Below are 64,654 nucleotides of genomic sequence, written 5' to 3'. Positions count from 1 at the left end.
TATTTTTTAAAGAAATCTATAAATCAACAGGATTATATACAATTTGAGAACAAATGCACAGCAGCTTAAACTGCTAAAAAGGCTGCACAATTAAAGCTAGAATCGTTTGTTTTTGTAGAATCCTTTAAGTGGCAGGTAGCCTAGCGGTTAAGAGTGTTGGGCCAGTAACTGAAAGGTTGCAGTTTGGACACACCTACTTATTAAAGGGTTTATCTTTATTTTTGTACTATTTTATACATTGTAGAATAATAGTGAAGACGCCATAACTATGAAATAACACATATGGAATAATGTAGTAACCAAAAAAGTGTTAAACAAATCAAAATATATTTTATATTTGAGATTCTTCATAGTAGCAACCTTTTGCCTTGATGACAGCTTTGCACACTCTTGGCATTCTTTCAATCAGTTTCATGAGGTAGTCACCTGGAATGCATTTCAATTGAGAGGCGTGCCTTGTTAAAAGTTCAGTTGTGGAATTTCTTTCCTTCTTAATGCGTTGTGACAAGGTAGGGGTGGTACACAGAAGATAGCTGTCACGCCCTGGTCTAAGTATTTTGTGTTTTTCTTCATGTATTGGGTCAGGCCAGGGTGTGGCATAGAGTTTTTGTATTGTGGTGTGTTTTGTCTTGGGGTTTTGGTGTATATGTTTTTGGGATTGTAGCTAGTGGGGTTATCTAGCAAGGTCTATGGCTGTCTGGAGTGGTTCTCAATTAGAGGCAGGTGCTTATCGTTGTCTCTGATTGGGAACCATATTTAGGCAGCCATATTCTTTGAGTTTGTCGTGGGTGATTGTCCTATCTGTCCTATGTGTACTCTCCGTTAGTTTGCACAAGTACAGGCTGTTTTCGGTTTTCGTTTATTGTTTTGTAGTGTTCGTGTTTAGTCGTGTTTACGTTTGTTTAAATAAACATGGATCGCAATCCACATGCTGCAGTTTGGTCCGACTCTCCTTCATCACAACTAGAAAGCCGTAACAGAATCACCCACCACCAACGGACCAAGCGGCGTGTCAACAGGCAGGAGCAGCCGAAAGAGGAGAGGCAACAAAGGCAGCAACAGCGGTGTTATGAGGAGGTTATGGACAGCAGAAGCATGGAGTATACGACGTGGGATGAAATAGACAGGTGGGCGGCCGACCCAGAGAGAGTGCCTGAGCCCGCCTGGGATTCGCTAGAACAGTGCGAAGAGGGCTATAGGCGAATGGAGTTGGAGAAACAGACACGGCGGCGCAGAGCGAAACCCGAAAGTCACCCCAATAAATGTATTGGGGGGGGGGCTCAGAGGGGGAGTGGCTGAGTCAGGAGATAGACCTGAGCCAACTCTCCCTGTTTATCGTGAGGAGCCTAGGAGGAGACCAGAACCAGAGCCGGTGTTGGAGGTGAGCGAAACAGAGACTGTGAAGTAACTCCTTCACAGTCTCTGTTTCGCTCACCTCCAACACCGGCTCTGGTTCTGGTCTCCTCCTAGTCTCCTCTCTCTGGGTCGGCCGCCCACCGCCCACCTGTCTATTTCATCCATGCTTCTGCTGGCTCCTCCAATGGGGAAATTGGAGGAGAGAGAAATGAGGGAGTTGCTGTGTTGGTGCTTTTTGCATGGAATTCGCCCGAAGGAACGTGTCGGGGATTTGATGGCACCTGGGTTAGCGCTCCATACTCGTCCTGAGGTGCGTGTTAGTCGGCTGGTGAAGTTGGTGCCAGCCTCACGCACCAGGCCTCCTGTGCACATCCCTAGCCTTGCACGTCCTGTGCCAACACTGCTCTCAAGATCTCCAGTACGCCTTCACGGTCTAGCCCATCCTGTGCCACCTCCACACTCCAGTCCTCCGGTAGCAGCTCCCCGCACCAGGCTTCCTGTGCGTGTCCTCGATCCAGTACCACCAGTTCCAGCACTACGCACCAGGCCTTCAGTGCGCCTCGCCTGTTCAGCGCAGCCAGCGCTTTTCTCCTCTCCTGCGCTGCCGGAGTCTCCCGCCTGTTCAGCGCAGCCAGTGCTTTTCTCCTCTCCTGCGCTGCTGGAGTCTCCCGCCTGTTCAGCGCTGCCAGAGCCTTTCTCCTCTACAGCACTGCTGGAGTCTCCCGCCTGTTCAGCGCAGCCAGAGCCTCTCTCCTCTCCTGCGCTGCCGGAGTCTCCCGCCTGTTCAGCACAGACAGAGCTGCCAGCCTGCATGGAGCAGCTGGAGCTGCCAGCCTGCATGGAGAAGCCAGAGCTGCCAGCCTGCATGGAGCAGCCAGAGCTGTCAGCCTGCATGGAGCAGCTGGAGCTGCCAGCCTGCATGGAGAGGCCAGAGCTGCCAGCCTGCATGGAGCAGCCAGAGCTGTCAGTCTGCATGGAGCAGCTGGAGCTGCCAGCCTGCATGGAGAAGCCAGAGCTGCCAGCCTGCATGGAGCAGCCAGAGCTGACAGTCTGCATGGAGCAGCTGGAGCTGCCAGCCTGCATGGAGAGGCCAGAGCTGCCAGCCTGCATGGAGCAGCCAGAGCTGTCAGTCTACATGAAGCAGCCCGAGCTGCCAGTCTGCATGAAGCAGCTAGTCTACATGGAGCAGCCAGAGCTGTCAGTCTGCATAGAGCAGCCAGAGCTGTCAGTCTGTCTACATGAAGCAACCAGTCTGCATAGAGCAGCCAGAGCTGTCAGTCTACATGAAGCAGCCAGTCTACATGGAGCAGCCAGAGATGTCAGTCTGCATGAAGCAGCCAGAGATGTCAGTCTGCATAGAGCAGCCAGAGCTGTCAGTCTACATGAAGCAGCCAGTCTACATGGAGCAGCCAGAGCTGTCAGTCTGCATAGAGCAGCCAGAGATGCCAGTCTGCAAGGAGCCGCCAGTCTGCCCAGTGCCGCCAGTGCCGCCAGTCTACCCAGCGCCGCCAGTCTGCCCAGCGCCGCCGGTGCCGCCAGTCTGCCCAGCACCGCCAGTCTGCCCAGCGTCGCCAGTCTGCCCAGCGTCGCCAGTCTGCCCAGCGTCGCCAGTCTGCCCAGCGTCGCCAGTCTGCCCAGCGTCGCCAGTCTGTCAGGATCAGTTAGATCCACCAGTCAGCCAGGATCCACCAGTCAGCCAGACTCTTCCAGATCCGCCAGTCAGCCAGACTCTTCCAGATCAGCCAGTCAGCCAGACTCTTCCAGATCTGCCAGTCAACCAGACTCTTCCAGATCTGCCAGTCAACCAGACTCTTCCAGATCTGCCAGTCAACCAGACTCTTCCAGATCTGCCAGTCAACCAGATTCTTCCAGATCTGCCAGTCAACCAGATTCTTCCAGATCTGCCAGTCAACCAGACTCTTCCAGTTCTGCCAGTCAACCAGACTCTTCCAGTTCTGCCAGTCAACCAGACTCTTCCAGTTCTGCCAGTCAACCAGACTCTTCCAGATCTGCCAGTCAGCCAGGATCTTCCAGATCTGCCAGTCAGCCAGGATCTTCCAGATCTGCCAGTCAGCCAGGATCTTCCAGATCTGCCAGTCAGCCAGGATCTTCCAGATCTGCCAGTCAGCCAGGATCTGCCAGTCAGCCATGATCTGCTGAAACCACCAGCCAGCCAGGATCTGGTAGATCTATCTACCTGCCTGAGCTTCTTCTCACTCCTGAGCTTCTTCTCACTCCTGAGCTTTCTCTCACTCCTGAGCTTTCTCTCACTCCTGAGCTTTCTCTCACTCCTGAGCTTTCTCTCACTCCTGAGCTTTCTCTCACTCCCGAGCTTTCTCTCACTCCCGAGCTGCCTCAGTCCCGAGCTGTCCTTCAGTCCCGATCTGCTCCTCAGTCCAGTGGGGTTCTGGGTGAGGACTACTAGGCCATGGTCGGCAGCGAGGGTGGTCTATCCAGGGACGCGAGGAGAGGGGACTAAGACATTAACTGAGTGGGTTCCACGTCCCGCGCCGGAGCCGCCACCATGGACAGACGCCCACCCGGACCCTCCCTATTGTTTTGAGGTGCGTTCGGGAGTCCGCACCTTAGGGGGGTGGTTCTGTCACGGCCTGGTCTAAGTATTTTGTGTTTTTCTTCATGTATTGGGTCAGGCCAGGGTGTGGCATGGAGTTTTTGTATTGTGGTGTGTTTTGTCTTGGGGTTTTGGTGTATATGTTTTTGAGATTGTAGCTAGTGGGGTTATCTAGCAAGGTCTATGGCTGTCTGGAGTGGTTCTCAATTAGAGGCAGGTGCTTATCGTTGTCTCTGATTGGGAACCATATTTAGGCAGCCATATTCTTTGAGTTTGTCGTGGGTGATTGTCCTATCTGTCCTATGTGTACTCTCTGTTAGTTTGCACAAGTATAGGCTGTTTTCGGTTTTCGTTTATTGTTTTGTAGTGTTCGTGTTTAGTCGTGTTTACGTTTGTTTAAATAAACATGGATCGCAATCGACACGCTGCAGTTTGGTCCGACTCTCCTTCATCACAACTAGAAAGCCGTAACAATAGCCCTATTTGGTAAAAGACCGAGTTCAAATTATGGCAAGAACAGCTCAAATAAGCAAAGAGAAATTACAGTCTATCATTACTTTAAGACATGAAGGTCAGTAAATCCAGAAAACGTCAGGAACTTTGAAAGTTTCTTCAAATGCAGCCGCAAAAACCATCAAGCGCTATGATGAAACTGGCTCTCATGAGGACCCCCACAGAAAAGGAAGACCCAGAGTTACCTATACTGCAGAGGATAAATCCATTAGAGTTACCAGCCTAAGAAATTCCAGCCCAAATAAATGCTTCACCGAGTTCAAGTAACAGACACATCTCAGCGTCAACTGTTCAGAGGAGACTGCTTAAATCAGGCTTTCTTGGTCGAATTGCTACAAAGAAACCACTACTAAAGGACACCAATAATAAGAAGAGACTTGCTTGGGCCATTAGACAAGTGGAAATCTGTCCTTTGGTCTGATGAATCCAAACTTGAGATTTTTGGTTCCAAATGCCGTGTCTTTGTAAGACGCAGAGTAGGTGAACGGATTATCTCTGCATGTGTAGTTCCCACTGTGAAGCATGGAGGAGGAGGTGTGATGGTGCTTTGCTGGTGACACTATCAGTGATTTATTTTTAGTTCAAGGCACACCTAACCAGGATGGCTACCACAGCATTCTGCAGCGATACGCCATCCCATCTGGTTTGAGCTTAGTGGAACTATCATTTGTTTTTCAACAGGACAATGACCCAACACACCTCCAGGCTGTGTAAGGGCTATTTGACCAAGAAGAAGAATGATGGAGTGCTGCATCAGATGACCTGGCCTCCACAATCACCCGACCTCAACCCAATTAAGATGGGTTGGGATGAGTTGGACAGCAGAGTGAAGAAAAATCAGCCAACAAGTGCTCAGCATATGTGGGAACTCCTTCAAGACCGTTGGAAAAGCATTCCAGGTGAAGCTGGTTGAGAGAATGCCAAGAGTGTGCAAAGCTGTCATCAAGGCAAAGGGTGGCTACTTTGAAGAATCTAAAATATATTTTGATTTGTTAAAAAATGTTGGGTTATTACATGATTCCATGTGTGCCATTACATAGTTTTGATGTCTTCACTAGTCAAATAAAGAAACACCCTTGAATGAGTAGGCGTGTCCAAACTTTTGACTGGTACTCTACATACATGCGTTTCGTCGCTGATGATAGCCATCTTGGTTTGCAAAGATAAGCTATTCGTTACTGTTTTTGATCTAATATCAAGTAACACAACTTTGACTGAAGTAATACCTATATCTATGTCCAGAACATAGTTCGCCATGGTTAGCTGCTTCTGAGATTGCGTCTGAGCCTATTAATTATTGTAAATTGTATCCAGAGCCCAGCGATTGTAAACAGAGGGCGCTACTAATTTGATCTAAGTCGGACACCATACACCAAAGTTCGTTTTGGTCACAGTTCACAACAAATACAGTTTAAAGATATTACAAAATTGAATTAAAGAAAATGAATGTGTTATTAAATGTAATTGAAAAGCACATCCACTGACTTCATCAAAAACGAGCAGTTGATACAAAAATAAAAGTCCCAGAATGCATTTCGCAAAAAAGGCAGATTCAGAAAGACGGGTCGCATCGCAGTTACCTTTGCGCCATTTAGCTACAATCAGCTTTAGGTCTGTAATTACATTCCAGTAGTGAAGGGGTTAGTAAATCCATTGACATGGAATATTAAGTGTCACAAACTAGCTATGTGCCTTTGATGTGTTTGTGAAGTAAACGAAGCACTCTATATTATTTTTAATTCGGTGAGTAAACCGCTTGCTAGCTGCTAACGTTAGCTCCCAGTGTCCATATGTCAGCTGGCAAGCCGGTTCGCTAGTGACAAAAATGCTTGCTTTAAACAAGATTATGTAGAATTTGTACGATACAATAACGTATATGCAGCAATGTAAGCATTCAATATTATGTAATGATTTTCTAATGACCTCTTGTTTGCAGCAGTCATCGCTGGAAAACAAACGAGGTGCCGACATGGCCTCAGTCGTAGCGAAACGAGAAGGACCACAGTTCATCAGTGAGGTTGCTGTGAGAGGCAACGCCGCAGTGCTGGACTACTGCCGGACGTCGGTGTCAGCTCTGTCGGGGGCGACAGCGGGCATCCTTGGGCTCACAGGACTGTACGGATTTATCTTCTATTTCCTCGCCTCGTTCCTCCTCTCCCTTCTTCTCATCATCAAGGCCAGTCGCAGGTGGAACAAGTGCTTCAAGTCTCGGCGGATGCTCTTTACAGGAGGGCTTGTTGGAGGTCTTTTTACCTACGTCCTGTTCTGGACTTTCCTCTACGGAATGGTGCATGTGTACTAATAAAATTGACCAGAATGTTGAGCAAGTTTTAAACCTAATGTCATGTAAATCCAATTATGATTGTCTAACTGCCCGCAAAACTTTGTAGATATAGGCGATTGATTAAATACTTTGCTAGATTAACTGTTTATTATACAGCTACGTGAAGTATGTCTGTCAGCAACTCTATTTATACATAAACTAAAACATGTCCTGCTTTCTCTCATTTACTGAACTGTTAACTGCTGCAGTATGTTAGTTTAGCTCTGCTCTTTTGCATCTCTAGGATAAATGAATTTACCAAATGTTGTCATCTAGCAGTTGATACATGTTATAATAAATGGGTAGTAGGCATCAGAGTGATGTGCCTGATAACATATTTTTCAAGTAGTGTAAATAGGATATAACGGCTCTGGTTGGATCCTTCAAAATAAATAACTCCATACAACCTGTTTGTATAATTTATTGATCATAAGATTTGGCAGAAAACTGATATGATTGTTCTAACAATGGCCATTAGCCCTAAAAATGCAGTATCATACAATATTTTGCATTTAAATGAAATACATTCAACAACTTGCCTCATACTCCTCTAGTTCTGGCTTTGTATTTACAGACATATTGAACAGGACAAGGCAGAAGTTACAAGCAATCACAAATGCGAAGTATTTATGATAGACAACCTTACACCCAGTGTATTTTTCAATTGTGTTAAAAAGCAACCGTTCTCTAACGATGTATTCCATCATATGACTCAAGGATTTCATTCTACTACAAGCGGTCTGTCAAGGTTTGGAGGAACACCGCTGCCAGCATAATAACCTAGTTGAATACTCTGCAATGGTTTGATTGCATGGCCTAATTGACCCATCAACAGATGCATTATGATTCGATCTTGGAACAAGTAAATAAGACGTCAGAAACAGAATAGTGCTTTTTCTCTTTGATAAATATCTCTCTTCTTGGAGTGTCTGCATTATCATTGCAGCACTAAAAGTGTAAGGAGAGGAGAGCATTTCAATTTTCCACCCCATCAGTCATGTCCAATCAGGACATGCATCACTCCTGAGAGACATAGGAAAACCAGAGCCATTTACCAGCATCAGTAACCTCTGCTGGAAGAGGAGAAGGAGGGTGGGCATTGGGATCAGGACCTCACCCACCCTCGTTTTACTTTCCACCTGCTACAGGACCCAGTTTAGACATCTTGACAATAGCAGAACTTCTTTGTTTCGGGTCTCTCTTGAAAAACAGGTCTTCTGACCTCAATGGGACAACCTGTGTTAATAAAGGATAAATAAAAATGTGTCTCACAGAGCTGCCTCTTGCCTTTTGGGAGCCCTAAGCGGGAATTTTTTTAAATAACATTTCCTGCAGTTCTACACATTTTGCCTTGACAAATGCCATGTTAATATGATATCTGGGTTTATAAACAAAATCAATGGGGGCCTTCTGGAGGTAAAGGGCCCCTGGAGGTCAGGGCCCATGGGCACGTTCCCTTCGAGCCCAGCAGGTAATTCAGCCTTGAAGGTTTATTTTATTTATTTAACTAGGAAAATCAGTTAAGAACAAATTCTTGTTTAGATAGCTCACTAGACTAACTTACCTAGCAATCTTATAAAATGTTAGCTGACATGGGCTAATAGAGTTACTGTCAGTGACTGACATTATAGAAGAACTGCTGATGCACTACCAAATGTTTTAATTGCACGTAAAATCAAAGTTAATTGTTTGTGTACACAAAGTTGTGTATTCTACTATGCTATCTCAACAGTAAGTTGTCCTACATGCAGCTTCTAGTCTGGTGTCTCACTCTGAATTAATCGGTTAGTGTCGTGGAGGGTGAGTATTATACCGTTGCCCCACAGTTCGTGGAGAGAGAATGTGAACCTCATTTTTCTCTCCGGTTTTAGGGTCCTGTTTCTCCTCATTTTTTGGAGAGATTGTGGTAAGCTCGTGTTGTTCCCCAGCATGTTTCCTGTGTTTTCTTGTGTCTCGGTTCACCAATGTCTTCGCAATCTCTTTGTGCTTCTTGATCCGTTCTTTCCTGTTAAAGGGATATTTTATTTGTTTTACTGACAGACAGAAAGAAGTAGCAAGGCAAACAATCCAAGACTAAAATGATTTACTTTACTGAATAAACGACAAAGTGTAAATTCTGTAGTTGGTAGTAATACCATGTCATAGTGTCTTACTTGAGAATCTCAAATTTCCTGTCTCGGTAGAAGGAACTCGTGCTCAACATGTAGACAAATATCATATCACATGCAAATTTTCCCTGAAACAAAGGTAAGGTTCAAGTCAAGACATACAATAGAGCCACATTAATCATGATAGAAATAAAGCTAACACCCCCAATAAAGCTTCAGGCAACTTCACAGCCCATAGTGAGAAAAACACAACAAAAAAACACTAAATGTCCTGTGGATGTGTACAGCAGACTTCAATGAGCTGTCTCCTCAGATAAATAAGACTGAAATAGGGCACTAAAACATTTTGCCAGGGGGCAGAGGGCTTCTGAATGCCAAATTGACCCCTATACACCCAAGGTACTCCTGTAGATATGACAGGTTTAGACAGTGAAAAGAAAATGTAGCGATATTGCTTAGACCTACACAAATGTTTCAGATCTACAAACAAGGGGATAGGGATCGATTTGGAATGAAGAAGAGTAGTATATTGTATGAAAAACGAAAGGGTATCGCCCTCTTGTGGTGATACAGTGCATTCAGAAAGTATTCAGACCCCTTGACTTTTTACATATTTTGTTACATTACAGCCTTACTATAAAATGATTGAAATTAAATACAAATCCTCATCAATCTACACACAGTACCCCATAATGACAAAGCGAAAACAGGTTTTTAGAAATGTTTGCAAATGTATTACAAATAAAAAACAGAAATACCTTATTTACATAACTATTCAGACCCTTGGCTATGAGACTTGAAATTGACCTAAGGTGTATCTTGTTTCCATGGATAATCCTTGAGATGTTTCTACAACTTGATTGGAGTCTACCTGTGGTAAATTCAATTGATTTGACATTATTTGGAAAGCCACACACCTGTCTATATAAAAGGTTCCACAGTTGACAGTGCATGTCAGAGCAAAAACCAAGCCACGAGGTCGAAGGAAATGTCTGTAGAGCTCCGAGACAGGTTTGTGCTGAGGCACAGATCTGGGGAAGGGTACCAAAACATTTCTGCAGTGGCCTCCATCATTCTTAATTGGAAGAAGTTTGGATCCACCAAGACTTTTCCGAGAGTTGGCCACCCAGCCAAACTGAGCAATCAGGGGAGAAGGTCCTTGGTCATGGAAGTCACCAAGAACCCGATGGTCACTCTGAAAGAGCTCCAGAGTTCCTCTGTGGAGATGGGAGAACCTTCCAGAAGGACAAACATCTCTGCAGCACTCCACCAATCATGCCTTTATGGTAGAGTGGCCAGATGGAAGCCCCTCTTCAGTAAAAGGCATATGACAGCCCACTTGGAGTTTACCAAAAGGCATCTAAAGGACTCTGAGATCATGAGAAGCAAGATGCTTTGGTCTGATGAAACCAAGATTGAACCTTTTGGCCTGAATGCCAAGCGTCACATCTGGAGGAAACCTGGCACCATCCCTACGGTGAAGAATGCAGCATCATGCTGTGGGGATGTTGTTCAGCAGAAGGGACCGGGAGACTAGTCAGGATTCAAGGGAAAGATGAACGGAGCAAAGTACAGCTATATCCTTGATGAAAACCTTCTCCAGAGAGCCCAGGACCTCATACTGGGGCGAAGGTTCGCCTTCCAAAAGGATGACCATAAGCACACAGCCAAGACAACACAGGAGTGGCTTTGAGACAAGTCTCTGAATATCTTTGAGGGGCCCAGCCAGAGCCCGGACTTGAACTTGATTGAACATATGTGGAGAGACCTGAAAATAGCTGTGCAGCGATGCTCCCCATCCAACCTTACAGAGCTAGAGAGGATCTGCAGAGAAGAATGGGAGGAACAAGACTCGAGGCTTCAACAAAGTACTGAGTAAAGGGTCTGAATACTTATGTAAATGTGATATCAGTTTGACATTTTTAATACATTTGCAAAAAACTCTATATACCTGTTTTTGCTTTGTCATTATGGGGTATTGTGTGTGGATTGATGATGGATAAAAAAAAAAAATCTATTTTAGAATAAGGCTGTAACGTAACAAAATGTGGAAAAAGTCAAGAGGTCTGAATTCTTCCCGAATGCATTGCATTTCAAAGCATTTGATAGCATCCAACCTGGGCATGCTGCATGAAACAGAATTACAGAGAAATATATTTTGGGGGGGAGAAAATAGACAAGCATGTGTATTGGAAACAAATTAAAACACAAATCTATTAAATTACTTACCATGCCCATAATAGCGAGCCCAGACCCAATAGCTATTACTGTGGGAATGATATTGAATTTTCCAGCCTGAAGAACACAATAAAGAACAAAGAACATTTGATCTGACACAGACTGTAATATTACTACTACCAACCCATTCAATTAGACAAGTAAGTGTAGCTAGAATCACTGTCATACCCGTCCATTCACCATGATATCAAAGCGAATCCCATAGACTTTATACAAAGTCCGATAGTTCTCTCCAGCTTCATCTTTGTAATAACGGGCATATCTGGAAAACAAATGAATCAGCTGTTTGGAACAGAAATGTCAACAACTGCTTGGTAGAGATAGATCTGACATTAAATACAGTACTTGGAGAGAGCTCAAGCTTGATTAGCTCAAGCTAATAACCTTTCAGAATTAGTGCATGGATTATTATATCTGCATGAAGTAAAATGTGCTTAAGATGCAGTACAGGGATCTTAAGCACAACAAATTTGAAACCTGTTGTAAAATTGGATTCATAAAATATCATGCGAATTGCAACACCAACAAAAAATGGGGACCCGTTTCGGCTCATGAGCACCACTTTCAAAACTACTGGCTGAAATTATACAAAAGTTTGGGAACATTACTTTAATGCATGTCAAGATGTACCTGAAGTTGTAGCCTGATGTGACAGAGCTGTTTAGGTTCATATCCAAACGAGTAAAGCTGTACTCTGGGTTACACTGTGAGTAGTCCTTATCCAAATCACAGTTCCACTCAATCAGAATTCCAACTGACCCACCCTGAGAGACGGAGAGTGAGAGAGAGAGAGAGAGAGAGGGAGATAGAAAGATTACACTATTTATGAATAAACACCTGTGCTTGACGTTGCTCTAAATATGGAGAATAACTCTATTGCCCTGCTATTCAAGATTTACTTTCTTCACCTTGACTATGAACTGTGGTCACATTTACATCAACTCCTCGTTAAACATTAACAACTAGGAACATAAACATACTGTACTTCACAACATTAAACCTGGCAACTCTAATGATAACACAGTAGCTACTACACTGCTGATCATCTTCGCCATATATGGTAAGAATGGCTCTGGTTAACCCATTGACTTGTTCTATGCTGGGTGTTCGGCTATATTAACAACAAAAGTTAGTGTTTACTTGTAAATGTCTACCCTGAGCTTACTAGGGAGTTGAGGTGAAAGCACTTTATGCAGGGCTCTGTGACAAGTCACTTAATACAGATCTAGCAACTGCTATGTTTCATATTGTTGTTGTAAATATGCAACCATTGTTATTCATTTAAATGTCAGGCCTAATGACTGCAGGCTACATGGCAAATATCCAATTAAATGTAATCAAAATTATGGTAATTACCTAACTGCCTGAAAGCAAGCATCATTATCATATGGACTGGAGGAAAAGAGAATTACACCACTCCCACACTGCTTGGATAGAATGATGAAAGCCTGAAAAGCCTAATTTGGATTCAGTGCTCAGTGTTTAACAAGAAACCCAACCCTCTATGCCAGGTCTCTCTCTGCCAGGGAAAGCGGTCTCCTGACCTCAATGGGACAACTTGGTTAAATAAAGGATCAATTGAAAGATTTTAAAAAATACATTTATGTACCACTACAGCCATGTCCTGAAAATCATGTCCAGTCCTACTGACTAGGTCTCCCAGACGGAAGATGGGGCAGTAGGGATGTAGGTCATTGTCATAGGAACATCTCTTTAGATAGGAGTCATTACCGGTGTCCAGGACATTTGACCTGCAGGAAAAGGAGACAGAACAGGACATGTCATTTTTTTATATATGATTAGTAGTCCAGTATCATACTTTCCTTGGCTAAATCTAAAAAAGGTCATAGGCCTAAACCAGTAAGAATGAACAATTTGCCACGAATATTACCGAAGGTGACTCCCCTTCTTGTTCGGGTGGCGCTCGGCGGTCGTCGTCGCCGGTCTACTAGCTATCGCCGATCCGTTGTTCTGTGTTCCTTTGGTTTTGTCTGATTGGTATCACCTGTTTCTTGTTTGGTTGTTAGGGGAGGGTTATATATAGTTCGTTCAGCCCGCTTCTGTTTCGTGCGGGCTTGTCAGTCTGTTTTGTTGTTTGAGTGTATTTTGTCGGCGCGCTGCGGGAGCTGCGCGTCAGGGGGGCGTAGTGTCACGAATATTACCGAAGGTGACTCCCCTTCTTGTTCGGGTGGCGCTCGGCGGTCGTCGTCGCTGGTCTACTAGCTATCGCCGATCCGTTGTTCTGTGTTCCTTTGGTTTTGTCTGATTGGTATCACCTGTTTCTTGTTTGGTTGTTAGGGGAGGGTTATATATAGTTCGTTCAGCCCGCTTCTGTTTCGTGCGGGCTTGTTAGTCTGTTTTGTTGTTTGAGTGTATTTTGTTTGTATTTGGGTTTCACGCTGTCCGTTTATATTTCTGATCATTTGTTTTTCTACTTTTGGTTCATGTTATGTTTCCGGGACATTAAAGCGTGTTTTTTCCCACATCTTTTGCTCTCTGCGCCTGACTCCACACCTCCTCACTCATTTCTCGTAACAGAAGCCCACACCACGATATGGAGTCAGCAGGAGCAGCGACCACTCCTCTTCCTACTATGGAGGAGAGAGTCCTTCATCACACGTCTATCCTCCATCGCCTAGGATCAGCGATGGATCAGATGATGGAGAGGATGGATCGTTGGGAGAGGAATGGTCTCCCTAGTACCCCAACGACCCTCCCACCAGCAACTCTACCATCTCCCCCATCTGGATCCGGTTCCAGCGCTCTGCGCATTACGCCTCCGAGGGAGTACGATGGAGCAGCGACGGGGTGCCAGGGATTCCTGCTTCAACTAGACCTCTACCTGGCCACCGTTCGGCCGGCTCCCTCGGAAGAGGAGAGAGTGTGGGTTCTCATCACATGCCTTACCGGTAGAGCCCTGGAGTGGGCTAATGCGGTCTGGAACGGGCCCGACTCAGCGAAGGACAATTACCCGTAATTCAACCGCCGTTTCAGGGCCGTGTTCGATCACCCTCCAGAAGGTCGAGCGGCGGGATCTCAGACAGGGGACGAGGAGCGTGCAGGACTTCGCGCTGGAGTCCCGGACCTTGGCCGCTGGAGCAGGGTGGAACGACATGGCCCTGATAGACCATTACAGATGTAGCCTGAGAGAGGACGTCCGTAGGGAGCTGGCCTGTCGGGATACTACACTTAGCCTGGATGGACTGATAGACCTGTCGATCCGGTTGGACTATCTGCTAGCTGCTCGCGGACGTTCTGAAAGGGTCCTGTCAGTTCTACCTCCTGACCCTCCTGCTCCTATCCCGATGGAGCTAGGAGGGACCGCGTCTAGGGAGATCGGAGGAGGAAGCTCCTCCTGTACCAGTTGTGGCCGGAGAGGGCACACGTCTGGTCGGTGCTGGAGTAATTCATCTGGGAATCGAGAGGGCAGGCAGAACACTCCTCGGTCACCCCAGGTGAGTAAGCACCGCACTCTCCCAGAGTTTCCTGTTGGTCACATGTTCCTATTAATTTGTTTCCTTAATTATTCTCCTTCCCTCCAGCATAAGGCACTGGTAGATTCAGGCGCAGCTGGAAACTTTATAGATCGCGGACTCGCTCAGAGGTTGTGGATTCCGTTAGTAAAAGTAGACCCCCCTTTTGCTGTGCACTCTTTAGATAGTCGACCATTAGGGTCAGGGCTGGTGAGGAAAGCCACAGTTTCGTTGGAGATGATTACGCAGGGGAATCACAAGGAGCGAATTAGTTTGTTCCTTATCGATTCACCTGCGTTTCCAGTGGTACTGGGGATTCCCTGGCTAGCTATTCATAATCCTACGATTTCGTGGAAACAGGGAACTCTACAGGGGTGGTCTGATGAGTGTTCAGGCAGGTGTGTAGGGGTTTCCATCGGTGCGACAACGGTGGAGAGTCCAGACTAGGTTTCCACCGTGCGCATTCCAGCTGAGTATAACGATTTGGCTATCGTTTTCAGTAAAAAGAAGGCGACCCAATTACCACCCCATAGGCAGGGGGATTGCGTGATAAACCTCCAGGGTGACGCTGCACTCCCCAGGAGTCATGTGTATCCTTTGTCCCAGGAGGAGACGGTGGCTATGGAAACTTATATCACCGAGGCTCTGGGACAGGGGTACATTCGGCCCTCCATGTCACCTGTCTCTTCGAGTTTCTTTTTTGTGAAGAAAAAAGATGGTGGTTTACGTCCGTGTATTGATTATAGAGGTCTAAATTCCATCACGGTGGGTTTTAGTTACCCACTACCTCTCATTGCTACGGCAGTGGAATCATTTCACGGAGCGCAGTTCTTCACTAAACTGGGGGTGCCACAGGGTTCAATTCTCGGGCCGACTCTTTTCTCTGTGTATATCAATGATGTTGCTCTTGCTGCAGGCGATTCCCTGATCCACCTCTACGCAGACGACACCATTCTATATACTTTCGGCCCGTCTTTGGACACTGTGCTATCTAACCTCCAAACAAGCTTCAATGCCATACAACACTCCTTCCGTGGCCTCCAACTGCTCTTAAACGCTAGTAAAACCAAATGCATGCTTTTCAACCGGTCGCTGCCTGCACCTGCATGCCCGACTAGCATCACCACCCTGGATGGTTCCGACCTAGAATATGTGGACGTCTATAAGTACCTAGGTGTCTGGCTAGACTGCAAACTCTCCTTCCAGACTCATATCAAACATCTCCAATCGAAAATCAAATCAAGAGTCGGCTTTCTATTCCGCAACAAAGCCTCCTTCACTCAAGCCGCCAAGCTTACCCTAGTAAAACGGACTATCCTACCGATCCTTGACTTCGGCGATGTCATCTACAAAATGGCTTCCAACACTCTACTCAGCAAACTGGATGCAGTCTATCACAGTGCCATCCGTTTTGTCACTAAAGCACCTTATACCACCCACCACTGCGACTTGTATGCTCTAGTCGGCTGGCCCTCGCTACATATTCGTCGCCAGACCCACTGGCTCCAGGTCATCTACAAGTCTATGCTAGGTAAAGCTCCGCCTTATCTCAGCTCACTGGTCACGATGGCAACACCCATCCGTAGCACGCGCTCCAGCAGGTGTATCTCACTGATCATCCCTAAAGCCAACACCTCATTTGGCCGCCTTTCGTTCCAGTACTCTGCTGCCTGTGACTGGAACGAATTGCAAAAATCGCTGAAGTTGGAGACTTTTATCTCCCTCACCAACTTCAAACATCAGCTATCTGAGCAGCTAACCGATCGCTGCAGCTGTACATAGTCTATTGGTAAATAGCCCACCCTTTTCACCTACCTCATCCCCATACTGTTTTTATTTATTTACCTTTCTGCTCTTCTGCACACCTATATCTCTACCTGTACATGATCATGACCATCTGATCATTTATCACTCCAGTGTTAATCTGCAAAATTGTAATTATTTGCCTACCTCCTCATGCCTTTTGCACACATTGTATATAGACCCCCCCTTTGTTTTCTACTGTGTTATTGACTTGTTAATTGTTTACTCCATGTGTAACTCTTTGTTGTATGCTCACACTGCTATGCTTTATCTTGGCCAGGTCGCAGTTGCAAATGAGAACTTGTTCTCAACTAGCCTACCTGGTTAAATAAAGGTGTTCTCAACTAGCCTACCTGGTTAAATAAAGGTGTTCTCAACTAGCCTACCTGGTTAAATAAAGGTGTTCTCAACTAGCCAACCTGGTTAAATAAAGGTGAAATAAAAAAAAATAAAAAAAAAACTGGATCTCAGGAGTGCTTATAATCTGCTGCGTATTCGGGATGGAGATGAGTGGAAAACTGCATTTAGCACTACTTCTGGCCATTATGAGTACCTCGTCATGCCATACGGTTTAAAGAATGCTCCAGCTATATTTCAATCCTTCGTGGATGAGATTCTCAGAGACCTGCACGGACAGGGTGTAGTGGTGTATATTGACGATATTTTGATCTACTCCGCTACACGCACTGCGCATGTATCTCTGGTGCGCAAGGTTCTTAGACGACTGCTGGAGCATGACCTGTATGTGAAGGCGGAGAAATGTGAGTTTTCCAAACAATCAGTTTCCTTCCTGGGTTATCGCATTTCCAGCTCTGGGTTGGTAATGGAGGGTGACCGCGTAAAGGCTGTGCGTAATTGGCCGACTCCGACCGCGGTAAAGGAGGTGCAGCGGTTCTTGGGGTTTGCCAATTACTACCGGAGGTTTATCCGGGGTTTTGGTCAGGTAGCTGCCCCTATTACCTCACTGCTGAAGGGGGGGCCGGTGCGTTTAGTGGTCAGCAGAGGCGAACGGAGCTTTTCATAAGTTGAAGGCGATGTTTACTGAGGCGCCGGTGTTGGCGCATCCGGACCATTCTTTGGCGTTTATAGTAGAGGTGGACGCATCCGAGGCTGGGGTTGGAGCGGTGCTCTCACAGCGTTCGGGTGCGCCACCGAAGCTCCGCCCCTGTGCCTTTTTTCGAAGAAGTTCGGGCCAGCGGAGCGGAATTATGATGTGGGGGATAGGGAGTTGTTGGCTATGGTTAAGGCCCTGAAGGTGTAGAGACACTGGCTTGAGGGGGCTAAGCACCCTTTCCTTATCTGGACTGACCACTGTAACCTGGAGTATATCCGATCAGCTAGGAGACTGAATCCTCGTCAGGCAAGATGGGCCATGTTTTTCACCAGATTTCGTTTCACTATCTCGTATAGACCAGGTTCCCTCAACACTAAGGCCGACGCGCTGTCAAGACTCTATGACACTGAGGACAGGTCCATCGATCCTACTCCCATCATTCCGGCAGCTAAGCTGGTGGCACCAGTAGTATGGGATGTGGACGCGGACATCGAGCGGGCGCTAAGGGAGGAACCTGCGCCTCCACAGTGTCCGGAGGGTCGTAGGTACGTGCCGCTGGCTGTTCGTGATCAATTGATTCGATGGGCTCATTGTCTACCCTCGTCGGGTCACCCAGGTATTTTTAGGACAGTGCGAGGTCTTGAGAGGAAGTACTGGTGGCCCACTTTGAGGAGGGATGTGCGATTCTATGTTTCCTCCTGTTCGGTGTGCGCCCAGAGTAAGGCTCCTAGACACCTGCCAAGAGGTAAATTACAACCTCTTCCCGTTCCACAACGGCCATGGCCATGGACCATGTGTAACTCTTTGTTGTATGCTCACACTGCTATGCTTTATCTTGGCCAGGTCGCAGTTGCAGTTGCAAATGAGAACTTGTTCTCAACTAGCCTACCTGGTTAAATAAAGGTGAAATAAAAAATAAAAATAAAAAATAAAAAAATCTATCGGTGGATTTTCTTACTGACCTTCCCCCCTCTCAGGGTAACACAACGATCCTGGTCGTTGTGGATCGGTTCTCTAAGTCCTGCCGTCTTATCCCATTGCCCGGTCTCCCTACGGCCCTACAGACTGCGGAAGCTCTTTTCACCCATGTCTTCCGGCACTACGGGGTGCCCGAGGATATAGTTTCTGATCGGGGCCCCCAGTTTATCTCCCGTGTTTGGAGGGCATTTATGGAACGTCTGGGGGTCTCGGTCAGCCTGACCTCAGGGTATCACCCGGAGAGTAATGGGCAGGTGGAGAGAGTGAACCAGGAGGTGGGTAGGTTTCTGCGGTCGTATTGCCAGGACCGGCCAGGGGAGTGGGCGAGATATATTCCCTGGGCAGAAATAGTCCAGAACTCACTAAGCCACTCCTCTACCAACATGTCACCATTTGAGTGCGTGTTGGGGTACCAGCCAGTCCTGGCACCGTGGCATCAGAGCCAGACTGAGGCTCCTGCGGTGGAGGAGTGGGTGCAGCGCTCTAAGGAGACCTGGAGGGCTGTCCAAGAGTCATTACGCCAAGCGAGTATAAGGCAGAAGAAGAGCGCTGACCGTCACCGCAGTGAGGCCCCCGTGTTTGCACCTGGGGACAGGGTCTGGCTCTCGACCCGAAACCTGCCCCTCCGCTTGCCCTGCCGGAAGCTGGGTCCGCAGTGTATAGGGCCATTTAAAGTCCTGAGGAGAATAAACGAGGTTTGTTATCGATTATTACTTCCTTCGTATTATCGTATTAACCCCTCGTTTCATGTGTCTCTTCTCAGGCCGGGGGTAGCTGGTCCCATGCAGGAAGGTGAGGTTCCGGAGGTTCCTCCGCCCCCTCTGGACATCGAGGGGTCCCCGGCATACAAGATACGAGCTATTCTGGACTCGAGACGCCGGGTGAGGGGCTTGCAGTACCTCGTTGACTGGGAGGGGTACGGTCAGGAGGAGAGGTGCTGGGTTCCGGTGAGGGCTATTCTAGATCCATCTTTGTTGAGTGAGTTCCATCGCCTCCGTCGGGATCGCCCAGCGCCTCGGCCCCCGGGTCGTCGCCGGCGTCGGCGCGCTGCGGGAGCTGCGCGTCAGGGGGCGTACTGTCACGAATATTACCGAAGGTGACTCCCCTTCTGGTTCGGGTGGCGCTCGGCGGTCGTCGTCGCCGGTCTACTAGCTATCGCCGATCCGTTGTTCTGTGTTCCTTTGGTTTTGTCTGATTGGTATCACCTGTTTCTTGTTTGGTTGTTAGGGGAGGGTTATATATAGTTCGTTCAGCCCGCTTCTGTTTCCTGTGGGCTTGTCAGTCTGTTTTGATGTTTGAGTGTATTTTGTTTGTATTTGGGTTTCACGCTGTCCGTTTATATTTCTGATCATTTGTTTTTCTACTTTTGGTTCATGTTATGTTTCCGAGACATTAAAGCGTGTTTTTTCCCACATCTTTTGCTCTCTGCGCCTGACTCCACACCTCCTCACTAATTTCTCGTAACACAATTAAGTTATCTTATCAGCTTGAAATGACACGCTTTTCTCTTTAACCCTTAGATAAGGAATAACACAGAGTTACATATATCATCTATAATTTCTTAAATAGCTTATATGGCACTGCAAATATATTATGCTATTTCAAGCTGCAAATCTACTAAACTGTTCATTTTATTCATGCTGCTCATTCAGTAACTTCTAATCTGTCGTTCTGCCCCTGAACAGGAAGTTAACCCACTGTTCCTAGGCCGTCATTGAAAATAAGAATTTGTTCTTAACTGACTTGCCTAGTTAAATAAAGGTAAAAAATATATAAAGTAACTTCATAGTTCAAGCACTTCATAGTTTAGACACTTTCCATTCCATATGCACAATGTAGGGGAGAGTGGGGTATGTTGAGACATTATTTTACATTCAGTATCACTACGTCAAGGGAAATAGAGTATTCTTTCTAACAAATATATGTACATTTATTTCAGGATATTGTGTATCCCTGGATATAATCTGAATTATTGTAAACATAACAGTTTTGAAAATATAGTTTGTACAAAACAAGTGGTCTCTTGGCACAACTTACTTGTACATCTTCAATGTATGCCTAAGTTCAGCTATACACTGAGTATACAAAACATCTTTCCATAACATAGACTAACCAAGTGAATCCAGATGAAAGCTATGATCCCTTATTGATGTCACTTGTTAAATCTACTTCAAATCAGTGAAGAAAGGGAGGAGACAGGTTAAAGAAGGATTTTTAAGCCTTGAGACAACAGAGACATGGATTGTGTATGTGTGCCATTCAGAGGGGGAATGGGCAAGCAAAAATATTTAAATGCCTTTGAACAGGGTATGGTAGTAGGTGCCAGGCGCACTGGTTTGTGTCAAGAAATGCAACGCTGCTGGGTTTTTCACGCTCAACAGTTTCCGGTGTGTATGAAGAATGGTCCCCCACCCCAAGGACATCCAGCCAACTTGACACAAAACTGTGGGAAGCATTGGAGTCAACATTGGCCAGCATCCCTGTGGAACGCTTTCGACAACTTGTAGAGTCCAAGCCCCAACCAATTGAGGCTGTTCTGGGGGCGGGGTTCCTAATGTTTGGTATACTCAATGTAGATATCTCTGTTTAATATCACTTACTCTTCCATTTCTGGACCAGAGGTCTGGGCCAGGGATGATGTTTCGATGTGCCAATTCATAGGAACGTTTTATGCATTTGAGGATACTAAGCCCATGAAACTGGTCCACGAGATTCTTGATATGTTTAGCAAGCTCAGACTCCATTGTCATCAGATAAGACGGTGTGTACCTCTGCTACTCTAACATAGCCTGTCTTTCACACAGGTTCATGTTCATTTTATTTTTTGTCAATGTTCCTCTTCAGTGTCATTCAGTACATTTTCTCAGCCCTTACTGCTGCTCAAATGGACTTCCCTTCTCTGACTTCTCTGCACTCTCAAGAACCTCACGGGGGGTTAGACCCCTGCTTGTTTTATGTTTGCATATACGGGGATGATGATGTCAGCTCTGTAACAATACAAATCTTGAGTTCATATGCATGACACATTGCAAAAATACTATGCATAAAATTGACAAAATGTTAACATCAACTTCACCCAAAGGCAAACATTTTGACTATATTTGCCCATGCAGCTTCAAGGATGCACTTTCATGCTAGGTTTAAGACCTCATATTGTAGCTTATAAGAGACCCCAACTGATGTACAAAACTATCTGCTTTGGTTAGAAACCTGAAACCTCTAACACAATACATTCATTTTTTAGACCTAACTAGCTTACCACTTTTTCCATGTGGTTTCATCCCTTCACAGACTCAATGAAATGATGACCTCTTCTTAAATATTTGGTCACATTATTCATTTTATGTATGGTTTCCTAGAAACACTCTCCCCTAATCAAAAGATCTACAACTGAAATTATGAATCATGAATTGGCAGAGGTCTGATGTCTCTGTGCTTTCCGATTAGGCTTGAAAAGACAACACTGATGTTCTGGCTGATGAACCCTTCTACAACAACAGCCTTACTTACTGACATGAGAGAACAGTGAGCCAATCAGATCTGTTCTGACACCTGTCCTGGACTGGGCCTGCTCTGCTGTCAAGGACGTCTCAGATGACCACTCCACTGTCTCACTGAACACACACATACACACACGCACCCAGTATGCACGTGCACAGACACACACACACACACATTCACTGGGCCTGGGCGATATGGCTATGGGTGTATATAAATAGAAGGGACTGTGCACCCTCATAGCTATCCAAAGCAGTTCTAGGACATGTATCCCCCACTGCCCTACTTACACATACTTAATGATCTATGTCACTGACACTGACTGTTTCCCTAGAGACAGATAGCCTCTACTACCATGAAGTCTGCATGAACAAGCCCCACTTCACTTACTTGGAGAATTCAAACTTCGGAAACCTGACAGAGTTCTTGATGTAAATTGTGAAGATTTCTGCCTTGCTTAATAAGGCCTCCCTGGAAAGTAAGGGGGAAAGTGTTAAATCAAAGTGACTTCTACATAATGGAAAATAGATGATCAGGACAAGGTACTTCAGAATACTGAAGTACATAACATAGTTTATGTAGTGGGTACATTTATACTGAGACTCAATGCAAAAGTGACAATTTCATTATTTTCACAGCAAAAGAGGATGAATTCTCACAAGGGTTTACGTCCCGTCTCAACAGGACACCAGCCATGTATCTCACAGGTCCCTGTAGAGTTTAAACACAGGCCGGTCTTCACCCCTGCAGGGAAAGGTAAAGTGGTATACATGTGCATCTAAGTGCATCTAAGCCAGTGTTAATCTGTAAATAAATGTTAATATTGGAAATGTAAATAGAAATTAGATAAAGACTGCCCCAGTTAACCATATTAGTCCTTACCATTGCCAGCAACTACCGCCTCACCCTCAGCACAATCCTCATTGTTTACACATTGGCCATCTGGCACCTTAGGGCTCTGGAGAACATAGGACACGTTGCTGCAGTTAAAAATGCCAGCCTGTATTCAAAGCAGTGTATTGAAGAGCCTAGAGATGATGACAACATACAATAGCATGGTGACCACAGTGGGGAGCACCATTTGAATGCTAAAGCAATTTAGGAAAACACAATGTTATTGGACCAGTGAACAGTGACACACTGAACCCTTCATACTATGAAGTTTTTATCTTCATTAAATATAATGAATCAATCATTCATAACTTATCATAGCGGCACTGAAAGCGTACTTTAACATCAAATAAGCAATTATTGGAAGACAATGGCAAGGTCAAGCCATCTTTCTCTGGGGAAAGAACTGTTGGGCCTGAGGCATTACAAATAAAGCTCTATGCAGTTTGGATTCTGACATCCGCCTCAAATTACTAGCCGTTTCTTTCTGCTTACTTTGCCATATATGGTAAGAACCATAGCATCATCAATGCTGACTTAGTGGAGTTTAATATCCTTGTTTGATTGGATCATTAAAGTATTGCTATCTCAGCTGCACAGTCATCCAATCTCTATCTCAGGGGGATATTTGAAAAAAAATTATATTTACAAGATTTTGTCTAGATTATGGTTGTACGAAATTGATTTTCACTCACCTCAGCACAGAACCCAAGGCTCTGATGCGGGGTCTCGATGTAATTTGTAACAATGAAGAAAACCTGTTCACCCTGAAAAACAACAACAAGCTAAAACTATACTTTCCTCAATCAGGTTAGTCAGGGGACTGATGGACTGTGTGTTGACTATAAAAAATTAAGTCCCTAAATACATATTCTTATGTCAAAACCTTTAATAAGCTTAAATATAAATAGCACAGTTTCTCACCACATATTAATATAGTTTTACAAAATACAAAATGAAGGAGATCCAGTGGTGGCTGACTAGGCTCACCATGTGGACAAGAGCAGGCTTTTCTATTGAATCTGTTAGTCATTGAGTCGCTAAAGGTTAAGTGAATTATACTGATTAGAGTTGAGAATCAACTCCCTATCTTTTATTTAACAAGACAGATGAAATGGAGTGTCTATTGAGGAAACAGACTCATAGCTAAAAATGCATATAACGATTGTCCTGTTGCTCTACAGCCTGTACAGTATAACGTCCAATGACATTTCCATGACCATACAAGATAAACATGATTTAAAGAAGAGTTGAAGAGCACTCTAAACACGTGTCAACTTCTCATATGCTAAAACAGTACCAAATGGATGTTCAAAATAGCTGACAAAGATGCTTATGCCAATGTTTCATAAAGTGCACTTCTCTCATGCTATAGCCAGATATACTGTCTCTGTGGATGTGAAGTAAAGCTGCATGTGGTGGCCTGTTACTTTAAAAATCAGTTGGGTGTGATTGAAAACTGATGAAAATGAGTTAATGGAGATACCTCATAAAAATGTTACTCATTGTACTTGAAAACATACAATATCAATGACATGCTATATCACTGACTGAGCTTTGGCTTCACCTCAATAAGACTTGAATGAATCATTTAGCAGTAGGCTGTGTACTGTGTGTCGGCTCTACCTGTTTACATAAAACCTCCCAAAAAGTCCCTGAATCTCACCGTTGGAGGTATGACATAATCCTCAGGCCCCCACAGGCGAAGTCCAGTTTCCGTGTTGTTGGTCATGACCACTCCTTTCAGCTTGGTGATGACAGAGCTCTGGACGGTCTCCTCCCTCGATTGGTAGCCCTTCTTAAACACTAAAACCCACCTGAGAATTTAAACACACTGATTATTGATTGATTGATTCTTTTCTGTAAATTCATTAATTTGAACTCTCGGTCACATATGAAAATAGAGTAGTTGTCAGTCACGTATAAAATTAACATGGATGGTTATTTGAACAAACTTGGATCCTTCATGTGCTGAGTGCAGAGTGTTCATAAGACACAAGTGTCAAATGCATTCTATAACATTGTTATAGAATACTGTAATACATGGTAATGAGATGAGGGAGAGGAGGCAGTCATGAAAGGATACTTTCATTTTGTGGAGGAATGATTTGTCTCTGTGACATGGGTGGATTATTTAGGGTCAAAAGTCATGTAACAAAAAAATGGGTACATGATGTTAAAAGTTAATGAAGGTAGCCTTGTGAAGGGGAGATATATAATCCTTCTGGAATTCCAGGTCTCTGGAATTATTATTGCAAAAATATATTTTAAAAAGTATATTGTCTGTATACTCTTATAGTGCATCAAGATAGTCATCTGAGGGTACCTTGGTAAAGCTGGTTTGAGATTCGATATTCACCAGACATTAGGACCTAAAAACTTCAATAGCTCCCAAATGATTTGAGCTACATACAGTACCTTAGGTTGGGTTATTTATGAAGGAATAAAGGTGTACAAAATTGCACGTCTTATTTTCCAGATTCCGACCCGTGTTTCATAATCACATGGCAACAGTGTAGGGAGCCTGGTGCTGTGGTAATGCAAATAGTTAGGAACTGTCAAACAAAGTGCATGATCACAATATTCAAATTTCACCATGTGACTTTGCAACCTTATTTCTACTGTCCATTAGTCCTTATATAGTGAAGCATGTTGCACACCCTTTAGTTTTCTCATACAATGAAAGGAAAGGGGGATACCTAGTCAATGCTTCATAGATTTTTTTTAAATCACTTAATATTCAATAGCTCCTTGACCATGTGACCAAGACACCTCAAATCAACTTTGGAATGTTGACACACATCACACCCTTTGGTTTTCGGAAGTTTAAAAAAAGTTATTTTACCGTAATTTATTCTTTCTAATCTTTTTTTACTTAGAAATTCAATATCTCCTTGGTCACATGACCTAAGCACCTTAAACCAACTTTGTATTGTTCACATCATAGGGAAACACATTGAACACCGTTTGGTTTTCCTATAAAGTGTTTACACAATTTTATAATCAATATTTGAAAATGTAAAAATTCAATAACTCTTTAACCAGGTGACTTAACAACCTCATTTCAACTGTCCATTATTCTTTATATAGAGAGGCAGGTTGCACACACTTGGGTTTTCCTATAAAATACATGATTTAATATAAATATATGAAAATTTAACATATCAATAGGTCTTCAACCACGTCACTTAGCAGCCTCTTTTCAACTGTCCATTATTCATAGTTTTTTATGTACTGTATATATTTATAAAAAATCACTCCAAATTCAATAGAACCATAACCATGTGACCTTGACACCCCAAACCAACTTTGCAAAATTCACATGATAGGAACACACATCACACACCCATTGCTGGATTCATTTATTTTACCTTAATGTACTAGTAACATTTTTTACTTAGAATTTCTATAGCTCCTTGATCTAAGTGAGCAGTCGGATTGCAGTGGTAATGAAGCTGCCCCTGCCTCAGTTGGTCATGAATGCTGGTGTATGTACTGTATCTCAGACCAGAGGGCAGACTCTGGAAGAAGCCACACAGATTGTGAATTGAGTCCCCAGCTCTTTGGGTCGCCTTCTTCATTTGCCTGTGTGTCATACAGCCTCTAAAGACCTGAGCACTGCTGCTCTCAGACAGCAGAGCCCATACTGACTACCTTCCGCAGCTTGATGTAAAATGTGGCAGGTGTAATAGCTCTGCAGGATTGTGGGAACTACATTGATGCGCCTCAGTCTCCATAGCAGGTAAATGTGAAATGTACTGTGTTTTCAGTGAAGTTAAGGCATCTGCCTGTAATAGTCCCTAAATAATTGAAATTGATGCACCTCTCTACCTGTTCTCAATTGAGGGTCAGCTGAAGTAATGAAATCAGCCTTCTTTCTGAAGTCAAAGAGGATCTCTTCCGCTTTCTCCACACAGTGATTTGTAAATGGTGTACTCTGTAATAGACTCCATTACTTATTACATGTCTATCACCAATTTGTTATGCATCTTTATTTCTTATTTTATTCCATGTTTTCAGACACTGCTGATGATCATCTATTACCATGTCTACCTCCAGTTTCTAAATATAGCTTCAATCTCTAGCCATAGCTAAAAGACTCCTGATATCTCCAGGAGTGAAAGTACATTTTTTTGTCTTAATCTGTTGTTGTCTAGTACGGCCTTTTTGCTATCTAGGGTCATCTACTTAAAGTGCTGCCTGTCTTTCCAGTAGCATACTTGGTGTGAACTGCTGATTGCTCATAACCTGCAGCTGATTGTTGACACATCAACCAGGATTAAGGGGCAAAACTAAGACTGTCGCTGAAACAAAGACAGTTCTTCAGAGTTTTTCGAGGAATGAAGGTGAGGAAGGCTCCACAGCATTCTCTCACTTGATCTTTCCTAGTTATTTTCAGATGATCTAATTTTGCTCTTTTGTAGGTTTGTCAACTATGTGTATGTTTTCTATACCTGTTTGCTCCTCTCACTGTAGGCTTTAAAGACAATCCCCACCCCTTGACAGCAACCCTTCTATCAGAACAGTGCTGCAGGCAGCTGAGCCAAAATGGAGGAAAACTAAACTTCCTAGGATGACCTATCATCCTTTCACTCCCTCTTCTCTACATGCTGCTAAAGCCACTTTCTATCACTCTACATTTCAAGCTTCTCTCTTTAACCGTAGGAAACTATTTTCTACCTTCTCCTCCCTCTAGCCACTCAAGCCATAGACTGACAACAACAGGCTCCTGAACAGCTTCTATCCCCAAGCCATAAGACTGCTAAATACCTAACAGAATGGCTATACAGACTATTTTATTTGTTATCTTTGCACTGTCTTTATGCACACTCACAGGAGTCTACAGTCATGGCCAAAAGTTTTGAGAATGACAAATATTCATTTCCACAAAGTTTGCTGCCTCAGTGTCTTTAGATATTTTTGTCAGATGTTACTATGGAATACTGAAGTATAATTACAAGCATTTCATAAGTGTCAAAGGCTTTTATTGACAATTACATGAAGTTGATGCAAAGAGTCAATATTTGCAGTGTTGACCCTTCTTTTTCAAGACCTCTGCGATCTGCCCTGGCATGCTGTCAATTAACTTCTGGGCCACATCCTGACTGATGGCAGCCCATTCTTGCATAATCAATGCTTGGAGTTTGTCAGAATATGTGGGTTTTTGTTTGTCCATGTTACATTCCCCAGTTTCTGTGTTGTGGTTTTGTTTGTATGTGTGTTTCAGGAAATGGCTTCCTGAAATTCCCCCCAAGCAGCTGATTGGTCGGCCACATCGATGATTGGAGATCTGACCCCGCCCTCTCGTATCCCATTACAGACTCCTTCTCCAGCTATATAATGGCTTATGTTCTGTTGTTAATAAGAGAGATTATTGATATGTCCTGTGTTGGTTGGAGGGGGGGGGGGGGTCATGGTTTTCTTCTGTGGACGAAGGATCGGACCAAAGCGCAGCGTAAACGTAAACACTACAAAATACCAAAACAACAAATGTGAAAAACCAAAACAGTCCTATTTGGACAGGAAACAACCACCCACAAAACCCAACACAAAACAGGCTACCTAAATATGGTTCCCAATCAGAGACAATGACTAACACCTGCCTCTGATTGAGAACCATATCAGGCCAAACATAGAAATGGGAAAACTAGATACACAACATAGAATGCCCACTCAGCTCACGTCCTGACCAACACTAAAACAAAGAAAACACAAAAGAACTATGGTCAGAACGTGACAGTGTGTGTGTGTGCGTGCGTGCTGATGGGTAAATTCTGTGTTTGTTGTTGTTCAGAGTTTTTTGTTAAGTATTGTATAGCCACTGCTTCTGAGGTATGTGTGTGCCAATAGGATGCAGTGGTTTTGATTATTGGAATTGTTTACTTACATTTGTGTTATTCTGTTTCATTTGTTCCCAGGGGGGAAGGGGAAGGCACCTAGGGAGTGCTTAGGCAAGAGGCCTGCGGGCATACATAACCCGTGGTATTTACTGTCTATACACACTAGGTAAGACCTCGGCGGACCACCCCCTATATTTTGGTTAGTGCACCATGTGGTGCTAAGTCAGATAAGTAGTGGGTAGGCAGGTAAGGTAGGAGAGGAGGCTTTGACATTTACTTTCTTTGCTTTGGTTCTGTTCAGCCCCTTTTTCCCAAATGCACCGTGTGAAGGAATAAATTCCCAGTAAACAGTAAATTCTCAGCCTTTGTCATCCTTACTCGCACCTACAATCCCATACCACTTTTACTCCACGGGGGGTCGAGTTGTAGCAGGGTGTTGCGTTCCCCTCTAAGAGGTGTACGTAAGTACACCCGCCTCTTGAGATTGACCACAAGTTCTCAATGGGATAAAGGTCTGGGCCATGGACCCAAAATATCGATGTCTTGTTCCCCGGGCCACTTAGTTATCACTTTTGCCTTATGGCAAGGTGCTCCATCATTCTGGAAAAGGCATTGTTCGTCACCAAACTAGTCCTGGATGGTTGAGAGAAGTTGCTCTCGGTGGATGTGTTGGTACCATTCTTTATTCATGGCTGTGTTCTTAGGCAAAATTGTGAGTGAGCCCACTCCCTTGGCCGAGAAGCAATCCCACACATTAATGGTCACAGGATGCTTTACTGTTGGCATGACACAGAACTGATGGTAGCGCTCACCTCTTCTTCTCCGGACAAGCTTTTTTCCAGATGCCCCAAACGATCGGAAAGGGGATTCATCAGAGAAAATGACTTTACCCCAGTCCTCATCAGTCCAGTCCCTGTACCTTTTGCAGAATATCAGTCTGTCCCTGATGTTTTTCCTGGAGAGAAGTGGCTTCTTTGCTGCCCTTCTTGACACCAGGACATCCTCCAAAAGTCTTCGCCTCACTGTGTGTGCAGATTAGAGGTCGACCGATTAATCGGACTGGCCGATTAATTAGGGCCGATTTCAAGTTTTCATAACAATCGGAAATTGGTATTTTTGGACCAATTTTTTTTTTACACCTTTATTTAATCTTTATTTAACTAGGAAAGTCAGTTAAGAACATGTTCTAACTTTCAATGACGGCCTAGGAACGGTGGGTTAATTGCCTCGTTCAGGGGCAGAATGACAGATTTTCTCATTGTCAGCTCGGGGGATCCAATCTTGCAACCTTACAGTTAACTAGTCCAACGCAATAACGACCTGCCTCTTGTTGCACTCCACAAGGAGACTGCCTGTTATGCGAATGCAGTAAGCCAAGGTAAGTTGCTAGCTAGCATTAAACGTATCTTGTAGAAATAAATCAATCAATCGAGTTAACTACACATAGTTGATGATATTACTAGATATTATCTAGCGTGTCATGCGTTGCGTATAATCTGACTGAGCATACAAGTATCTGACTGAGCGGTGGTAGGCAGAAGCAGGCGCTGTTAACATTCATCCAAACAGTACTTTCGTGCGTTTTGCCAGCAGCTCTTCATTGTGCGTCAAGCATTGCGCTGTTAATGACTTCAAGCCTATCAACTCCCGAGATGAGGCTGGTGTAACCGAAGTAAAATGGCTAGCTAGTTAGCGCGCGCTAATAGCGTTTCAAACGTTACTCACTCGCTTTGAGCCTTGGAGTGGTTGTTCCCCTTGCTCTGCATGGGTAACTCTGCTTCGATGGTGGCTATTGTCTTTGTGTTGCTGGTTCGAGCCCAGGGAGGATCGAGGAGAGGGACGGAAGCTATACTGTTACACTGGCAATACTAAAGTTCCTATAAGAACATCCAATAGTCAAAGGTTAATGAAATACAAATGGTATAGAGAGAAATAGTCCTATTATTCCTATAATAACTACAACCTAAAATGTATTACCTGGGAATATTGAAGACTCATGTTAAAAGGAACCACCAGCTTTCATATGTTCTCATGTTCTGAGCAAGTAACTTAAACGTTAGCTTTCTTACATGGCAAATATTGCACTTTTACTTTCTTCTCCAACACTTTGTTTTTGCATTATTTAAACCAAATTGAACATGTTTCATTATTTATTTGATGCTAATTTGATTTTATTGATGCATTATATGAAGTTAAAATAAGTGTTCATTCAGTATTGTTGTAATTGTCATTATTACAAAAAAAAAAAAAAAAGTCAGATTAATCGATATCAGCTTTTTTGGTCTTCCAATAATCGGTATCGGCGTTGAAAAATCATAATCGGTCGACCTCTAGTGCAGCTGCACTCACACCTGCCTGCTGCCATTCCTGAGCAAGCTCTGTACTGGTGGTGCCCGGATCCCGCAGCTGAATCAACTTTAGGAGACGGTCCTGGCGCTTGCTGGACTTTCTTGGGCGCCCTGAAGCCTCCTTCACAACAATTGAACCGCTCTCCTTGAAGTTCTTGATGATCCGATAAATGGTTGATTTAGGTGCAATCTTACTGGCAGCAATATCCTTGCCTGTGAAGCCCTTTTTGTGCAACGCAATGATGACGGCACGTGTTTCCTTACAGGTAACCATGGTTGACAGAGGGAGAACAATGATTCCAAGCACCACCCTCCTTTTGAAGCTTCCAGCCTGTTATTTGAACTCCATCAGCATGACAGAGTAATCTCCAGCCTTGTCCTCGTCAACACTCACACCTGTGTTAACGAGAGAATTACTGACATGATGTCAGCTGGTCCTTTTGTGGCAGGGTTGAAATGCAGTGGAAATGTTTTTGGGGATTCAGTTCATTTGCATGGCAAAGAGGGACTTTGCAATTCATCTGATCACTCTTCATAACATTCTGGAGTATATGCAAATTGCCATCATACAAACTGAGGCAGCAGACTTTGTGAAAATTAAAATGTGTCATTCTCAAAACTTTTGGCCACGACTGTACACACTCACGCACACTGACACTCCAGCACACACAACATGCACACACATTTATACTGACTCTACACACATGCACACACACTCACATGCAACCATCACTTACACTGCTGCTACTCTGTTTATCATATCCTGATGCCTGGTCACCTTACCTCTATACATACTGTATCTACCACTATCACTCCAGTATTCCTGCACATTGCAATTATGGTATTGGAACTGACCCTGTATATAACGTCTGACTTTCTCATGTTCTTATTATTTCTTATTTTTATTTTTAGTGTTTTTGTTCTACCTTATGTTATTTTTAGCTCTTCATTGATATTGATTACTGCATTGTTGGGTTTGGAGCTTGCAAGAAAGGCATTTCACTTGACTTGTGCACGCACAACTTGAAACTTGAAACTAATCCTCCACTCCCTCCCTGTCTGCAGATAACTTTGTCAACCACTTTGAAAAGAAGGCTGATGACATCCGCTCCTCATTCACTCAGCCTATTGAGTCCACTGGTCCCACTCACACAGAACTATCCTACGCTGATCTCTTTCTCTCCTCTCTCTCCAGATGAAATCATGCAACTTGTGAGGTCCAGCCTTCCAAACAACCTTCCCTATCGACCCCATCCCATCCTCCCGTCTCCAGACCATCTCTGCTGACCTTCTCCCATTCCTTACTTCCCTCATCAACTGATCCCTGACCACTGTCTACGTCCCCTCTGACATTAAAATGTCCAGAGCCCCTTCACTTCTCAAGAAACCAACCCTCGTTCTCTGACATCAAACTACAGACTGGTATCTCTGATCACATGCTGTCTCTGATCACATCTCTCGTTATCACTCTCAGAATGTTCTTCTTGACCATAATCAGTCAGGCTTCAAGACGGGTCACTCAAGTGCGGCTCCTCTGTGTCAAGGGGGGCTCTCTACACTGCCAAAGCTTACTCTCCTCTGTTCTCATCCTCCTAGCTCTATCCACTGCCTTCGACATCGTGAACCATCAGATCCTCCTCTCCACCTTCTCAGGGCTGGGCGTCTCAGGCTCTGGACATTCTTGGATTGTATCCTACCCTGCAGAGCGCTTCTACTCGGTAACGTGGAGAGGATCTGTGACTGCATTACGTACTCACTACTGGTGTCCCCCCAGGGCTCGGTTCTAGGTCCTCTCCTCTTCTCTCTATACACCAAGTCACTCAGCTCTGTCATATCCTCAAATTGTCTCTCCTATCATTGCCATCCAGATGACACTCAAATACTACTCCCCCCCTCTGACACTCAGGCGGTGACACGCATCTCTGCGTGCCTGGCAGATATCTCAGCTTGGATGTCGGCCCACCACCTCAAGCTCAACCTCGACAAGATGGAGCTGCTGTTCCTCCCAGACAAGGCCTCTCCATCACAATTGACAAATCCCCGGTGTCTCCCTCCCAGAGTGCAAAGAACCTTGGCGTGACCTTGGACAACACCCTGTCATTTTCTGCAAACATCAAAGCAGTGACTTGTTCCTACAGGTTCATGCTCTGCAACATCTGTAGAGTACGACCCTACCTCACAAAGGAAGCAGCGCAAGTCCTAATACAGGCACTTGTCATCTCCCGTCTGGACTACTGCAACTCGCTGTTAGCTGGGCGCCACACTTGTGCCATCGAACCCCTGCAACTTATCTAGAATGCCGCAGCCTGCCTGGTATTCAATCAATCAATTCAACCAAGTTAATAGAAGAGATTAACCACAATGCCTTTCATATTCAAACTACAGAAGGACTTGAAAGAGAAATACCACTAGAAATTGGATTTAAATATTCAATTTATCAAAACATTTGACAAACTATGACAAATTAAATAATTCGAGCTTCTACCCTTCTGCCCAAACAATTCGAGCTTCTACTTTTAAAAATCCACCTTTCCAGAAACAATTCTCTCACCGTTGCCGCTTGTTTTTGACCACCTTCAGCCCCAGCTGTGCCCTGGACACCATATGTGAATTGATAGCCCCCATCTGTTTTCAGAGTTCATACTGTTAGGTGACCTAAACTGGGATATGCTTAACACCCAGGCCATCCTACAATCTAAGCTAGATGCCCTCAATCTCACACAAATTATCAAGGAACCTACCAGGTACAACCCTAAATCCGTAACCATGGGCACCCTCTTAGATATCATCAGGACCAACTTGCCCTCTAAATACACCACTGCTGTCTTCAACCAGGATCTCAGCGATCACTGCCTCATTGCCTGCGTGCGTGATGGGTCAGCGGTCAAACGACCACCCCGCATCACTGTCAAACGCTCCCTAAAACACTTCAGCGAGCAGGCTTTTTCTAATCGACCTCGCCCGGGTATCCTGGAAGGATATTGACCTCATCCCATCAGAGGATGCCTGGTTGCTCTTCAAAAGTGCTTTCCTCGCCATCTTAAATAACCATGCCCCATTCAAAAACGTTGAACTAAGAACAGATACAGCCCTTGGTTCACTCGAGACCTGACTGCCCTTGACCAGCACAAAAACATCTTGTGGCATTCTGCATTAGCATCGAATAGCCCCCGCGATATGCAACTTAAGGGAAGTCGGGAACCAAAAAACTCAGTCAGTTAGGAAAGCTAAGGCTAGCTTTATCAAACGGAAATTTGCATCCTGTAGCACTAATTCCAAAAGGTTCTGGGACACTGTAAAGTCCATGGAGAATAAGAGCACCTCCTCCAAGCTGCCCACTGCACTGAGGATAGGAAACACTGTCACCACCGATAAATCTACGATAATCAATCATTTCAATAAGCATTTTTCTATGGCTGGCCATGCTTTCCACCTGGCTAGCCCTACCCCATCCAACAGCTCAGCACCCCCTGCAGCAACTTGCCCAAGCCCCCCCCTCCTGCTTCTCCTTCACCCAAATCCAGACAGCTGATGTTCGGAAAGAGCTGCAAAATCTGGATCCCTACAAATCAGCTGTCTGGACCCTCTCTTTCTAAAATTATCAGCCGAAATTGGTGCAACCCCCATTACTAGCCTGTTCAACCTCTTTTCGTCTGAGATCCACCTCTTCAAAGCGGGAGACACTCCAGACCCAAACCCTTATAAACCTATATCCATCCTGCCCTGCCTTTCTAAAATCTTCGAAAGCCAAGTTAACAAACAGATCAACAACCATTTCGAATCCCACCGTACCTTCTCCACTATGCAATCCGGTTTCTGAGCTGGTCATGGGTGCACCTCAGCCACGCTCAAGATCCTAAACGATATCATAACCGCCATCGATAAAAGAAAGTACTGTGCAGCCATCTTCATCGACCTGGCCAAGGCTTTGACTCTGTCAATTTTCATTTTACTAGGCAAGTCAGTTAAGAAGAAATTCTTATTTTCAATGACGGCCTAGGAACAGTGGGTTAACTTCCTTGTTCAGGGGCAGAACAATAGATTTTGACCTTGTCAGCTCGGTGATTTGATCTTGCAACCTTTCAGTTAGAAGTCCAACACTCTAACCACTAGGCTACCTGTCGCCCCAATCACCTCATTCTTATCGGCAGACTGAATAGCCTTGGTTTCTCAAATGACTGCCTCGCCTGGTTCACCAACAACTTCTCAGATAGAGTTCAGTGTGTCAAATTGGAGGGCCTGTTGTCCGGACCTCTGGCAGTCTCTATGGGGGTGCAACAGGGTTAAATTTTCAGGCCGACTCTGTTCTCTATACAGTGGGGCAAAAAAGTATTTAGTCAGCCACCAATTGTGCAAGTTCTCCCACTTAAAAAGATGAGAGGCCTGTAATATTACAGCATGTATCTCATCTTTTTAAGTGGGAGAATTTGCACAATTGGTGACTGACTAAATGTTAAATTCTCGGGCCGACTCTTTCTCTGTGTATATCAATGATGTCGCTCTTGCTGCTGGTGATTCTCTGATCCACCTCTACGCAAACGACACCATTCTGTATACAACTGGCCCTTCTTTGGACACTGTGTTAACAAACCTCCAAACGAGCTTCAATGCCATACAACACTCTTTCCGTGGCCTCCAACTGCTTATAAATGCTAGTTAAACTAAATGCATGCCCTTCAACCGATTTGCTGCCCACACCTGACCCCCGACTAGCATCACTACTCTGGACAGTACTGACTTAGAATATATGAACAACTACAAATACCTAGGTGTCTGGTTAGACTGTAAACTCTCCTTCCAGACAAACATTAAGCATCTCCAATCCAAATCTAGAAATCTATCTATTTCGCAACAAAGCCTCCTTCACTCATGTTGCCAAACATAGCCAGTTTTACGAGGGTATCTACCGATCCTTGACTTCGGCGATGTCATTTACAAAATAGCCTCCAACACTCTATTCAGCAAACTGGATGTAGTCTATCAGTGCCATCCGTTTTGTCACCAAAGCCCCATATACTACCCACCACTGCGACCTGTACGCTCTCGTTGGCTGGCCCTCACTACATATTTGTCGCCAAACACACTGGCTCCAGGTCATCTATAAGTCTTTGCTAGGTAAAGCCCCACCTTATCTCAGCTCACTGGTCACCATAGCAACACCCTCCAATAGCATGTGCTCCAGCAGGTATATTTCACTGGTCATCTCCAAAGCCAACATTTCCTTTGGCCGTCTTTCATTCCAGTTCTCAGCTGCCAATGACTGGAAAGAATTGCAAAAATGATTGAAGCTGGAGTCTTATCTCCCTCCCTAACTTTAAGCATCAGCTGTCAGAGCAGCTTACCGATCACTGTACCTGAACACAGTCAATCTGTAAATAGCACACCAACTACCTCATCCCCATAATGTTACTTATCCTCTTGCTCTTTTGCACTCCAGTATGTATCTCTACTTGCACATCATCTGCACATCTATCACTCCAGCATTAATGCTAAACTAATTATTTTGCCTCTGGCCTATTTATTGCCTACCTCCTCATGCCTTTTGCACACACTGTATGTTTACTTTTTTCTACTGTGTCATTGACTTGTTTATTGTGTCATTGGCTTGTTTATTGTTTATTCCATGTGTAACTCTGTGTTGTCTGTGTTGTCTGTTTCACAAAGGTGAAATATAAAATAAATTGCCTACTCTTCTATATTTGTACACACTGTACATATATTTTTCTTTTGTGTTATTGACTGTACGTTTGTTTGTAACTCTGTTGTTTTTGTCGCAGTGCTTTGCTTTATCTTGGCCATGTCGCAGATGTAAATGAGAACTTGTTCTCAACTGGCCTACCTGGTTAAATAAAGGTGAAATAAAATACAAATGACCTGATGCACCTTTAACCGATGTTAAATGGCTAGCTAGTTAGCGGTGGTGCGTGCTAATATCGTTTCGATCGGTGATGTCACTCGCTCTGAGACCTTGAAGTGGTGGTTCCCCTTGCTCTGCAAGGGCCGCGTCTTTTGTGGAGCGATGGGTAACGATGCTTCGAGGGTGACTGTTAATGTGTGCAGAGGGTCCCTGGTTCGAGCCCAGGTAGGGGCGAGGAGAGGGACGGAAGCTGTACTGTTAAACACCCTCATAGGAACGGCATGGGAGAGCACGAGCAGGCCAGTGACTCGGCCTCCGTAATAGGGTCAGAGGCAGAGAATCCCAGGAGAGTGTGGGGACCCGGCCAGACAGACACAGAAAGGGTGGTTCCTCTTGCCAGTGCCTTGCCGTTCACCTCAATTCGTAAGACCTACTGAAGAGATGAGTCTTCAGTAAAGACTTAAAGGTAGAGACAGAGTCTGCTTCTCTCACACGGATTGGCAAACCATCCCATAATAGAGGAGCTCTAAAAGAGAAAGCCCTGCCTCTAGCTGTTTCCTTTGAAATTATTGGGACAATAAGGAGGCCTGCGTCTTGTGACCGTAGCATATGTGTAGGTACATTATGTATGGCAGGACCAAAACAGAGAGATAAGTAGGAGTAAGTCCATGCAATGCATTGAAGGTTAACAGTTAAACCTTGAAATCAGCATTAGCCTTAACAGGAAGCCAGTGTAGAGAGGCTAGCACTGGAGTAATATGACACAATTTTAGGGTTCTAGTCAAAACATCTAACAAGAAATGTTGCTAAAATACCCATAAAACCTAGCGGTCAAAACAGGGAAATGGTTCCAATTGTTTTTCCACCATTCCTTTTTCCCATAGGGAATTTTAGAAATGCTTAAAATAAGGGCAGTGTTTCGTGTAGGCTTACCCTGGTGTGATGTTTTGAACTGTGTAAATCTCTCTCGGACAAGGTGACGTCTATTAATATATTTGGCTCTATTTACACTCAGATTCGAAAATGCTAATTATCATCAAAGTGGACATCATGCAAGACTACAAATCCCTGACAGCTCCTCCACATCATCTCTAGCTGAAATGTTGCCAATTTATTAATGACAAAATTTTGCTAGCGTTAGATCGTTAATCCAGAGATTCTTACCTTTGCCTCAATTCCGCAGTCTCATTCAGATCATCATGGTATTTGTAGTTCTTTATGATAGCCACATTAACAGCTAATTAGCATTTCATTTCAGGGGGGTAAGTACAAGCAAATATATTGATAAATCTCACCTTGTCCTAGGGAGATTTATACTGTTATCAAAATGTCACACCAGGGTAAGCCTACACGAAACACAACCCTTATTTTAAGTGTTTCTAAAATCCCCTATTTATATATTTCACCTTTATTTAACCAGGTAGGCAAGTTGAGAACAAGTTCTCATTTACAATTGCGACCTGGCCAAGATAAAGCAAAGCAGTTCGACACATACAACAACACAGAGTTACACATGAAGTAAAACAAACATACAGTCAATAATACAGTAGAAAATAAGTCTATATACAATGTGAGCAAGTGAGGTGAGATAAGGGAGGTGAAGGCAAAAAAGGCCATGGTGGCGAAGTAAATACAATATAGCAAGTAAAACACTGGAATGGTTGATTTGCAGTGGAAGAATGTGCAAAGTAGAGATAGAAATAATGGGGTGCAAAGGAGCTAAATAAATAAATAAATACCGTAAGGAAAGAGGTAGTTGTTTGGGCTAAATTATAGATGGGCTATGTACAGGTGCAGTAATCTGTTAGCTGCTCTGACAGCTGGTGCTTAAAGCTAGTGAGGGAGATAAGTGTTTCCAGTTTCAGAGATTTTTGTAGTATGTTCCAGTCATTGGCAGCAGAGAACTGGAATGAGAGGTGGCCAAAGGAAGAATTGGTTTTGGGGGTGACCAGAGAGATATACCTGCTGGAACGCGTGCTACAGGTGGGTGCTGCTATGGTGACCAGCGAGCTGAGATAAGGGGTGATTTTACCTAGCAGGGTCTTGTAGAAGACCTGGAGCCAGTGGGTTTGGCTACGAGTATGAAGCGAGGGCCAGCCAACGAGAGCGTACAGGTCGCAGTGGAGGGTAGTATATGGGGCTTTGGTGACAAAACGGATGGCACTGTGATAGACTGCATCCAATTTGTTGAGTAGGGTATTGGAGGCTATTTTGTAAATGACATCGCCGAAGTCGAGGATCAGTAGGGTGGTCAGTTTTACAAGGGTATGTTTGGCAGCATGAGTGAAGGATGCTTTGTTGGGAAATAGGAAGCCAATTCTAGATTTAACTTTGGATTGGAGATGTTTGATGTGAGTCTGGAAGGAGAGTCTAACCAGACACCTTTACAGTCTAACCAGACACCTAGGTATTTGTAGTTGTCCACGTATTCTAAGTCAGAGCCGTCCAGAGTAGTGATGTTGGACAGGCGGGCAGGTGCGGGCAGCGATCGGTTGAAGAGCATGCATTTAGTTTTACTTGTATTTAAGAGCAATTGGAGGCCACGCAAGGAGAGTTGTATGGCATTGAAGCTCGCCTGGAGGGTTGTTAACACAGTGTCCAAAGAAGGGCCAGAAGTATACAGAATGGTGTCGTCTGCGTAGAGGTGGATCAGAGACTCACCAGCAGCAAGAGTGACGTCATTGATGTATACAGAGAAAAGAGTCGGTCCAAGAATTCAACCCTGTAGCACCCCATAGAGACTGCCAGAGGCCCAGACAACAGACCCTCCGATTTGACACATTGAACTCTATCAGAGAAGTAGTTGGTGAACCAGGCGAGGCAATCATTTGAGAAACCAAGGCTGTCGAGTCTGCCGATGAGGATGTTGTGATTGACAAAGTCGAAAGCCTTGGCCAGGTCAATGAATACGGCTGCACAGTATTGTTTCTTATCGATGGCGGTTAAGATATCGTTTAGGACCTTGAGCGTGGCTGAGGTGCACCCATGACCAGCTCTGAAACCAGATTGCATAGCGGAGAAGGTATGGTGGGATTCGAAATGGTCAGTAATCTGTTTGTTGACTTGGCTTTCGAAGACATTAGAAAGGCAAGTTAGGATAGATATAGGTCTGTAGCAGTTTGGGTCAAGAGTGTCCCCCCCTTTGAAGAGGGGGATGACCGCAACTGCTTTCCAATCTTTGGGAATCTCAGACGACACGAAAGAGAGGTTGAACAGGCTAGTAATAGGGGTGGCAACAATTTTGGCAGATCATTTTTTTAAAGGAAAAAGGGCCCAGATTGTCTAGCCCGGCTGATTTGTAGGGGTCCAGATTTTGCAGCTCTTTCAGAACATCAGCTGACTGGATTTGGGAGAAGGAGAAATTGGGAAGGCTTGGGCGAGTTGCTGTGGGGGGTGCAGTGCTGTTGACCGGGGTAGGGCTAGCCAGGTGGATGGGTAAAATGAATGGTGGAAAAACGATTGGAACCATTTGCTTATTTGACCGCTAGGTTTTATGGGTATTATGACTCATACTGTGGTTCTCTATTGAAGGAGCGCCAGGCTACCTACACAATTAATGTGTGATTATGAAACTCCAGTCTGAAAATAAGACATGTGCAATGTTGCACACCTTTTTTCCCATCATAAAGTACCTAACTGGAGGTATGTAGCTCAAATCTTTCGTTATCTATTGAAGTTTGAAGGTCCGAATATATGACGAATATCAAAACAACTTTACCACAGTCTTGAACCGTGAATATTGTAATGAAACAGCAGGGAGCAGGTCTTGAAACATCGACCTTCGAGCCCGAGGTCTGGCGCGCTATCGACTGTGCCGCAAAAGCATGCTCGAGCGGCAGAGTCGATTTCCGCGTTTATAAATCCAGGGTCGTTACAATATTATAGTCATGAGGGAACAACACTCGAACTCCCTAGTCCCGTTTCATGATGACAGCTTGAACGAACTCAAAGACACCCACGATTGACAATGGAATCTATTTGCGACTTTGTATGGAAATAATTATTGTAATTTTAATACATTATTCATGCTATAGTATTGATTATTTCTTCATCGCTAACATCCAATAAAAAAATACATACACCTCACCCGATCACGTATGCCAGCACACAGATCTGAAAAACTCTAAATGAGATTCCCAATTTTCTGTTTTCGGCGATGACATATTTTTCTGTCTTGAAATTAAGGAAACCCAGGAAAAATGATCCCCAAGTCAATTCGCCCATATTCCTGTCCCCAGAGTTCGACAGCTGGTGATCGCGAGTGTGAGACTGGCAGCACTGAAGTTAGTGTCACTGGCAACTGCATGGGCTTTCATTAGTCCACGTAAATTGCTGCAATTCCAATTACTTGTGCCTCGGCTAACCTACCATGAACGCGGTTTTAGTTTCTGCTTTAAATTGTTAAATTGATAATGAAACGGAGACTGTAATAAAACATAACAATAATGTGTATAAATGATCATTCTTAATTAAATCAGATATCAGGTCAGCTAATAATTAACAGCGAATTCTTGCAATGAATATATTTATTCCCATGACTGCCAATTTTAAACATTACCTTCACCCTATACCAGGGGTCGGCAACAGGCGCCCCAAGTGATTTTTTTAGGCATCAAAAAAGACTGTAAAATCACAAGGAATTCATTAAAAAAAATGTAATTTTGAAAATATTTCCCCAAGTACTCCCACAAATAAAAAAAGAGACATGTGATCGTGTTTCAATGTAATCACGGTATGAAAGTATAGTTATTTTCAAATGCAACCTCTCTTTGGATTCAGATGCGGTCAATTAGCAGTTTAGAAATTATTATAATTATGTTCCGAGCCCGACCATTCTCTCTGACAAAAATGTGTATTGATTAGGGTACTCGAGGACTGTAGTTGGGAAACACTGGACTAAAACAACAGTTTAATGTGCATGAGCTATCAAATATGGCAAGAGCAGCCCACAGGCACCCTGCTGGGCTGGCCTGCAAAAATACAATTCTTCAGTTGAGTGGCTAACTAGAGCAAAGGTTAAAAAAAAAAATAATAATCTTACATTGGGAAATGTGGCCAGGACTGTCTGGGTAATAGACTAAATCTTATGTCCATTCTAACAAGCAATATGGTGTTAGGTCTAATAAATACCAAAACACATTGCGCTCATTAGGCGTGTGTGTGTGTGTGTAAGTGATATGACATTGTAGACTGCTGAACTGTGTCACCTGAACTGCAGTACCATCCCATTTAATTCAATCAAACTGTATATACAGAATATACAGTTGAAATCTGAAGTTTATATACACTTAGGTTGGAGTCATTAAAATTTGTTTTTCAACCACTCCACAAATTTCTTGTTAACAAACTATAGTTTTGGCAAGTTGGTTAGAACATCTACTTTGTGCATGACACAAGTAATTTTTCCAACAATTGTTTACAGACAGATTATTTCACTTATAATTCACTGTGTCACAATTCCAGTGGGTCAGATGTTTACATAGACTAAGTTGACTGTGCCTTTAAACAGCATGGAAAAGTCCAGAAAATTATGTCATGGCTTTAGAAGCTTCTGATAGGCTAATTGGCATCATTTGAGTCAATTTGAGGTGTACCTGTGGATGTATTTCAAGGCCTTCCTTCAAACTCAGTGCCTCTTTGCTTGACATCATGGGAAAATCAAAAGAAATCAGCAAAGACCTCAGAAAAAAATTGTTCATCCGTGGGAGCAATTTCCAAATGCCTGAAGGTACCACGTTCATCTGTACAAACAATAGTACGTGAGTATAAACGCCATGGGACCACGCAGCCGTCATACCGTTCAGGAAGGAGAAGCGTTATATCTCCTGGAGATGAACATACTTTGGTGCGGAAAGGCCTCTCAGCAAGGAAGAAGCCACTGCTCCAAAACCGTCATAAAAAAGCCAGACTATGGTTTGCAACTGCACATGGGGACAAAGATTGTACTTTTTGGAGAAATGTCCTCTGGTCTGATGAAACAAAAATAGAACTGTTTGGCCATTATGACCATCGTTATGTTGTGAGGAAAAAGGAGGATTGCAAGCCGAAGAACACCATCCCAACCATGAAGCACGGTGGTGGCAGCATCATGTTGTGGGGGTGCTTTACTGCAGGAGGGACTAGTGCACTTCACAAAATAGATGCCATCATGAGGCAGGAAAATTATGTGGATATATTGAAGCAACATCTCAAGACATCAGTCAGGAAGTTAAAGCTTGGTCGCAAATGGGTCTTCCAAATGGACAATGACCCCAAGCATACTTCCAAAGTTGTGGCGAAATGGCTTAAGGACAACAAAGTCAAGGTATTGGGGTGGCCATCACAAAGCCTTGACCTCAATCCTATAGAACATTTGTGGGCAGAACTGAAAAAGTGTGTGTGAGCAAGGAGACCTACAAACCTGACTCGGTTACACCACCTCTGTCAGGAGGAATGGGCCAAAATTCACCCAATTTATTGTGGAAAGCTTGTGGAAGCCTAACTGAAATGTTAGACCCAAGTTAAACCATTTAAAGACAATGCTACCAAATACCAATTAAGTGTTTGTAAACTTCTGACCCACTGGGAATGTGATGAAATAAATAAAAGCTTAAATAAATAATTCTCTCTAGTATTATTCAGACATTTCACATTCTTAAAATAAAGTGGTGATCCTAACTGACCTAAGACACAGAATTTTTACTAGGATTAAAAGTCAGGAATTGTGAAAAACTGAGTTTAAATGTATTTGGCTAAGGTGTTTGTAATCTTCCGACTTCAACTGTATAGGCTATAACACTTTTCACCATAATATTCTCACACAAATTACTATGGTAAATCCTTATGTAAATACTGTTGGAGGGGGTCAGGGTCACAGGCTGCTTTTATCACATTCTGTGGGTGTTCAGCTCTTCACCAGTTCTGGGTTCAGCCCATTAGTGTACTGTAGACATTTAGGGAGTTTAATTCTATAGTATGTATGTACTATATGGGCTCCTCTTCAGGTTGCAAACACTTACAGAAGATGGATAGGTCATTGCATATGATAAACTTTAAGTCAGGCTGTTTGAGCCAGCTCATTTTAGTATGGTAGTAATCCTGTTTTATGAGGGGAATGTAAATACTGTTTACTTGATCCAATCCTATTTCAGATTCAGATGGAAAGATAAAACAGTCCTATGATATTTTTCAGCGATCATATTTCAAATAACACCAGTCAGGTGTAAAGTAACGGGAAAAAAATATTTGAAGTACTGCTTCAGTAGTTTTTTGGGGGATACCTGTACTTTACTTGAGTATTTATAGTTTTGACAATTTTTACTTTTTCTCCACTACATTCCTAAAGAAAATGTGTACTTTTTACTTCCATACATGTTCCCTGAAACCCAAAAGTACTTGTTACATTTGGAATGCTCAGGCAGGACAACAATATGGTCCAATTCACGTACCTATCAATATAACAAGTTGTCATCCCTACTGCCTCTGATTTGGCACTCACTAAACACAAATGTAATTTGTGTTTCTTTATGTAATAGTTGTACTGTATGTGTGTCTATAGTTTTGTTCAATGTTGTGTTAGTGTACATAAGTTGTTTTGTCTGAAACTTAGTTCCCATTGCTGCTGTTTGACCAGGTCTCTCTTGACAAATAGATTCTATCTCAATGAGAAAAACCTGTATAAATAATGGTTAAATTGAAATAAAAAACTTTGTATATTGTCTCTGAATGTTGTGAGTGTGACTCTGGCTGTCAGTGTAAAAAAAAAAAAAAAAGACAACCGTGCCGTCTGGTTTGCTTAATATAAGGTATTTGATGTATATGTATATAATTTACTTTTCACCTTTACTCAAATATGACAATTGAGTCCCCCCCCAAGAGTGTGCAAAGCTGTCATCAAGGCAAAGGGTGGCTACTTTGAAGAAGAAATTGGGGAGAAAAAAAACGGACAACCATAGTCATGGATAGCAAACTTGTAAATGGTAAGCCATACGAGGCGTATAGTAACAAGCCTTTATTTAAAGTAGGGTACAAAATCAAAATATTTTGTAAGGGAAGGGTGAAAGACGACGGTTTGTGAACAAAACCATTCTACAAAACTAGGTCAAGCCGAATTCTAGCAAGCAACTCTAGCACAGTAGTTAACACATAAATATCTGTAAAATCGGGGCGGCAGGGTAGCCTAGTGGTTAGAGCGTTGGACTAATCTGTCGTTCTGCCCCTGAACAGGAAGTTAACCCACTGTTCCTAGGCCGTCATTGAAAATTAGAATTTGTTCTTAACTGACTTGCCTAGTTAAATAAAGGTTTAAAAAAAAGAAGAAAAATACAAAAGTTCAACTGTTTGTAAATTGTTTCTGAATGTTGTGTGTGCCTCTGGCTGTCAGTGTAAAAAAATAAATAAACCAGTCTGGTTTGCTTAATATAAGGTATTTGATGTATATGTATATAATTTACTTTAACTTTTTACCATTACTCAAATATGACAATTGAGCACCCCCCAAGGCTGTCATCAAGGCAAAGGGTGGCTCCTTTGAAGAATATCAAATATAAAATCTATTTTAATTTACTTAACACTTTTGGGGTTACTACATGATTCCATGTGTTATTTCATAGTTGTGATGTCTTTACTATTATTCTACAATGTAGAAAATGGTAAAAAAAATAAAAAATAACCTTGAATGAGTATGTGTCAACTTTTGACTGGTCCTATGTATTTTGGATCAATTTTTGTGTGGTGAAAAATGTCTCCAAACAAAATGAATGCACAATAAAAAGCTTTGAATATACAACTTGCTACATTACTAGTGTTACCAGTTTGGAGTTTTGTATAAAGAGTTTAGAAAATTCACCACATACACCAAAGCATAGAAAATTACTTTAATGCTCCATTCCATACACTGCAGCTTTGGTTTGTTTTAATGAGTCAACAGGGGGCAGTAAAGGCTCATTAACAGGAATTCAGGTACAAAACAGTACTAACTGCCTGTGACCCTTATTTTTACGTTTGGTGTCAGGGAGTATTGAACTACATATCGTTGAACTTGTAATTTTACAATGTTGCAGTAGCTTGGTCATTGAACTAAATGCAAATATTGGTAGTGTTTTCAGTAGTGAATTACTTTCTCGCTATGCAGCGGTGTAGCTAAGTATTAGAACTACATTAGTTTTGCAAAAATAAAATGTGGGTGAAGAAAGCAATTGCGATTTTTATAACTAAGCCAAGATAAACCATAGCCTGTTTCCAATGGGAGAAAATTAATCCTAGTGGGAGAGCCTATTGGCACCTTCTAGCATGTGGATATTTTGACAGGCAGCCTAATGGTTAGAGCGTTGGACTAGTACCCGAAAGGTTGCAAGATCGAATCCCAGTTGACAAGTTAAAATCTGTCGTTCTGCTCCTGAACACGGTTCCTAGGCCATTATTGAAAGAGTGTGCTCGACATGCCTCGTTAAAGGTCAAATAAAATCTTCCATTAGAACGCCTACTGAAGTGCGCACCCATGCATCCTAAAAGTTGAGGAAACTTAAGCAAAGGGTAGTCTCACTTGAAACTGGTGTCTAAATTACATTCAGGTAGCATAACCCCAAAGTGATCTCTTGCGATTTGTAGTTTGACTCTTCAGATTTATATTCTTACAAAGTACATTTAGTTAAGACTAGTTGATTCCAGTGGGAATCATTTGGTAGCATGGTATACTACATTTTCAGAGTAGCTTCCAACACATTTCTTCCACTTTTACCCACCATTGAAAACTAAATCCTAGTGGAGTTGATCTGACAGGAAAATAAACTGCCCCTTGGCATCAGTGTGGTTGATTTGGAGCATGAGACTAGGAATAGAGTGGCTACATTGTCAAATACATCCCATGTAGACCAGATGGGTTGAGTCTCTCCAGCTTTAAAACCAGTGACGTAATACCATGGCAGAATTAATTTGACAAATCACGCAACCATCCTGCGATACATCACCATAGATAGGGCCTTGGTAAGTACTTAGTGTGAAATGCTCTTGACCACTCATAGGCGGCTGTATTTTGTACATCTTATAGCATGTACCATCTTCCTATACTTCATAAGTTCGATTGTTTTGTATCAGAACATTTCAAAAATCTATAAACACTGAAATTAATTGCATTCATTTAGCCTTTAATGACTTCAATAAAAAACAAACATGTGAAAAAAAACAGAACATTTGCCAGAACAGAAGCAGGGGAAACTTTTACTGTCCTCCCCTGAGACGCAGCACAAGGTGGAGAGTGGACTCTTTCTGGATGTTGTAGTCGGAGAGGGTGCGGCCATCTTCCAGCTGCTTGCCAGCGAAGATCAGACGCTGCTGGTCTGGGGGGATGCCCTCCTTGTCCTGGATCTTGGCCTTCACATTCTCAATGGTGTCACTGGGCTCCACTTCTAGTGTGATGGTTTTACCAGTGAGGGTCTTGACGAAGATCTGCATGCCTCCCCTGAGACGCAGCACAAGGTGGAGAGTGGACTCTTTCTGGATGTTGTAGTCGGAGAGGGTGCGGCCATCTTCCAGCTGCTTGCCAGCGAAGATCAGACGCTGCTGGTCTGGGGGGATGCCCTCCTTGTCCTGGATCTTGGCCTTCACATTCTCAATGGTGTCACTGGGCTCCACTTCTAGTGTGATGGTTTTACCAGTGAGGGTCTTGACGAAGATCTGCATGCCTCCCCTGAGACGCAGCACAAGGTGGAGAGTGGACTCTTTCTGGATGTTGTAGTCGGAGAGGGTGCGGCCATCTTCCAGCTGCTTGCCAGCGAAGATCAGACGCTGCTGGTCTGGGGGGATGCCCTCCTTGTCCTGGATCTTGGCCTTCACATTCTCAATGGTGTCACTGGGCTCCACTTCTAGTGTGATGGTTTTACCAGTGAGGGTCTTGACGAAGATCTGCATGCCTCCCCTGAGACGCAGCACAAGGTGGAGAGTGGACTCTTTCTGGATGTTGTAGTCGGAGAGGGTGCGGCCATCTTCCAGCTGCTTGCCAGCGAAGATCAGACGCTGCTGGTCTGGGGGGATGCCCTCCTTGTCCTGGATCTTGGCCTTCACATTCTCAATGGTGTCACTGGGCTCCACTTCTAGTGTGATGGTTTTACCAGTGAGGGTCTTGACGAAGATCTGCATGCCTCCCCTGAGACGCAGCACAAGGTGGAGAGTGGACTCTTTCTGGATGTTGTAGTCGGAGAGGGTGCGGCCATCTTCCAGCTGCTTGCCAGCGAAGATCAGACGCTGCTGGTCTGGGGGGATGCCCTCCTTGTCCTGGATCTTGGCCTTCACATTCTCAATGGTGTCACTGGGCTCCACTTCTAGTGTGATGGTTTTACCAGTGAGGGTCTTGACGAAGATCTGCATGCCTCCCCTGAGACGCAGCACAAGGTGGAGAGTGGACTCTTTCTGGATGTTGTAGTCGGAGAGGGTGCGGCCATCTTCCAGCTGCTTGCCAGCGAAGATCAGACGCTGCTGGTCTGGGGGGATGCCCTCCTTGTCCTGGATCTTGGCCTTCACATTCTCAATGGTGTCACTGGGCTCCACTTCTAGTGTGATGGTTTTACCAGTGAGGGTCTTGACGAAGATCTGCATGCCTCCCCTGAGACGCAGCACAAGGTGGAGAGTGGACTCTTTCTGGATGTTGTAGTCGGAGAGGGTGCGGCCATCTTCCAGCTGCTTGCCAGCGAAGATCAGACGCTGCTGGTCTGGGGGGATGCCCTCCTTGTCCTGGATCTTGGCCTTCACATTCTCAATGGTGTCACTGGGCTCCACTTCTAGTGTGATGGTTTTACCAGTGAGGGTCTTGACGAAGATCTGCATGCCTCCCCTGAGACGCAGCACAAGGTGGAGAGTGGACTCTTTCTGGATGTTGTAGTCGGAGAGGGTGCGGCCATCTTCCAGCTGCTTGCCAGCGAAGATCAGACGCTGCTGGTCTGGGGGGATGCCCTCCTTGTCCTGGATCTTGGCCTTCACATTCTCAATGGTGTCACTGGGCTCCACTTCTAGTGTGATGGTTTTACCAGTGAGGGTCTTGACGAAGATCTGCATGCCTCCCCTGAGACGCAGCACAAGGTGGAGAGTGGACTCTTTCTGGATGTTGTAGTCGGAGAGGGTGCGGCCATCTTCCAGCTGCTTGCCAGCGAAGATCAGACGCTGCTGGTCTGGGGGGATGCCCTCCTTGTCCTGGATCTTGGCCTTCACATTCTCAATGGTGTCACTGGGCTCCACTTCTAGTGTGATGGTTTTACCAGTGAGGGTCTTGACGAAGATCTGCATGCCTCCCCTGAGACGCAGCACAAGGTGGAGAGTGGACTCTTTCTGGATGTTGTAGTCGGAGAGGGTGCGGCCATCTTCCAGCTGCTTGCCAGCGAAGATCAGACGCTGCTGGTCTGGGGGGATGCCCTCCTTGTCCTGGATCTTGGCCTTCACATTCTCAATGGTGTCACTGGGCTCCACCTCAAGGGTGATGGTCTTGCCTGTGAGGGTCTTCACGAAGATCTGCATCTTTACACCTGAATAGACAGTGAAACTTAATTATTAAAGCGCACCACTGACATCCATTTCCGCAAGATGAAAATATTACTTTGCTAGCTACTGGGATGAAGTAATACAAACAGAAAAATATTTGTATTGCATGTATTTACTTTCATGCAAGTCTGTCCAAAAGCATACGTAACAATTGTTTGAACTGCGTAGCGGTCGTTTGGCTTACGAATTCGATCGGCCGCCATTTTGTCCAGCTAGCGCCGATTTCCGCGCTTATAAACCCAGGGTAGTTACAATACGTTTACGAAAGAAGGATAAAAATTGTGGAGAAAAAAAACGGACAACCATAGTCATGGATAGCAAACTTGTAAATGGTAAGTAGGGTACAAAACCAAAATATTTTGTAAGGGAAGGGTGAAAGACGACGGTTGGTGAACAAAACCATTCGACAAAACTAGGTCAAGCGAATTCTAGCAAGTAACGTTAGCAACTCTAGCACAGTAGTTAACACATGAATCTGTAAAATACAAAAGTTCAACTAATATCAACATCGAATGTATCTACTTACGATTAACCTCGAAGTAAATGTAACGTACACGTCTTCTTGGAAACTTCTTGCTTCTGTGTTCAATATGATTCACGAAAGGCGCGGACACTTTATTTATACTAAGAAAACATTGCGACGTGGAAAAGCGTCATGTGACAATATCCATCCGCGATTGAAAACATAGTCCGTGCTTTAACCTTAAACTTACACTATACATTTAATTCATTCATTTTGATTCGAAGAAATACACATATAACACATACACGAATTATCGATTAGGAAAATATGATTTTAAAACAATTACTCTCGGCGGAGTTACATTTATTTAATGTGTGCTGAGATGTCTCTAGAAATTGCTAGAACCACCCACATCAAGAACCCCCTCCCCGTAAGTCTGTGATTGGACGCTTATATTGTTTGTCTGAACAACGATTGGTGGATACTGTGTCGGTAATGTGACTTTTTTCAAACCTGTCTGACTGTACCATGAACTGTGTCAACAACACTGATATGTTGGAAAAGCCAGCTACATAAAAAAACAAACGTGATTTGTGTCATTTGAGAAACTGTAAAAACTGTTTTAGGCTCAAATTATTATTTCATTTGTTTCCACGTCACAATCTTTTCTAGGTATAAATACAGTATCAGTGTTGAGGGATAATTAATGAAACAATGGAAACGTTTGACACTTCTTGTGTGTTATGCATGTGTTATGTCTCATCTCCTATTGATATAGGTCTACTCATAACAACACCAAGACACACCCTTCATTCACACTTTAAGGCACAACCTGTTCAATACAATTATTTGTCAGTTGTCACATTTGTTTCATGTCAACATAATACATAGAGAGCAAATGTCATGGTATTTCCCAATCCTAAAAAAATCCCAACATACTTCTTAATGTAGAGCAGAAACTTGTAGCATGAGGTCCAGCCTCCAACATATGAGAACATGTTTCCCAGCTTTATCTGCACAAGTAAAGTATGTCAGGTTGAAGCTGACACTACTACCAGTACAGGTGTCTCTCTACCGTTATTGCTCTATAGAGCACCTCCATGAGAAATTCAGAGATATAAAGTAGAATGAGGGAAAAAAAACATACAGACATGAAGGACCAAACTATTTTCAGACAGAACAACTTGAGGATTGTAATTTATTGGCTATTTACAGTGCATGGTAAATACAGGTTGCTTGGTAACACACCATAGTAACTAAATACTGGTTTGCCCCACAAGTAAGTGCATATATTTTTTGAAGGCCAGATATATATTTTTAAATGAAATTAATTACATTGTTTCAACTTTGAACAACTCCTTTGACTCCTGATTCAGGATGAGATACAAATCAACCCAGTTCTAACCTTTATCATCCTTACCCAATAACAAATCTGTTTTGGATTGAATTTACACTATTGATTCAGTTGGTGAACGATTGCACCGTTGGAGGTCAGGTCCAAAGTTATACATTTGTTTATTCAGAATGAACAAGGCAGAAATTGTAAAACGGTGCTCCTTGGCTCTGCTTATCTGGATCCACTGCACTGTAAAAATGTTAACATTGTTGGGTCAGGGGCAGGGCTATGAAATGAATTCCACAGGCAGGGCCAACAGCTGCCTGACACCAGATTGTTGAGCCAGTTGGGTCCTGTAACAGCAGCAACTACTAAAACACAAGGCTGACATTTTCCATAACCTTCACAGTCTTTTCTTTTCATACATGATTTAACATGCTTTTCCTGTTGTTATAGTTCTTCTATTTTATTTCAAGAGGAGGCATAGAGATGGTCATACTGACCAAGCAGTTATCATCAGTTATTTTTAGGTGCACTGATTTTTCAGTGTGAAGGTTAAATTCATATACTGAGCACCATCTAGACTAACGACTTGACCTGAGCTGGACCACTGTAGTCCAAAACATGATTTTTCTGTGTTTTATATATATTTCCACACTATGAGGTTGGGATAATATTGTGATATTGTGAAAATTATGATAATGCCCTTTTAGTGTAAGAGCTGTTTGAAAAGACTGCCTGAAATTTCAGCCTGTTTTGGAGGGATTGAGTTCTGACCTGCCAGACCACTCCCACAGTCCTAACAAAAATCTTGCTTTAGAAATTGTTCCTTGCTAAGAAGCTATTTTAGTGTCTTTTTGACATTTTTAATTGAAAACATTCACAGTAGGGTACTTCATTGTTACCCAGAAACGTTTTGATATTGAGATAAAAACAGCTGCATTAATTATAATATAATATTTGTGACATTGAATTCAAGCATTTTCATTTAAGTTTGATGAACAGTGTACCAACAGTCATTGAGCTGCTGAGGGCCTAGTTCGATATTCTACTTCCTTCCAGGAACTCCGTAACTGGCCAACTGAACAATATATTGAGGGCAAAGAGTGGTCTAGTTTAGGTCAGTCACAGTATTCCCATGCGGATACACAGCAGCATTGTGGACTGTTTTTTCTTCATGTGACTCAATCCCAACGCGTGATCTCCACGTCACTCTTTCCTCAGGACTGGTTGAGCTTCACTGGAATGTGGTTGTGCAAGCCTCCTGTACTTTGCAACCCAGTCTGACTGTTTATAATTATGGGAAGGAGGACAAGTTTTCATGCAAAACACGTTCCATAAGTCTCTGTTGAGCACTGGATATAAAGAGCTGCTTCAGCAGTGTTGTGATTTGAGAAAGTGTAAATTATTTTAGAAAATATGAGAAGCGATTTCAGACAGACAGACATATGTCAATATATGATTCTTGTGTGCTACAATAACCACAGCCCTTTTTACACAAGGTTATTTTATAATAACCCTCTACTCGATGTGATTATCTTTATAAAAGGGATAGTTAACCCAAATTACAAAATTACATATTGGTTTCCTTACTCTGAAAGCAGTCAATGGATAAGGTAAGACAGCAATCCATGATTTGGTTTTATTTCCCTGGCATGGTTTCCAAGTCATATTAAAAATAAAATGTTACTTGTCTCATGCCTTGTAAACAACAGGTGTAGACTAACAGCGAAATGCTTACTTTAAATCTTTATTTTTGGAAAAGTTTAAGATAAAAGGCCAGCATCCCGGAGTCGCCTCTTCACTGTTGATGTTGAGACTGGTGTTTTGTGGGTACTATTTACTGAGGCTGCCATTTGAGGACTTATGAGGCATCTGTTTCTGAAACTAGACACTCTAATGTACTTATCCTCTTACTCAGTTGTGCACCGGGGCCTCCCACTCCTCTTTCTATTCTGGTTAGTGCCAGTTTGCACTGTTCTGTGAAGGGAGTAGCACACAGCGTTGTACTAGATCTTCAGTTTCGTGGCAATTTCTCACATGGAATAGCTTTCTTTTCTCAGAACATGGAAAGACTGACAAGTTTCAGAAGAAAGTTCTTTGTTTCTGGCCATTTTGAGCCTGTAATTCAACCCACAAATACTGATGCTCCAGATACTCAACTAGTCTAAAGATGGCCAGTTTTATTGCTTCTTTAAATCTGATTTTTGTCAATTTTAGAATAAGGCTGTAATGTAACAAAATGTGGAAAAAGTGAAGGGGCCTGAATATTTTCCAAATGCACTGTAATTACATACTGTGCAATTTGCATATTCTAATAAAATATTTCAGAGAATTTTTATAATATTATATTTAAGTATTATATTTTTGTTGACATTCAACTGGTAAAAGTTGATTGTGATATGATTATGGGAAGACAATTACCCTATGAGGGTGCGGTGGCTAGCCTTAAGCAACATGTCTATGAAAAACAGTGATCATTTACATATTTTAAGGAGACTGTGAAACTAGGATATCTACAGTAAATGGTTCATGGGGGAAAAGAGGCTTTAGGTAAGCTAGTGAAAATGAGAGGGGAGAATAGTATGCAGCTTTGCTAACAAGCTTTAGAATCACATTGATGCTTATCTCTCCCGCTCAACACCGAACCCAGAGTACCAATTTGAAAGCACACTTGAAGGTCTGGGTGTGGCATGTTTACAGCTAATCAACTAGTGAAAAAACATCCCCTCTCCCAACAATTTTCATCATTAAATCAAAGGGTCCTGGCAGAAATCAGCTGTCAGAGCAGCTTACAGATCATTGCACCTGTACATAGCCCACCTGTAAATAGCTCATCCAACTACCTCATCCCCATATTGTTCTTTTTTTTCTTTTCTCCGCTGCACCCCAGTATCTCTACTTGCACATTCATCTTCTGCACATCTATCACTCCAGTGTTTAATTGCTAAATTGTAATTACTTCACCACTACGGCCAATTTATTGCCTTACCTTCCTAATCTTACCTCATTTGCACACACTGTATATAGACTTTTCTATTGTGTTATTGACTGTAGGCTTGTTTTTCCATGTGTAACTCTGTAGGGTTGTTTGTGTCGCACTGCTTTGCTTTATCTTGGCCAGGTCGCAGTTGTAAATGAGAACTTGTTCTCAACTGGCCTACCTGGTTAAATAAAGGTGAAATTATAAAAAATACAATTCTAATGAACAGGTTGATCTCACATCCTATAGTAATAGAAATGTGACATCTCTCTCGTCTGTTCCCTAGATTAAGGGAAAGGAGGACTGGGTATAGAGTGGTAAATGGTTTTGTTTGTTCAAAACACTGATCAAGAAAGTCACTCTATAGGTCTAATAACACTTAAAACATGCAATATTTTCTACTGTGAGCCATAATGTATCTAGTAATAGCAGTAACTACTTAATTTACAATTAATTCACAAATAATAGTCAAGATCCAGCTGGGTTCAATGGTCTGAATATTATGTAAGAGGAAGGTTTGAATCAGATGTCAGGCAGATAGATGGAGCCAAGATGGAGTTAACGAGAGAGAGAGAGAGAGATCTGCCCATCTGCTACATTAAGAGGAGTTTAAAAGTTGGACCCTGGCCTGAGCAGTGCAAAGCTTTAGGAGGGGCTATGATGATGTGGTTCCACTATCTTACAAAGGCTAAAGCCATAAAGTGTTGGCGGAAACACAAGTGTAACAGAGGAGGGGGTTGTTGTATGGCAATAGATTCACATCCAGTCGGGAGAAAGGGACAAATGGCGACTGATAAAGGGGAGTTATAGGTCCACTTGTAAAATGCCCTCTGTCTTTTATTATTGTAATTGTGAATAGGCTGACTAACAATAAAGTTCCTGCAGAATCTTTAGGTACTTCATTCATATTCAGTCTATTTACAATTACAGGAATATCACCCAGTTTGTTGTGTCCCCATCTACTCCCTTCTGCCACCAGCTGACTAAGTGCAAGTGACACACACTAATTTCAACACTAGATGGCGGTATTTTCTTAGGCTCCAGTTCCTACTACACTGCTTTAGATTAGTTCTCCCTTGTTGTCCTTACGAGCTTATACGTGTACCAGTTTAGATTTGTAGTTCAAAACTCTGTTTACCAACATGCAACATATCATGTAACTGATGCAAATGGTTTTAGATGTGTAATTTCTGATAAGGGCTCGGTCAAATAAAAAATACTCACCATCTGGTACTTCCCAGTAGAAGTGAGATAGCTGTTGGGAGGGGCAAGAAAAAAAACAGTAGTTATTGAGGACTAAGCAGACAAACTTTGACTTGCAAGAAAAACAAATAGTTAAATACAATCTGGACTGGGAACTAATTACATTTCCAAAGTTCTGGGCAGTGAAAGACTTTGTATGAGTGAACAATACACAATAATTATCAGGACACAGTATGGCCCTTCCAGCCATATTAAACCCGAAGGTTCCGTTTCCCTGGCTGCAGCTCAAATGGGTAAAAGGTCAACATCTTTAAGCCTTCACAAGGGAAAGTAGCAAGGCAGCAAAGTAACCTCTGAAATGTTAGGAATAAGATAATATGCAATTGGGGATGGTTGTCAACCTGTTGATGTTTTCTAATGAATTGTCATGTGGTTCATGGTAATTTATGGATGGATTATGGTCTCTGGATGATCCATGTCATATTTCACATTCGCTACAGTAACTCTCCCTCTCCTCTCCCACTCTCACCAGTGACTGAAAGCTAGAGAACTCTTCACTTCTCCTCTTCCCTGTTCAGTACAGGATCTCATTGGAGACTTAATCCAAGTTGACGAAATACAGATGGCCTTATACATACACTTTCACAATGTTTTTTAAATTTAAACCAAGAGACAAAAATAAAACTCCATACAGCAAATCCTGAGGATTTGGCATGGTGGAGAAAACGGTGTGCATCACTTGTGGGTCTAAGTCTAATGGGAATCATGGGATGTGATCTGGACAACACAAACTCATCTTCCCAGACAAGAGATGAGGTCTGGGTGTTGGAGGAGAGCCATGGAGGCTCAGCTCAGATCAACCTGGTCTCGGAGCATTTCATATTATTATGTACGTAAATCACATGGCATGTATTCATTTATGAATGTCCATCACCTATTTCGTATTATATGTTACGAATTTGCAGAGTACAATATGTTACGAATTTGCTAAATGTATGATGTGTTACGAATTCTAGCTAGGTGGCTAACGTTACCTTTGGGTTGCTAGACATTCACGTTATACACCCACCCATTCACCCTGACCTTGCCTTAAGTAATCATCTGTCTTATATAACCATACCAAATGTAACATATCATACTATTTCAGTGTTTTCTTTACTCACTGTGTAAACCTTACTGTACTGTAATGTAGCTACGTACACATCACAATAATTCCTGAGGGAACCCAAAACCAAATCTCCTGTGCGCGCTGGCCAGCTACTACATTTTTAACATCTATTAGTTTATCATCACGGGAGACTATGACATGACCAAACATTCTTAATTAAATTTCACAATAGTTTGATGCAACTGTTGGACTGGTGTCCTCTCCAGTTCTCCTCTCTCATTCGCTAGTTCTCCTCCCTACTCTCGTTAGGAATGGATTTTATGTGGGTTTCTGAGAGCAGGGCCATCTGCAGATCCAGCGGTGGAGTGTGGGTTTGGTCGACCTCTCAACTATGCAACAATGTGTGGGGGGTGGGGTGTGTGTGTGTCTGTGTGTGTGGGGGGGGGGGGGTTAATGTGTGCCGAGATGTTTAGCATGTGGTGTGTGTATGCTTTATAATTATGGAGTCTAGGAATGTAGCCTACAGGGCTGGTTCCTGGCATAGGTCCTGGATCTGTGGACAATATGTGTTTCCTAGAGTACTTCCCTTGGGACAGCATGTGCTTGCCACAAACGGATCAAAAACACACTATTAACATACAATTCAATCTAAAGGACACACACAGGTCCGGCTTACAATGACGGACAGTGTTTTAAGGACATAGTCTAGTCTAGTTCGTACCTGATAGACTTGTAGATGGCAGTGTGATTGCTATGGCCACTCCTCTTCCATCGAAGGTCAGCACCTGAAACAACAAAAGTGTACATTTGAAGATATTTTATGCCACAGCATAAGATAGCTATTAAATATCAATGTGAAATGTAGGCTATATACAAAATAAATACATTGAACAAAAATATTAAACCTAACTTGCAACAATTTCAAAGACATTACTGAGTTAAATTCATTAAGGCCTAATCTACAAACATGGTTTGTAAACTATTTAATCATTTCTGCATCTGTTGGTCACAAAAGAAGTAGGGGGGTTGGATCAGAAAACCAGTCAGCATCTGGTGTGACCATCATTTGCCTCATGCAGCGCGACACATCTCCTTTGCATAGAGTTGATCAAGCTGTTGATTGTAGCCTGTGGAATGTTGTCCCACTCCTCTTCAATGGCTGTGCAAAGTTGCTGGATATTGGCGAGAACTGGAGCACTCTGTTGTACAAATTGTGTACAGATCGTGCATTATCATGCTGAAACATGAGGTGATTGTGGCGGATGAATGGCAAGACAATGGGCCTCAGGATCTCATCACGGTATCTCTGTGCATTCAAATTGCCATTGATAAAATGCCCCACTGCCACTATGGGACACTCTATTCACAACGATGACATCAGCAAACCGCTTGCCCACACGTCGCCATACATCATGTCTGCCATCTACCTAGTACAGTTGAAACTGGGATTCATCCATAAAGAGCACACTTCTCCAGCGTGCCAGTGGCCATCGAAGTTGAGCATTTGCACACTGAAATCGGTTACAGCGCTAAACTGCAGTCAGGTCAAGACCCTGGTGAGAACGACGAGCACACAGATGAGCTTCCCGGAGACGGTTTTCTGACAGTTTCTGCAGAAATTCTTTGGTACTGCAAAGCCACAGTTTAATCAGCTGTCCGGGTGGCTAGTCTGAGATGAAAAGAGAAAGGAGAAAGAAAAATTACTTGACTAAAGACACAGTAGTTTGAGAGTGAGTGAGTGAGGCAGAGGCTAAATGCTGACCATGACTATGCCCCTGAAACCAAACATAAAGTAGGACACCACCCACCTTATAATCTAACCCATGTACTGGCCTAAGGGAAATATTTTAAATCTGCCAGAGGTGGCTTAGAGGTAGTGATGGGGGGGGGGGATATTATTTTTGATGATATCGTACTGTATCATTTTTGACTATATCACAATATCATTTGTGCTAGTTTGGTGTAGCTGCACCAAAACTCCAGTATTTTTTATTCAGAGCTTGTTCTCCATCGTTTTCAGCACTTTTATTTCCATGACGGATTAAAACTTGTTTTCTCATGGCTCTCTCTTGTTCCTTGGTAGAAGACATATGGTGAGCAATATGTTTGGAACATCGAATCGCAATAAAATCACAGTATAGAATCGCAATACATATCATATCGGCACCTAGGGTCGTGATAATTTCGTATTGTGAGGTTCCTGGCAATTCCCAGCCCTACTTGGAAGAGAAAAATATATATAATTACACATATAAACACCCGTTTCTAGAAATATTCGTTGTTGTCAAAGCAAACAGATAATAACAATGGCTTCCAAGAGGGGAGAGAGGTGGATATCTGCTTTAACTCATTCTTTGCTTATTCTAGGCTTGGACTTAACATGCTAAAAACTCTAACAGCAGTAAACCAATAGGATGAATAGGTTATATTATGGGAAAAGTGAAATATGATATTTCTGTAGTCTCTTTTATGATCTAGTTCATTTTTGTGCATTATCCTTAACAGGATGGGGAAGACATAACCATCCAATAGATTTTTGTCTTAGATTTTTTTTTTTACACAGATCAGTGGGATAGCCTACACTGAGATGCTTGGTTCTTAAGTGAAACTGCTAGCATCCTGCTGTGCCCTCTCATGCTTATTTATTTATCTATCTGTGAAAGACTGCATTCAGCTTTTGTCAGAATACTAATGGTTGAGTACAGACATATTTTTTGTTAAGATCTCAATTCCCAAATTCCTTTTGATAAATGTCCTGTAACGAGTAAACATGCCAACAATGACCTGAGCTCCAACCAGCACCACAACCACATTCTGTTGCTGCAGACGGCAGCCATGTTGTTCCTGAGAGATGTTTAAATGTAGCCAAGTCCCAGATCAGTTTGGCCGTCTTGCCAACTCCTATGCTCATTGCCATTATTTTGCATGACAATGACTATAGAAGTTGACCAGACAGACAGCACAAACCAATCTGGAATTAGGCTAATATACATGTAATGTGGGGTTAATACAAAGAAAGAAAGATATGGCCCTCTTTCATTTCATTATTGGATCTTGGGAAGCCTGTGAGAGACATACGCAGATACAAAGCACGATTGACAATGATCAGAAAAATGTGGTGCAAAAACCGATACACACAACAGTCTACACAAATTTTCTAGCATTTTTCAGGATGAGAAATAATAGTGAGATTCAGTGATGAGTTGGTCATCATACCAGGTTGATGGAGTGTGCTCTGATGTGCTTCAGGATTAGAGAGGAGGCCATTGAGATGCTCCATTCTACATTGGGATCGTCTGGCAGATCTCCGAAAGATGAAGAGGGGAAAATGTTACGAGTTACACTGGGGCTCTGGTTGAAAGTACGAACAAATTTGAAAATGTATGCACTCACTCACTCACTACTGTAAGTCGCTCTGGATAAGAGCATCTGCTAAATGACAAAAATGTCAAATGAAAGTAGTGCACTATATAGGGAATAGGGTGCCATTTGGGACATATGCAGTATTAACAGAGGCCTATGCAGGTCCTTCTCTCCCTGACTAGAATACTGCAGCACACCAACAAACCAAAACAACAATTTAACAAAATGGTGGCCCAGTTTTAGAATTAAAAGTTTGTTTTGCCACTGAACCACACCGCTGGATTTACCAAATGTAGCCAACTTCTTACTATGCAGAATATTCACACAATAGAAAATGTGTTCTTTCACATTTCACGTACCCCTACCTACATGTACAAATTACCTCGATTAACCTGTACCCCCGCACATTGACTTGGTACCGGTACCCCTGTATATAGCCTCGTTATTGTAATTTTATTGTGTTACTTGAATAATTTTTTAAAACTTTAGTTTATTTGGTAAATATTTTCTTAACTCTTTCTTAAACTGCATTGTTGGTTAAGGGCTTGTAAGTAAGCATTTCCCGGTCAGGTCTACACCCGTTGTATTCAACGCATGTGACAAATACATTTTATTTGATTAGATTTATGCCAGCCAGCGTATATTGTGGCTGTGAGGTTAGGGGTCAGTGGAGCCTTAGCATAGCCTGGCTGACACAACCGACGTGACTCACAGCGCACGGAGAGCTTTGACCACAGTGGTCTGGAAAGGAGGCTGTTTGTTAATGCAATATTTACTCAGTAATTGTGCAACAGGTTTGATTGGTTCTCTGAAATGTAATTTTTTCTCAGGGGTTGAGACCTCTCGTTGTTTGGATTTGAAAATCCAACCATTGTAATTTAAACGGCCGGCGCTTGGGGGCTGTGTGTGGCTGGGGTGTTTGAGTGATAAAGACACAGAGGCGAACCAAACAGTAAAAGCACAGCCCCGGTTATTGTCGACGCATTGTGCCGACAACATCATAGAGTCATTCCAGACTCTGAAGTCAGGAGGACAGAGTTTTAGGTGTTAGCTAGACTAGCATTAGCATCCTATTATCTGAAACTACATCCCAGCGAGAACAAAGACCATAATAGCTACATCACAAACACAGCACTGGGATCAAATAGTATTCAACCCCTTTCAAATACTTTAGATGTGCTTCATTGAGCCATAGAATTTCTAAACCCAGAGGCGTAACATCGCAAGACTTCCGGGAGCGCTTGCAAAACCAGGCTGGGGTTTAAGACGTCAATGAGAAGTGAAAAATTCTTAATTGATTTGATCAAAATCTAAAAGGCACAAGCTAGATTTGGGCCATTGTAGTAAGTAGTTGAACATATTACTCCAACCATGTGAGAGACAAACTGACATATTTTCATTTTTGTAAAAAAAAAAAAACTTGATGCCTTTGATTTGATGGCCTGTACATGCACAGTTTGGTGTGAGATGACAAGTGGCAAGATTGGTAGACTTTAGAGAAGCAAGCAATTACTAAATGTACTGAATAAGACTCACATTCCTTTCAATCTCTTATCCAGATTTTTACAGAGAAGCATATTTTGTTTCTTAAAAATAAAAAAATCTTACATAGAATTAAGCATTATGATTATGGCTCAGATTGCAGGAAAAAGCTGTTTCAGGTGTCAGAAAATTGCTAAAATTCTCTAATTTGCAGATGGGAGGCCTAACCCATATTTCTGACCACCCCCCATCCTTCCTTACATACTTAATACACATTCAGATTTTTGGGATGCATGGGCCCTGCCTGACACAATGAAACCAATGGAATATACCCAAAAAGTGCAAACCCACCCATCTCAAGGCAGAATCAATCAAGCAGTCATCGTATTTGAAAGATTTCAAAAACTATTTGGACCCAGGTCTGAATCTCACAATTTCCTGAGCTACCCAAGTCTGTCCATCAGACAACCTGATCACTCAACACACCATCTATCTATGGTCGGGCACTCATTGGCTAAATGTTGATCACTCTCACAGCTTCCCCCCTCCCTCCCTCTTTCTCTCTTGCACACTCCCTCGCTCTCGCTCCCACTAATTCTCTCTCTTGCGCTCATGTAGTCTTTCATTCCTCTCTCCTGCCTCGCTCTCCCTCCAGAGACATCAAACATTAAAAAGAGAGAGAGGCAGTGGAGCATGTCAAGAATGATTCCGACACACTCGGGTCGACGCAGTTCTGATGAAAACAAGGCAGGAGGAAGCAGTACAGTTTCTCTCTCTCTCGCTCTCTGGTTAGCCATTTCTCTGCTAGCAATATGTTGATATGAACCACAAGAATAGGAGGTTTGACTGGTGCAAAATGGATGCACAGGGCTAATAGAACGCATGATGACATTGGACGTACTTGGTTAAAAAACAACCACAGCTCAACCCCGGGGAACCATATGAGAGAGAGAGCAAGAGGGCGGTTGTGTCGAGAAAGAAAGGGTAGACACTGGACAGACAGCAATGACCTGATGTCTTGCACATTTTGAAATGAGGATGGGGGGCAGAGCTGATTGGGTAGAGGGTGAAAAGAGGTTCCCCTTGGTTCTTCACAATGGGGCTGGACAGTTGTTCCTGTGGAGGGGCTGATGGATCAGGACACAAATCAAATGCCTGCCCGTGCTATGGGGGTCAGGCCTTAGGGTTGCTGTGTCACAGGGATGGGGGCTGGATGCAGAGGGCTGGGGAACATGTGGAGTATTGTGGGTTTGAAGTAGTCTGCACTCCTACATCATTATGATGATTATGGTTATATGTTCCATGTTGTCATGTTTTGGACTTTGGTCCAAAGCATTAATACATGGTTATTAGGTTAGTATGCATGGAGGCACAATGTGGATAAAAGTCAAGCGTGACATACATTTTGACATTTCCTCTGGTTGCAAAGGCGAACGTCGAACAATAATGTTCGGCTTCACAACCACACCTCCAATAACAAGGCATGCAAATAACACTAAAACACATGATCAGTTTTAATCGTCACATACCCTTCACAGCTATTGTCTATTTGTTGTAAAATGTTGCGTTGAAATGCAAATGAACCTTCCTGTTCTTCCACAAGCCTGTAAAAAAATAAGTAAGGTTCAGTTTTTACCCAGGCAACCGTAGCTAAGCAAGAGGTCAAGGAGAATAAAAAAAGAAAAATTAACAAAAGACAGATGATCTACCTGACCTTTCTTCAAGCTGGATGCAGAGTGACTGTTGGCTTTTCTATGGCAACAGTGCCAAACGCCCTAAAGTAACCTCCCCCTCCCCTTCCCTAGCCCCCCTCCTGCGGCTTTGCATGTGGATGTCTAATTGCTTGCAAGCATCTGGATGGAGTGGTTGAACATTGGCCCAGTAGACTAGAGGGCACTGGCTTGTTTAGTCTGGTCAAATGGGTCAGCCAGAGGCCTAGGAAACAGACAGGCAAGTTCGAGCTGCTATCCCCACTGTCAGGTTTATAGGGCATGCTGGGACAATGCTGAAACCCACCACTGGATGGTTGACTCCTTCACGGCACACTGACCTTATATGGCACACAAAATGTCTTATATAAAAGAAATCTCTGCAATATTGATGGGAAGTCTAGTGTAGTCTAAATTGGCTGTTACGCAATGTGTTTCGTTAAATGTTATCTTTTACAGAGGGGATGATAGGCTGTGATTTTACTTTACTTTTACTTTTATTTCTCCAATGTTTTATTTGTACCCTAATAGGCCTACATGTTTTTAACCTTAAAAAAAACTGCTGTAGCAAATATTGTTCAGTCAGATAAGAGCTACGATGCAAAAACACAGCTTCTTCTCAATACATACACACATAATTTACTATAAGCTGAGCTCCTTGTCACTTTATTTCCCCCATCCAAAATGGCCAGGGGTACCCTTGAGACGATGAAGCGTTTCAACCAGACAGAAAAATCTTTACTCTGGGGAAATTCCATGGTAAGAGAATGACACTGAGACAGAGATTTAATACTCTAAAATGTATGTCAAACAAAAAACAATGATTGCAAAGTTAAACAAACCATACAACTACGCACAAGGACTACTTTTAACAATTTCCACAGAACATTTGACAAAAACACTAACTTAAAAGAGCAAAGTTTGGTAACAGAATGACTGCACAAACGGCACAAACCGTCGTTGTGTTAACAAACTTTGCATTTGCAATGTTTTTCAGGTAAATGTGCTTTAAATCTTTTGGGGGTGGATATTGGTAAAAGTAGCCCATGCACATAGCTGTATGGTTTATTTAACTTTGCAATCATTATTTAACTCATGCAATCCCCCCCCCCCCCCCCCTGCACTCTCTTTACTCTTACTGGATACCAAAACAACAAGTTGGCTAGGACACTTATATCCTACTGAACTATCCGGGTCATCTTCCTTAGCAAATACTGTATCTACTTGGTGCAGTGGAAAGATCAACATAAACACATGACGTATTTGAATTTATGGAGAGACTCTCAGGTCCAAATGAGGCTGTGATGGGGCCACTGAAGTTAGTCACCTCTACAGAAGTTATAAAGTAGTGAGGTGGGATGCATCTCAAATGGCTCCCCATTCCATATATAGTGCACCAATGACCATAGGCATCTTGTCAAATTTAGTGCACTATATTTGGAATAGGGTGCCATATGGGATGCATCTATGAAGTTGCTGCTGTAGTCAGCCAGAGGGAAGACTTCAGTACAGTCTGTTCCATGCCAATGCGGCGACCGACAAGTTCTCTCCCTCTCATGTTGTGCAGGGAGTAGACAGGGTGAACAGAGGTCAAGCCAGTGCAAGTGGAGCGGCAGTGGAGCGTGCTCAGATCAGGGCTGATCACAAA

At 43.2% G+C, this 64,654-nt stretch overlaps 3 protein-coding genes across 9 annotated transcripts; 1 reads left to right on the top strand and 2 right to left on the bottom strand.

Moving 5' to 3' along the window:
* Positions 1-5,965: 5,965 nt before the first annotated feature.
* Positions 5,966-7,170, top strand: LOC109873166 (ER membrane protein complex subunit 6). Of its 6 annotated transcripts, none has more exons than XM_020464746.2 (2): positions 5,966-6,052; positions 6,378-7,170. In XM_020464746.2, the coding sequence occupies exon 2, from the start codon at positions 6,411-6,413 to the stop codon at positions 6,741-6,743; it is 333 nt and encodes a 110-aa protein (XP_020320335.1). In that variant the 5' UTR covers positions 5,966-6,052; positions 6,378-6,410; the 3' UTR covers positions 6,744-7,170. The 6 variants fall into 6 exon arrangements, with proteins under 6 accessions (XP_020320335.1, XP_020320334.1, XP_020320333.1 ...); XM_020464745.1 differs by having other exon boundaries at positions 5,969-6,184; positions 6,381-7,170; XM_020464744.1 differs by having other exon boundaries at positions 5,969-6,184.
* Positions 7,168-57,270, bottom strand: LOC109873165 (P2X purinoceptor 5-like; the record flags this gene model as incomplete). The annotated part of the gene is made up of 13 exons (XM_031808578.1): positions 7,168-8,769; positions 8,918-9,000; positions 11,102-11,167; positions 11,279-11,372; positions 11,741-11,874; positions 12,720-12,861; positions 22,307-22,387; positions 22,576-22,660; positions 22,799-22,874; positions 23,503-23,574; positions 24,474-24,624; positions 55,366-55,396; positions 57,174-57,270. Coding segments are annotated over 13 exons (1,332 nt in total), but the record flags the coding sequence as incomplete, so codon positions are not given.
* On the bottom strand, positions 46,956-50,193 carry LOC109873307 (polyubiquitin-C). 2 transcript variants are annotated; one of them, XM_031807509.1, is made up of 3 exons: positions 49,886-50,012; positions 47,286-49,343; positions 46,956-47,057 (listed from the first exon to the last, which is right to left on the bottom strand). In XM_031807509.1, exons 2-3 carry the CDS (start codon positions 49,333-49,335, stop codon positions 47,050-47,052), a joined length of 2,058 nt encoding a protein of 685 aa, XP_031663369.1. In that variant the 5' UTR covers positions 49,336-49,343; positions 49,886-50,012; the 3' UTR covers positions 46,956-47,049. The 2 variants fall into 2 exon arrangements, with proteins under 2 accessions (XP_031663369.1, XP_031663368.1); XM_031807508.1 differs by having other exon boundaries at positions 46,956-49,343; positions 49,886-50,193.
* Positions 57,271-64,654: the final 7,384 nt, after the last annotated feature.

This window comes from Oncorhynchus kisutch, linkage group LG28 (genome assembly GCF_002021735.2).
Source record: "Oncorhynchus kisutch isolate 150728-3 linkage group LG28, Okis_V2, whole genome shotgun sequence".
NCBI lineage: Eukaryota > Metazoa > Chordata > Actinopteri > Salmoniformes > Salmonidae > Oncorhynchus > Oncorhynchus kisutch.
Note: the sequence above shows the minus strand (reverse complement) of the source record. Positions and strands in the feature narration are given on the sequence as shown.

Coding starts and splice junctions, on each gene's coding strand:
- LOC109873166 (XM_020464746.2), top strand. CDS start 6,411: ATGGCCTCAGTCGTAGCGAAACGAGAAGGACCACAGTTCATCAGTGAG.
- LOC109873307 (XM_031807508.1), bottom strand. CDS start 49,335: ATGCAGATCTTCGTGAAGACCCTCACAGGCAAGACCATCACCCTTGAG.